This window comes from Oncorhynchus clarkii, chromosome 9 (genome assembly GCF_045791955.1).
Source record: "Oncorhynchus clarkii lewisi isolate Uvic-CL-2024 chromosome 9, UVic_Ocla_1.0, whole genome shotgun sequence".
Lineage (NCBI taxonomy): Eukaryota > Metazoa > Chordata > Actinopteri > Salmoniformes > Salmonidae > Oncorhynchus > Oncorhynchus clarkii.
In genome coordinates this window covers 72879216-72946238 of record NC_092155.1, presented here as the reverse complement: position 1 = coordinate 72946238, position 67023 = coordinate 72879216, and the positions used below count along the sequence as shown (strand labels likewise).

Below are 67023 nucleotides of genomic sequence, written 5' to 3'. Positions count from 1 at the left end.
CTTAGAAAGCATGAGCTCTTGAGTTGGGAAAATCTTGTGCAATACACCGACGCATGTCTTGTATTCAAGATCCTTAATGGCCTGGCTCCCCCTCCACTCAATATTTTTGTTAAACAGAAAACCCAGACATATGGCAGCAGATCCACAAGGTCTGCCATGAGAGGTGACTGTATAGTTCCCCTAAGGAAAAGCACCTTTAGTAAATCTGCATTCTCTGTGAGAGCTTCCCATGTCTGGAATACACTGCCATCAGACACACATAACTGCACCACATATCACACTTTCACAAAATGCATGAAGACGTGGCTAAAGGTCAATCAGATGTGTGAACATGGTCCCTAGCTGTGTGTTGCCGCTTTCCATGTTGTCTGTTGTCTGTAGCTTGTGAGGTGTGGAAACACTTTGTTGCTTTTATGAATTTTGTCTTGCTGCTTTTTGTTTTATGTTGCTCTGTCTGTATGCTACGTCTTGCTTGTCCTATGTTGCTCTGTATGCTATGTCTTGCTTGTCCTATGTTGCTCTGTCTGTATGCTATGTCTTGCTTGTTCTATGCTGCTATTGTCTATATTGTAATTGTTTTTAATAACCTGCCCAGGGACTGCGGTTGAAAATTAGCCGGCTGGCTAAAACCGGCACTTTTACTGAAACGTTGATTAATGTGCACTGTCCCTGTAAAAATAAAAATAAACTCAAATAAACTCAAAGGAGAACTCTCGTTTCTAGTAATCTCTCCTCTTTAAGTCTTCTTCTTCTGTGGATTGTATATGGCGGTTGACAACCCACTTTAAGTTCTATTTTAGAACCAAATTCAATTTTTTTAGAGACAATTGACACTTACATGCAACTTCTGCTATCAGCATAAGAAGATGGCATTGAAAAGACAGGTCTAGATGCACAAATGTTGCTTTGTGGTCTGATTGTGTTCAGACTTCTTCAGGTGTATGGATTTCTCCTCAGCCTGGACGCAAATCAGGCTACCGAAATCACATACAGTGGGCGAAGTCCTCAGCATTCCTCACACTAGTCTCCAGAAAACGTGTGTTTTGTGACCCAGGGGCACCTCATAAATGTTATCATAAATGTCTTATATTTAGAAATAAAAATGTTTCGTTTGGCTAGAGTTATGCTAACCCGTTTGCGATCCCTTTAGCGTTGCTTGCTAGCTTGCTGACTAGCTACAGAGGTTAGCTGGCTAATTCTCCTAAAGTAGTTAGCTACCGTCATCAGTTGTCGTGTTATTATAATATTTAGCCTATTCCACCGTTTGTAGAATACAAACTGGCATTTTATTATAGAGCAGGGAAAGGAAATCCAGACCCATTCATGTAGGTGTAGATGCATGACCGTTCGGAATTCCATGATCAGAACTCGATGATAAATTCTAAAGCTGCATGAACTGTCAAGTCTAGACACGGCCTCTATGTCGGCCTTCCCTCGTCTGCGGTGGAAGGTGGCCAAGCAACAGCGGTGTTTGTCAGACCATAAGACATCCAGAAAATCAATCTTCTCACAAAAAAACGTCTGTAGTGTCTGAATGGTTGGCCTAATATGACGACTTAAGGGAAAGATTTGATTCTTACAAATGCCATTGTGTTCTCCACAAGTGTCACGGGACCAGTCTGAAGGTAGCTGTCACCGGTTTTAAAAATGAATGGATGTATAGAGGTACAGTGGGATGAAAATGTATGTGAACCCTTTAGAATTATAATAATATTCATAATATTTTATCTGATCTTCATCTAAGTCACAACAACAGACAAACACAGTCTGCTTAAACTAATAACACACAGACAATTATACATGTTCATGTCTTTATTGAACACACCGTGTAAACATTCACAGTGCAGGGTGGGAAAAGTATGTGAACCCTTGGATTTAATAACAGGTTGACCCTCCTTTGGCAGCAATAACCTCAACCAAACGCTTTCTGTAGTTGCGGATCAGACCTGCACAACGGTCAGGAGGCATTTTGGACCATTCCTCTTTACAAAACTGTTTCAGTTCCACAATATTCTTGGGATGTCTGGTGTGAACCGCTCTCTTGAGATCGTGCCACAGCATCTCAATCGGGTTGAGGTCAGGACTCTGACTGGGCCACTACAGAAGGCATATTTTCTTCTGTTCAAGCCATTCTGTTGCTGATGTACTTCTGTATTTTGGGTTGTTGTCCTGTTGCATCAACTAACTTCTGTTGAGCTACAATTGGCGGACAGATAGCCTTACATTCTCCTGTAAAATGTCTTGATAAACTTGGGAATGTCTTTTTCGGTCGATGACAGCAAGCTGTCCAGGCCCTGAGGCAGCAAAGCAGCTCCAAACCATGATGCTCCCTCCACCATACTTTACAGTTGGGATGAGGTTTTGATGTTGGTGTGTTGTGCCTTTTTTTCTCCATACAGTGTTGTGTGTTCCTTCCAAACAACTCAACTGTAGTTTCATCGGTCCACAGAATATTTTGCCAGTAGCGCTGTGGAACATCCAGGTGCTCTCTTGCAAACTTCAGACATGCAGCAATGCTTTTTTTGGACAGCAGAGGCTTCTTCCATGATGTTCTCCCATGAACACCATTCTTGTTTAGTGTTTTACGTACTGTAGACTCATCAACAGAGATGTTAGCATCTTCCAGAGATTTCTGTAAGTCTTTAGCTGACACTCTAGGATTCTTCTTAACCTCATTGAGCATTCTGCTTTGTACTGTCATCTTTGCAGGATGGCCTCTCCTAGGGAGAGTAGCAACAGTGCTGAAATTTCTCCATTTAAAGACAATTTGTCTTTCCGTGGACTGATGAACATCAAGGCTTTTAGAGATACTTCTGTAACCCTTTCCAGCTTTATGCAAGACAACAATTCTTAATCGTAGGTCTTCTGAGATCTCTTTTGTTTGAGGTATGGTTCACATCAGGCAATACTTCTTGTGAACAGCAAACTCAAAATTTGTGAGTGTTTTTTTATGGGGCAGGGCAGCTCTAACCAACATCTCAAATCTCATCTCATTGATTAGACTCCAGGTTAGCTGACTCCTGACTACAATTAGCTTTTGGAGAAGTCATTAGCCTCTAGGGGTTCACATACTTTTCCCAACCTTCTATGTGAATGTGTGAATGATGTATTCAATATGGACAAGAAAAATACAATCATGTGTGTGTTATTAGTTTATTAAACACACTGTGTTTGCCTATTTTCGTGACTTAGATGAAGTTCAGATCAAAATTGTATGTCAAATCCAGGTCATTCCAAAGGGTTCACATACTTTTTCTTGCCACTGTAGTTTTGTGCTAACAAAATAAGGGCTTAAACATGTGTCCAAAAAACCCACATCAAAACTTTATTCCTTATGATTTATTTCTGGACTGTCTGTGCTGCCATTTATGAATGTGTTATTCAATGTGCTTCTATGGGCCCTAGTGGTAAAGGCCTCATTCTATACTTTATCAAATCATTATTTTAATATTTGTTTTACACCTACAGGGTCCTAAAATTCAAAATGTAATAACTAAATGATGGATGGAATGACTATCTTAAAACAATTCCATATGTTAGTTTAGTTGAACAATAGTAAATGTATCGTTAAATCTTGTCATTTTGGTTACATTAAATTTATGTAACTGCATTTATTAATCACAGTCGTTTACCGTTCTCATTCTCAGAGTGGAAACGTTGTTTGCAGAGTTCACAACTTGCTACACTTGGGAGAAACACGATTTTTGGTTTATGCCATAACCATCAAATCAAATGTATTTATATAGTCCTTCGTACATCAGCTGATATCTCAAAGTGCTGTACAGAAACCCAGCCTAAAACCCCAAACAGCAAGCAATGCAGGTGTAGAAGCATCATTTACGAGTTTTATATAAATACATGTTTGTGGTGCTCCATGTGAACAAGCACGTGTCTGTTTGTTCTGTCCTGTTAATGTTGAGGGAGCCTGAGCACACATAGAAGTACTTTCTTCTCCGCAGAATGTAGGAAAGTCAACTCGTCTGTTTGTTCTGTCCTGTTAATGTTGAGGGAGCCTGAGCACACATAGAAGTACTTTCTTCTCCGCAGAATGTAGGAAAGTCAACTCGTCTGTATGTTCTGTCCTGTTAATGTTGAGGGAGCCTGAGCACACATAGAAGTACTTTCTTCTCCGCAGAATGTAGGAAAGTCAACTGTTTTTTTTTGTATCCATTGCAAATGATAATATAGCCTATTAAAACTATAGTTCCTCACAGTAAGTTATTTAAAAAATATATTTCCTACAATCTCCCCATCAATAACCAACTAGCCTCGGTGTGGAAGAGCTAAATATAATGATCTGATGATCCCATATAACCAGTGGAAATTTCTTCAAATACCTGAACACTTTTTCCCTTGTGCAAAAAGAGCTGTCTGTCCCGAGCTCAGTGGCGCGTTGATAAGTTAGTTGATAAGGCTAGTTGATAAGGCTAGTTGATAAAGGCTAGTTGATAAGTTAGTTGATAAGGCTAGTTGATAAGATGTTGCAAGTTCGCTGGCGAAAGCTTCCGGACAGACACGATTGATTGATTTGATACAAATGTTGCATTTCACTATAATGATTAGCTCAAGACAGATAGAAGTGGAGGCAGAGAGGCGGAGTAGAGAGTTCAATGTGGTTGAAAGAAACAGAGTTGATCATCATATTTTCTACTGTTTTTATTTGTCAGCATTATGTAGGCCTTTTTTTACATAGTTAGCTATTAAAATTATAGGCCTACTGCTGGAATGGTCTATAGGATATGAGTTCCTATAGGATATGCGCTCATTTCTTTAAGCCGCCATGATCACAGTGAATCAGAGCGTTGGGCCAGTAACCGAATGGTTGCTGGATCGAATCCCAGAGCTGATAAGGTAAAAAAATCTGTCGTTCTGCCCCAGAGCAAGGCAGTTAACCCACTGTTGCCCTGGGCACCGAAGACGTGGATGCTGATTAAGGCAGCCCCCCCGCACCTTTCTGATTCAGAGGGGTTGGGTTAAATGCGGAAGACACATTTCAGTTGACGAGGTATTCTCATTTCCATATATCAGAGGCTGGTGCTCTCGAAGTAGTACTTTTTGATGTTTATCATTTTAATTGACTGACAGGGACCCTAAAAAAATTATTGGAACATTAAGTAAATTGTTTTCAATATTAAATGATGAAAGTATCATCAATAATATAATATTGTATTTACAATGTACTAATAAAACGAACGGTTTATTTTTATTTTCTTGTTTTTGGCAAAACGTAAACTTCAACAATCGACAGGGCTGTAGTGGAGCAGGTTGAGAGCTTAAAGTTCCTTGGTGTTCACATCACCAACAAACTAGAATGGTTCAAACACACCAAGACAGTCGTGAAGAGGGAACGACAATACCTATTCCCCCTCGGGAAACTAAAAAGATTTGGCATGGGTCTGGAGATCCTCAAAAGGTTCTACAGCTGCAACATCTGCAACATCGAGAGCATGGTTGCATCACTGCCTGGTATGGCAATTGCTCGGCCACCGACCGCAAGGAACTACAGAGGGTAATGCGTATGGCCCAATACATCACTGTGGCTAAACTGCCTGCCATCCAGGACCTCTACACTATGCGGTGTCAGAGGAAGGCCCTAAAAATTGTCAAAGACCCCAGCCACCACTCTCTACTACCGCATGGCAAAACAGTACCGGAGTGCCAAGTCTAGGACAAAAAAGCTTCTCAACAGTTTTTACCCCCAAGCCATAAGACTCCTGAACAGGTAATCAAATGGCTCCCTGGACTATTTGTATTTAGAATTGTTGCTTAATTATAATTATAAAAGCACATGTTTTACTCCAGCAGCAACCAGCTGAGGATCTGCAGGAGAAATCCCTTTCAAAATATGCTGTGCTTGTGTGATAGTTGTGTTGGATAAATAAGATACATTACAACTAACGAAAATACAAACAGGCCAATTTAATTCCACACGATTATGCAAATTAACCTATAAACCGATATGCGCGAGATTCAAATGTATTTACATCCACTGGTATTTTCATATTTTTTTAAATATATATTTCTCCCGGTCATTTTGACCGGAAACAGTTTTATTTATCAGCTTTTCATTTATAAAAAAAAAACAGCAATTGTCGGCTAATGGAAACCATGGGCCAGAGCTATATAATGTTTCTACAGTATTTAGCTATGCCTTGTGCTAGTATCGTGTGACTCCAATGTGACATGCCAGTAAACTCTGTACATTTACACCAGGGGAGAATGACTGCCCCCTCTCCCGAGAATGACTGCCCCCTCTCATTGAAGCAAGTTCAAGGCCGACCGCGGTACTGCAGAAAACATGATCGGGAATGGAGAAATGGCAATCTTCGTGGTGAATCTTCACTTGAAACGATTATTTTAAAAATTGCACACAGAAAAGTTCTAAGGATAATTTAGTTGCTGTCGGCGTTCAACTTAAGTTACTCATTTAGAGGGGGCAGCACTGAGAATTCACATCCTGGAGAACCTCAAACTGCGCGTATTATGTCTCCATGAGATGTCATCTTAACCGATTTAATTAGGCTTTAATGCGCTATTGAGTCTTCAAATAGAAAGGAATGGTGCTAAGTGATGGATGTATTTGTACTTAAATGTTACCCAGAAACGATTTGATATTGAGATAAAAACGGCTGCATTGGACATTTAATATTGTAACAAAGCTATGTTGTGTTATTAAAAACAACTACTTCTTGAGTTTGTGAACAATGTTGAGGTTAAAACATCACATTGGAGAATTGTCCCGTTAGTCAACAGCCTTATAAATAAATCAAATGATTAACACGTAGCTAGATGTATCTGGTTCCACTAAGCAACGTGGTCCATCACTCCTAACGTCTCTCATCTCCTTACCTTGAATAATTCAACATATCACACCATTACTGGCACGGTTTGATTCCAACACCTTAGGAGACACACCAACTCTTAACAAGTAGGATCTGTCTGCTGCTACAGAGCACTGATCTTCTCACGGACTTCAAGGCAAAGTAAAACAAAGACAATGATCTGAGCGCTCAGTGGGTCTTGTATTAGAAAATATTTGTTTTGTGGACTTACATCTTCCTTTTATACATTCAGTTATAATTCTATATGACAAGTTCATCTGGATCCTTGGAAGTGTCTGGCAGACGACCAAGCGGAGCGTTCACTGAAAACAAGTTGGCATTGAAGAGAAACTCAAACCGACAGTAACTGACAGTAAACCCTGAGAAGTATCTCACCTGAAAGCTTCATGCTCATACTCTCTGCTGACTCAAAACGGGTGACTTTCTGGTGACTCGAGAAGAGTTATCTGCGCATCTTCCACGTCTTCACCCTCACCACCCTCTATTTCCTCGTCAACAAGATGTCAACAACAGAGAAAGTTGAGACCAAATCAAAAAGTGAGAAAATGCTCCCTGCGCAGGAGGCGGCCAAAATCTATCACACCAACTACGTCAGGAACGCGCGAGCCGTCGGTGTCCTGTGGGCGATATTCACCATCTGCTTTTCCATCATAGAAATGGTGGTGTTCATCCAACCGTACTGGATCGGGGACAGCGTCAACACCCCGCAGGCCGGATACTTCGGCCTGTTTCACTACTGTATCGGCAACGCGCTGACCTCGGAGCTCATCTGTAAAGGCAAGGCACTTAAAGGGCCAAGCTGCAGTTGCTACATCCATTTTTGGACATAAAAATAAGTGATACGAACCCGTTGATTCTTGAAGAATATAACTTATGAGCTTAGTTAAGCTTAGATAAACTATTGTACCTCATCAGAACCCAAACTATTAGATTGTTTTACTCCAAATGTTTGTAATCAAAGTACATGTAATCAATCACTGTACAGCCTCAAGGTATGGTTACAAATATTATTTTGATATCATGGATGGTCAGTCCTTGCATCCATAGCTCTGTCTATACATTTGAGAGTGGTCAAATTTCTCCAGCCCCATCCCTCTGATTTTTACCGAAAGGAGTCGCTTTGCATTTGTTTCAACAGCAGATTGCCCCTTTAAAGAGTCACTTTACACAATAACTATCTTTTAGTAGTTTGTTCATTAGTCCACAGTTGACACAATGTCAGCAGTTCATTCTTCAGTACAGAGTAAAAACTGTGATGAGAATGAAAAAACGCATCCCCTTGAACCATTGTTCTAATCACTAAACTGCTTAATGGGCTGCCCTCTGCTCCAGCCTCTCCAACCCACAGAGATCCTATACTATAACATGATGTCATCTTCTGCTCCAGCCTCTCCAACCCACAGAGATCCTATACTAATAACATGATGTCATCTTCTGCTCCAGCCTCTCCAACCCACAGAGATCCTATACTAATAACATGATGTCATCTTCTGCTCCAGCCTCTCCAACCCACAGAGATCCTATACTAATAACATGATGTCATCTTCTGCTCCAGCCTCTCCAACCCACAGAGATCCTATACTAATAATATGATGTCATCTTCTGCTCCAGCCTCTCCAACCCACAGAGATCCTATACTAATAATATGATGTCATCTTCTGCTCCAGCCTCTCCAACCCACAGAGATCCTATACTAATAATATGTCATCTTCTGCTCCAGCCTCTCCAACCCACAGAGATCCTATACTAATAGCATGGTGTCATCTTCTGCTCCAGCCTCTCCAACCCACAGAGATCCTATACTAATAATATGATGCCATCTTCTGCTCCAGCCTCTCCAACCCACAGAGATCCTATACTAATAACATGATGTCATCTTCTGCTCCAGCCTCTCCAACCCACAGAGATCCTATACTAATAACATGATGTCATCTTCTGCTCCAGCCTCTCCAACCCACAGAGATCCTATACTAATAATATGATGTCATCTTCTGCTCCAGCCTCTCCAACCCACAGAGATCCTATACTAATAACATGATGTCATCTTCTGCTCCAGCCTCTCCAACCCACAGAGATCCTATACTAATAATATGATGTCATCTTCTGCTCCAGCCTCTCCAACCCACAGAGATCCTATACTAATAATATGATGTCATCTTCTGCTCCAGCCTCTCCAACCCACAGAGATCCTATACTAATAATATGTCATCTTCTGCTCCAGCCTCTCCAACCCACAGAGATCCTATACTAATAGCATGGTGTCATCTTCTGCTCCAGCCTCTCCAACCCACAGAGATCCTATACTAATAATATGATGTCATCTTCTGCTCCAGCCTCTCCAACCCACAGAGATCCTATACTAATAATATGATGTCATCTTCTGCTCCAGCCTCTCCAACCCACAGAGATCCTATACTAATAATATGATGTCATCTTCTGCTCCAGCCTCTCCAACCCACAGAGATCCTATACTAATAATATGATGTCATCTTCTGCTCCAGCCTCTCCAACCCACAGAGATCCTATACTAATAGCATGATGTCATCTTCTGCTCCAGCCTCTCCAACCCACAGAGATCCTATACTAATAATATGATGTCATCTTCTGCTCCAACCTCTCTGTATGTGTAGGCTATTCTGTATGTGTAGCCTATTCTGTGTGTCTTTCGGAGGGGTTTGAATAACGCAGAAGACAGAAGAAGAAGAAGAAGATGTTTCATTGGACATCAGAGATCATTGCAGTAATCTTCTTCTTCTCTTCCTCCTCCTTCATAAAGGAAGTGCCTTGGACTTTGCTTCCATCCCGTCCCCAGCCTTTAGGACAGCCCTCTTCTTCGTGGGTACATCCATGCTGCTGATAGTGGGCTGTATGGTCTGTTTCACTCTGTTCTGGTTTTGCAACACCGGGAGCGTCTACAAGATCTGTGGGTGGATGCAGTTTGCATCAGGTGAGATTACAAGGCATTCTCTAACCTAACTAACTTGTTCATTTTAATGTATAGTGTCCTGTGTTTGGTGAGACACCATGTACATCCAGGAGTGGATCTAGGGGAGATTGGGGGAGATTGGGGAGGGGTCCACCTCTTTATCCAGCCTCTAGGCAACCTTGGCTCACAAACAGCCATACGGTATGTACAGTCATACCGGCCTCTGGTTGTAGTTGTCATCCCCGTTGTCCAGGAGAGTTGACAAACCTATCGTGTACAGTCATGTGACTCCCCAGTGACATCTCCTCTTTCAGAGGTGGCTTGGGTCCAGTGCTATTGTCAGCAGGTGACAACAACACTGTGGACGCCAGCTCAAAGGGTTTCTGTTTGAGTCCAGATTCTGACACCTACGTTCAAGCCTACCTTCAGGGGGTAGATGGATTACATGGAACATGATACATGTGATGTTTTGTCTCTCAGTGCAAGTCTATATCTGTACGAAAGCCTCCGTACATACTCAGGTTTTACAACTGACGTACAAGGCTTTTGACACAACAGTTATGATACGTCAGATATTATTGGCGCAACCGTTGTGGATAGTCTGTCTGTCTGTCTGTCTGTCTGTCTGTCTGTCTGTCTGTCTGTCTGCCTGCCTGCCTGCCTGAATGCCTGCCTGCCTGCCTGCCTGCCTGCCTGCCTGCCTGCCTGCCTGCCTGCCTGCCTGCCTGCCTGCCTGTCTGTCTGTCTGTCTGTCTGCCTGCCTGCCTGCCTGCCTGCCTGCCTGCCTGCCTGCCTGCCTGCCTGAATGCCTGCCTGCCTGCATGCCTGCCTGCCTGCCTGTCTGTCTGTCTGTCTGTCTGTCTGTCTGTCTGTCTGTCTGTCTGTCTGTCTGTCTGCCTGCCTGTCTGTCTGTCTGTCTGTCTGTCTGTCTGTCTGTACATATTACCTCAATCATTCACTGTATTTCTATACATTCACCTCCCTATGTATTCAGACAGTAAATTGTAAATGTGTCTCTATACTCCAGCATTTTGGATTTGAGATCAAATGTTTCATATGAGGCGCTAGTACAGAATATCACCTTTTATTTTGAGGATTTTTTTCATACATATCTGTTAAAACGTTTAGAAATAAAAACACTTTATGTACTCTGTCCAGCTTGATAACAGTCATGTATAGTCTCTTCACTCTGTCCATCTTGATAATAGTCATGTATAGTCTCTTCACTCTGTCCATCTTGATAATAGTCATGTATAGTCTCTTCACTCTGTCCATCTTGATAATAGTCATGTATAGTCTCTTCACTCTGTCCATCTTGATAACAGTCATGTATAGTCTCTTCACTCTGTCCAGCTTGATAATAGTCATACAAAAGTGATGGATAGAAAATTACACCATTTATAACAAATTTTGACTGTGAATATTTTCAAGTGCGGCCCTCCGGCCCATGGTGAAAATGAGTTTGGCACACCCTAACCCTAATGGTAATGTCTGTCTGTCTGTCCGTCCCTCCCCAGCCATCCTGATGGTGATGGGCTGTATGATCTACCCTGACGGCTGGGACGCCCCAGAGGTGAAGAGGATGTGTGGCGAGAGGACAGACAAGTACACCCTGGGGAACTGTACGGTGAGGTGGGCCTACATCCTGGCCATGATCTGTGTCTTGGACTCTCTCATCCTTGCCTTCCTGGCCTTTACACTGGGTAACAGACAGGACAAACTGCTGCCGGATGACTTCGAAGTGGAGGGGCAAGGTGAGAGAATTAAAATTAGGTGATATTTGTTGTGCGAAGTAAATTTTTGGAGCATGGAGGGACACAGAAAAGTAAATGGCTTGGAGTGTGGGACACTGGGATTATGTCAAGACATCTCCCTACTTTTTAATTTATTTATGTAATTTTCATTCATCCTGTTTCCATTCCAGAAAAGCAATGAGGCGAGATGGAAAAACAATGCATCATTCTGGCACTCATGACTATCAGGCCAGGGATACGGCAAGGCCTCCACGGATAGTGTTTTTACAATGTACACAAAGGTTCCCTTTTCTCCAAAAACATGTTTTTTGACTCATTATGCGAAAGGGCAGTTCTTTAGACTGTCCTGTCCCCAATGGCACCCTGTTTTCATTTGGTGTTTTGCCCTCTTTTCAGCCTTGGTAATTAAAGTTTTATTTTAATATTGTGGATGAATTAAATGTTTTCTGTAAACAATAAGTGTACAATCCGTCAATACACATTTTACTTTCTGAATGAAATTCTAAAGTTTTCTGTTCCTTGGTAAGTTCATTGTACTTCTCGTGAAAAACTGTCCCATCAACAGTAGTTGAGCAAAGAATCAAGCTAGACAAGAGGCCAAACTCATCATATGAAGACATTTTGTTTTAGTGCACAGTGTGGGGTGGTATACAATTTTATAGTGTCTTAAATTGACATTTCAAATATGTGTGATTAACCCTGACGGGCGAAACGCAGCTTGATGTACAGTTGAAGTGGGAAGTTTACATACATCTTAGCCAAATACATTTAAACTCAGTTTTTCACAATTCCTGACATTTAATCCTGGTAAAAATTCCCTGTTTTAGGTCAGTTCGGATTACACCTTTATTTTAAGAATGTGAAATGTCAGAATAATAGTAGAGTGATTTATTTCAGCTTGTATTTCTTTCATCACATTCCCAGTGGGTCAGACGTTTACATACACTCAATTAGTATTAGGTAAATTGCCTTTAAATTGTTTAACTTGTGTAAAACGGTTTGTGTAGCCTTCCACAAGCTTCCCACAATAAATTGGGTGAATTTTGGCCCATTCCTCCTGACAGAGCTGGTATCAGGTTGGTAGGCCTCCTTGCTCTCACACGCTTTTTCACTTCCATTGGGAAGACCCATTTGCAACCAAGCTTTAACTTTCTGACTGATGTCTTGAGATGTTGCTTCAATATATCCACATAATTTTCCACCCTCCTGATGCCATCTATTTTGTGAAGTGCACCAGTCCCTCCTGCAGCAAGGCACCCCCACAGCATGATGCTGCCACCCCCGTGCTTCACGGTTGGGATGGTGTTCTTCGGCTTGCAAGCCTCCCCCCTTTTTCCTCCAAACATAATGATGGTCATTATGGTCAAACAGTTCTATTTTGGTTTCATCAGACCAGAGGACATTTCTCCAAAAAGTACAATCTTTGTCCCCATGTGCAGTTGCAAACCGTAGTCTGGCTTTTTTATGGCAGTTTTGGAGCAGTGGCTTCTTCCTTGCTGAGCGGCCATTCAGGTTATGTTGATATAGGACTTGTTTTTGCAGTGGATATAGACACTTTTGTACCTGTGTCCTCCAACATCTTCACAAGGTCCTTTGCTGTTGTTCTGGGATTTATTGGCACTTTTCACACCAAAGTACATTAATCTCTAGGACACAAAATGCGTCTCCTTCCTGGGCGGTATGACGGCTGTGTGGTCCCATGGTGTTTATACTTGGGTACTATTGTTTGTACAGATGAATGTGGTACCTTCAGGCATTTGGAAATCGCTCCCAAGGATGAACCAGATTTGTGGAGGTCTACAATAATTTTTCTGAGGTCTTGGCTTTCTTTTGATTTTCCCATGATGTCAAGCAAAGGCACTGCGTTTGAAGGTAGGTCTTGAAATATATCCACAGGTACACCTCCAATTGACTCAAATGATGTCAATTTGCCTATCAGAAGCTTCTAAAGCCATGACATCATTTTCTGGAATTTTCCAAGCTGTTTAAAGGCACAGTCAACTTAGTGTAGGTAAACTTCTGACCCACTGGACTTGTGATACAGTGAATTGTAGGTGAAATAATCTGTCTAAACAGTAATGTCCTAACCAACTTGCGAAAGCGATAGTTTAACAAGAAATTTGTGCAGTGTTTGAAAATCAAGTTTTAATGATGACAACCTAAATGTATGTAAACTTCCGACAACTATAAAATGCCCTTCTCTTCCAGTAGAATCCCAATAACTCGAAAAGGTGAAAACATTTACTTAGGACATCACTACAGTATGGAAATTAAGAGGAACCCGAGGATATCATTTAGAGTAAAAATTAGCTTTGCATATTGCAGTGCCCCCCCTCCATATCTCCAAACCCTGACCATTAGATCACATCTTACGGACAAATAAAAGACATTAACAGCTGACGGACGTTCACACAACAGAGCTTTCCCACTTCTTCCATATGCTTTATTGACACAGTACTACCCAGACATAGTAGTGTCCACCCTAAATGGCACCATACATAGGGAAAAGGGTGCCATTTCAGCCACACACTACAATTGGTTAAAAACTGTACACAGCTGTAATATACAGAAAGGCAAATTCCTTGGTACAGTTATTTATATATATACACACACATACAAACACACAGCCACACGTCATTTGATATATCTTTCCACAATTTCTCTTCTTTCGGGTGGTGTTCTTATGAACATATATTATTTAGTTAAACCCACAAAACCAGTCTCCCATTGGCTCAAAGTGAATATATGCAAAGTTAGTATTATAACAGATTTTGAAAATGGTTTTTAACTGGCTGATCTAAAAAAATAGCAAGACAGTCCTCCATTGTATTTATGGGTGGTGGGGACCTACAAATAGTTCAGTCAGAAAGGAGAGTAGAGTGCAACCTACGAGTCCGTTCATCTGCCCTATGTGCAACTTCCTAATACTACGCTTAATACAGACAAAATGCCTTACGGGTGAAGGAGTAACACAGAAGAACTCTTAAAGTGAACACAGACAGACATCAATTACGTTTTATCAGAGGAGAGAAAACGAGTGGTATCAAGTTATTTAACAGAAACAGGATTACAAAAGTGAAGGGAAGTTCATTGATCTTGATTTTTTTCCCCCAGGTCTTTGTGCCGGTATAAAACGAAACAAGATGGTGGTGAGAGAGTCACAATAACAACAATTACAAAGACAAGTCCTCATACAAGTGAGTAGCGTACGGAGCACAGAATTCTGGACCGCCAAAATGACCATACACCAACGTTGCCTACAGGCTTATTTAAACACAATCAGTACAAAAGGAAAGAAACAAATACAAACGTAGACGCTCCTTGACGATAATAAGAACACAATGTAAGAAAACAAAACCAAAACAGAAATAAATAAGTCATCTCAGATATGGTTGAATTGGAAAGTGCTCTGTTGTTGCAACAAGTCTCTTGTGAGGGGTTTAATTTGCATCGCAGTGACCAGAGACGACCACTAGAGGGAATACATCCAGGGGTGTATTTAGGAAAATGAAAAGCTCATGTTACTTTTCACTCATTTAGCAGACACTTAGTCGCTCTGGATAAGCGTATCTGCTAAATGACAAAAAAAAATGTCCAAACGTGACATTGAAGATAGAAACTGAATGAATAAAGTGGACCCAATTCCCTATTCTATTTGACAGATGATCGTATCTCTGTTCAACGCCATACATCTGAAGGTTCAGTAACTTTACATCCTCCTGAACATGGCCACATGGTTTTACATTGCAGTGGTTGGAAGGCTCCATTGGGGAGGGCAATCCAGGCCAAGGGGGTGCATTCAGCAGAACAAAACGTTCTGGAATGTTCTGATAGAAGTCTCTTAATGTAGAACATTAATGCCTCTATGACACGTAGAAAAGGGAATCATGTCACCTCTAGTCATGACAGTTATCTGCAACATTCCACAATGTTTGCCTACTGAACAGGCATCGGGGTATTTTGATTTGCAGTACTGGAGGCTGTCACTGGGGGGCGATCCAGGGGTGGCGCAGGCAGTCCGCGGCCGTGGCCCTCTTCTCTGGTACCAGCTCCAGCATGGGGAGGAGGAAGTCGGCGAAACAATCAGTCTCCTCTTTGGGCCACTCATACTTATCCTGCAGCACCTCTAGTAACCCCCATGGCTTCAGCTTGGTGATGTGCTTCAGGTCACCTAGGAAAGAGAGCAGGGTTAGACACAGAGACAGCACAGTCAGTCAGAAAGAGAACAGGGTTAGACACAGACAGCACAGTCAGTCAGAAAGAGAACAGGGTTAGGTAGGTCAGTCAGACGGGGTTTCTCATCACACCACCATGACAGGGGGACATAATCACAATGACAAAACTCCCCACCATGACACACACACACACACACACACACACCCAAGACTGTCATTAAAACGTTCTTTATTCTCTTGCTACACAACATTTAAGACCGTCATTCAGCAGTAAACCTGTGATTGTGATTTAACAGAATACCATTGAGCATAGAGGAACACCCAGAAAAACATTAAACATCACTATGAACAACACACACCAATGTTGACATTTACAACAATGGGGTGGACAGGTCTTCATTTAAAAAAACATTACCTTTCTTGGTGAAAAAATCCTTGGAATATTTCCCAGCCGTTATGAGTTTGCGTGGGACTTGCCCCAGCAGCTCAATGATCAATGCAATATGGTCTGACAGAATAAGAGAGGGTGGGGGGGGGGGTGGGGGGGTGGACGACACCAACAACATATTCATCAGACAGTGTTCCAGTCACAGGCCCACCCTGTGTGGAGGGGCAAGGGGGGGGTTGAGAGAGGGTCAGTCTGACAGCACTTAGAAGAACACACCATTACTTTTGTGGTGTCCAATCCCTTTTAAACCCACTGAAAACTAAGTACAGGGGTCAATCAGTTTAAATTCAATTACTTTTTGACAGCATACGTTTAGATTTAAACATGTTTGCCTATGAAAGAAGTGGTTAGAAAGTCACTTTTTGGACCCTAATGCCAAAACATTCAGGAGATAAAAAAAATATATATATATATATATATTTTTTAAAAAGGTATCATTTAACGACAATTAGCTATAAAAAAATGGTAAACTCCATAATTATTTAGCCTATTCGCATATGTTGTAGTTTAGACCACATCCCACATAATCGGAGGTTGTGCCCACCATCGGTTGAGACACAACATTTTGAATTCAATTAGGTAGTTGCCATGACGCCCTGGCAGCAGTGTCCTCTAGACAGAGAGTGCCTGTAAGTTGTTACATATTTAGTTATTTTAAACGTTTTTTGGAACTAACATTTTTGTTTTTGATAACAATTAGTTTTTATTGCAAATATCTGGTGCTTTTGAGTCATGGATTTGCAGATTGACTGACAGGTCAACTCCTTTTTGCCTTGGCTAGGTTGGAATCCTAAAAGGTTGCTTCCTAAAGGTTGCTTCCTAAAGGTTGCTTCCTAAAGGTTGCTTCCTAAAGATTCAAACCTCAAACAGCCCAATTCATTCTCTTAGAGGAGGTGCTCCCACAACAATGTAATTTGTACCACATAGAGGTTAAAGTATTGGATCCGTCACACACCACACTAATCAAGCATTTAGCGACACCCGCAATAGCATCTGCTAATCACATGTATGTGACCAATAAAATACAATTTGATCCCAGTCCACTACATTTTCAAGCTTGTTTACTATTATATGAAAGCAAGCTTTGCTTTAGACTTACAAGACCATCATGTTTGATTGAGTGAGCTGTTTTGTATTGTACTAACGTGGTGCCTGACTAGTTCGTTAAACCTTTATTTAGCAATGTCATCGAGAAACATATATATTTCCATAAAACAACGTTTGGTCAGTAGGTGCCCAACATCACATCAAGGGGTGGCCTGTTAAGATACAGTCCCTCATACAGAGGTCTATAGAGCCTGAGAACGTCTGGATTGTCTTAGCAATTGTTATAAACAAGCTTTAAATGAAAACTGTGATGACTGCATTAAAATACAGTAGCTTGCATTGGCCAATATATTTAAATGATATTGGCATCCATTTTATGTTCAATCAATAGAGTTCTGTTTTGCTAATTGTAGGATACTGTCAATTGTTTTTGCACCAATTTCTTGATATGTAGGCCCTAACACATGCACAATGTGTCAAATATTTGCTTTGGTGCATAGCCTAAGCATTAAAATAAGCCGCCTCAATATTTGCTTTAGTGCATAGCCTAAGCATTAAAATAAGCCGCCTCAATATTTGCCAATTGGTGATGTTTTCTCACGAGGATCTGATCCATGATCAGTATCTAAAATGTTAAGGAAAGATTTGAATGGAGAACGTTGAAGAGAGCAACACTGCCTTTCTTTCAAACCAGTACAGACACATGCTCTAACGACGTGCTCATGGAAAGTTCTCCCTATGTGGTGTTTTGGGGAAACGCGTGAGAGTTCGTCGGACGTTATTGAAATGCTGAATCGTAAAAAAAAAAAAAAAAAAACGCTCGAGTTCCATCGCTATCGGGAAACCGGGCACTGGGTATTAATTCGTAGGCTATTTGCATTTATGCAAAACATATGGATTCTCCCTTTTAACAAAAAGGAGTGGGGAGTGAATCTCAACAGCTGCTTTGCATTATGAACATACCAGTTCCTGTGACTCAAAGTACTGAATACGTGAGAACCCCAGATCCTCCCTCAAGTTATTTGCTTGTTGATGGTTATTTCGTATTACGGGGACCTACACTGACATCTTTTGGACTTATTTGTTTTGGTCCGGACTGGCCTTGATGTAGAAGTGCACGGACGGGATATTCCCCAAAAACACGCCACTTTGATACAAGTGACTTTTCGTAGCAGGTTAGGAGAGCATTTTCGCTAAGCCGAATCCTTTTTCCTAACCTTAACCTAATTCTCCTAACCTGCTAATAAGTTAAATTCTCCTAACTAGCTGGATCGAAGTGGTGTGTTTTAAAGAGAATCTCTTCCATGGACGTTGATTTTTGGTCCAAACCCAGTGGGAGGAGGCCATCAACAAGCCCATAGACATGGCCCAGTGGGAGGAGGCCATCAACAAGCCCATAGACATGGCCCAGTGGGAGGAGGCCAAACAAGCCCATAGAAATGGCCCAGTGGGAGGAGGACATCAACAAACCCATAGAGATGGCCCAGTGGGAGGAGGACATCAACAAACCCATAGAGATGGCCCAGTGGGAGGAGGCCATCAGCAAACCCATAGAGATGGCCCGGCTCTCTGTCAACCAGCTGGGTGTTTGCATTTCTATGTGACAGGCGTATGCCCACACTACTACACCCCCCCCCCCCCGGCAGTACAATAGGCCCCCCTGCCACCCAGCAGTGTGTTCCTGGGCAGTACAATAGGCCCCCTGCCACCCAGCAGTGTGTTTCTGGGCAGTACAATAGGCCCCCTGCCACCCAGCAGTGTGTTTCTGGGCAGTACAATAGGCCCCCTGCCATCCAGCAGTGTGTTCCTGGGCAGTACAATAGGCCCCCTGCCATCCAGCAGTGTGTTCCTGGGCAGTACAATAGGCCCCCTGCCATCCAGCAGTGTGTTCCTGGGCAGTACAATAGGCCCCCCTGCATTCCAGCAGTGTGTTCCTGGGCAGTACAATAGGCCCCCTGCCACCCAGCAGTGTGTTCCTGGGCAGTACAATAGGCCCCCTGCCATCCAGCAGTGTGTTCCTGGGCAGTACAATAGGCCCCCTGCCATCCAGCAGTGTGTTCCTGGGCAGTACAATAGGCCCCCCTGCCATCCAGCAGTGTGTTCCTGGGCAGTACAATAGGCCCCCTGTCACCCAGCAGTGTGTTCCTGGGCAGTACAATAGGCCCCCCTGCCATCCAGCAGTGTGTTCCTGGGCAGTACAATAGGCCCCCCTGCCATCCAGCAGTGTGTTCCTGGGCAGTACAATAGGCCCCCCTGCCATCCAGCAGTGTGTTCCTGGGCAGTACAATAGGCCCCCCTGCCATCCAGCAGTGTGTTCCTGGGCAGTACAATAGGCCCCCCTGCCATCCAGCAGTGTGTTCCTGGGCAATACAATAGGCCCCCCTGCCATCCAGCAGTGTGTTCCTGGGCAGTACAATAGGCCCCCTGTCACCCAGCAGTGTGTTCCTGGGCAGTACAATGGGCCCCCTGCCATCCAGCAATGTGTTCCTGGGCAGTACAATAGGCCCCCCTGCCATCCAGCAGTGTGTTCCTGGGCAGTACAATAGGCCCCCCTGCCATCCAGAAGTGTGTTCCTGGGCAGTACAATAGGCCCCCCTGCCATCCAGCAGTGTGTTCCTGGGCAGTACAATAGGCCCCCCTGTCATCCAGCAGTGTGTTCCTGGGCAGTACAATAGGCCCCCCTGCCATCCAGCAGTGTGTTCCTGGGCAGTACAATAGGCCCCCCTGCCATCCAGCAGTGTGTTCCTGGGCAGTACAATAGGCCCCCCTGCCATCCAGCAGTGTGTTCCTGGGCAGTACAATAGGCCCCCCTGTCATCCAGCAGTGTGTTCCTGGGCAGTACAATAGGAATGGCGTGCATCTTACAGATAAGGGCAATAACCTCGTCCCTTGAGAGTCAGAGCTGGTCTCTCCTCCATTTTAGCAAGACGCACAATTTGCCTACTGCCATAATCAATTTAATAATCAAATTAACACTGTATGCAAATGTGCTCAAGCAGGCAATGATTCTGATGTTTTACCTGTGCAGCACCAGCACACCCAGACTACTTTTTACATTCAGATTTTCTGGGCACACACTGAAAAGTAACTTGACACTTTATCAGAATGCCAGAATTTATTCTACATGTTTGAAAAAGCGCTGTTGTCAGTCTGGTAAGTTGCTAGCATGCATTTGCACACTTGCAGTGCACAACTGAACCGAAGCTTTGTTTACATGTGCGTATCGGGGTTCAACCATTTTCTATATGCAGTTCAACATAGCTAGCTTACCGTTTCTTAAATAAAACATTTTCGGCTATGGTGTGTGTGTTGTAGTCTTGGTTATTCTTAGGTCGATGAAATGTAGCATAGCTAACTGCAGTGTTTGTCCTGTTGGAAACCTGTCTACCTTGTCTTACTGTAGCTTGCTCTATTGAGTAGCTGTTGGCCTTACAAACATATTTCAGTGCAAAAAGGTGACAAGTCCAATGATCAATTTATGGATGCTGTAGTCTCCTCCTTATCCAACACCGACATATTGAGCTTGAGCTATATGTTAGGTTGGGGCAAGAAGTTGACATTTCTTCACCTAATGCTAAATTACCCTGTTAAAAATCCAGTACGTGGTTCTCGGTAACGGCTGGGGAGCTCATGACGAGGAGTGTGTTGTTTTCCTCCAATCAAGTTGATTAGCAAATGTTCATCAACATTGGTGCCATAGTGGCTTAGATCGGATGGTCGGGAGATTTGAATTGAACTTCAACCAATCCCTACTATAGTTTGTACCAACCGGACATTGGAATGTTAGCAATTGGGATGGTGGGACTTCTGTTGCGGTCAGAGGACCTTGCCTGCGTTACCCTCCCTACTCTTCCCACACCCCTCCTATGTCCCCCAGGGCAGGCCACAGACACACAGTAGCATACCTCTTCTGTTGAAGTATTCCTGTGAGAATTTCCCACTCAGTGCATAGTGGCGGGGAACTTTCCCCAACAGCTCAATAATCAGAGCTAGGTGGTCTGGAGGCCCGGGGCAGATCACAGAGAGAGAGAGAGAGAGAGAGAGAGAGAGAGAGGGATAGAACGAGGAGAGAGCAGAAAGAGAGGAGGGAGACAAAGTGGAGGAGAGAAAGCAGGGGATACAGGGAAATAGAGGGGATGATGAAGAAGCAGAACAGAGCCAAGTGGCAGCATATTAAGACAAATGGATAAAGATGACGACGTAATGGCATGAAATGACGCACACGTACGACAAAACCCTGGAATGATTCTAATTCTACAGAGAAAAGCCCAGTCTCTTTGCCAACCAAACAACTGCAGTGGTTTGAAAATAGTTTTTTTAGTGCAGAAAGCCTCTGTATCAGTGGACTGAAGCCTTGTGACAATGACCAAAGGAGTTGGGCAAGACGGCACAAACACATCAGGAGCAAGATACTTGGTTTCCGTTTCACATAAGACACGCCAGTAAGATGGAGAATGGCAATGAAGTCATTCATTGGGGTTAGCTGTTAGAAACTCATCAAGGCAGTATATACACACACACACACACACACAGCCAATCTATAAGGACGTGTTTAGATGCAAGGTGTGAGCAGTAGGAGATAGATAGCTGTAGCTGACAGCAGAGCCTGAAGACATCATAGAGTAAACTGAAATGACATTCCTCCTTATAAGGCTGCACAAGCCAAGGCGTGCCAGTTAGATGTAGCGTTGCCCGGGGCTTTCTCAGCCAAAAACACGCCACTGAAACAATCAAGCCGCTACAAACTGAAAAAGGTAACTGCACATACAGATGTGCGCAAAGCATGGTACCGAGGCAGCAAAGGAGGTGGAGAACAGCTGAAGAGTAACGTAGGGATGAGGTGAATGAGGGATGAGTAGGAGAAGGGGTGGGGATATGTGGGCACCATCTTCAGAAATATGGCTCCAATTTGTTATAGTGGAAATAGACACAGGAATGCATGTAGGTACCCAACATCACATGATCATAGATTTACTCATAACAATAATGTCCAATAAAGACCAAACAGGTTTTCTTGGACTAAAAAGCGCTTTCACTGGAAGATCTACACTGAACGTGGTTTTTAGTCCAAGACTAGGCTTAAAATATCTGGGAAACTGGCCCTTTAAAGACGGACTATAACTGCTGCTGCCAACTCTTCTGGAAATATATGGCATGACAATGATGGAATAGTTGGCTAAAAGCACAATGCATAGGACCAGGCTAGCTGACTTATGCTAAACCAGGACTCCAGGACTTCAGGAATCCAACCCTGTTCCTGGAGAGCTACCCTCCTGTAGGTTCACTCCAACCCTGTTCCTGGAGTTACACTCTCCTGTAGGTTCACTCCAACCCTGTTCCTGGAGTTACACTCTCCTGTAGGTTCTCACTCCAACCCTGTTCCTGGAGTTACACTCTCCTGTAGGTTCACTCCAACCCTGTTCCTGGAGTTACACTCTCCTGTAGGTTCTCACTCCAACCCTGTTCCTGGATTAACACTCTCCTGAGAACCTACAGGATGTTAGCTCTCCAGGAACAGGGTTGGAGTGAGAACCTACAGGACGGTAGCTCTCCAGGAACAGGGTTTGAGAGCCCAAATGGCTATTCAACTAATATCACTTAAAGGACTTACACAAACCGTGGTGTTTATATTGTCATCTGGACTACTATTCAAATCATACAATAGTGTACCACCAAACGCATTGCACAGTATCGTACCATCGAATACACACCACCTACTGCAAAAAGCATCATTGTTGATTTTTAAATAATTAATTAATATTTAGGACCAACTAAAACCCCAAAAGTGATGGAGATTAAATGACAAAGCATTCCTATTTTGGTAAAGCTTTTCACAGTAGGCCAATAGTTAATATCACAAATCCAAAATGGCTCTCCCTTGCATATTAGGCAGCTGAAGCAATTTCCAACATATGTACATATCTGCCATTTTCAACATAAAATATAGCTCTACATTCAACATACATTAAAAACAGACTGCTACAGCGTAGAGACAACCATCGAAACACTAAAAACAGGAAAAGACCAGCCTAAGTAGATCCAAATCAAGCAGCAGAGTACGTATCACTACCTTCGTCCCTGGAGTAATCTTCCCCGGAATGGGGCTCAAACAAGTAGTCCCCAGTAGCCAGCTCAAAAGCCTGCAGAGACAAGTAAACAAACTATAAACATAAATAGCAACAAAACACAGACAGGAAACAGACACTATACTGTAGGGAGAAAGACAGTCAGCCATTCTAAATATTATCTACTTCCTGTACAGACGTTCCTCTTCCCGTAAAGTCAAATATCCTTTAATATCCCTAAGTTAGGAAATTTACTTGGCTAGTAAAAAAGGGAATTCTAGTCCTTAACTTTGTGATCCATCTAAGACGACCTAACTAAGTTAGTAAATAAATAATGAAGCCAATTTGTATATTGCTGATTCATGATCTATGTTAGGGTTCGTGCAGATATCCAAGGGTTTAGGACGTTCAGTAATGAGACTGATGAGCTAATAATACATTAACAGAAGACTAATCGACAAGATAACAAAATATCTGAAGTTAGTCAGGGAAATTGAAACTATAAACATTTTTCCGTGGTGCCCCAACTTCCTAGTCAATTACTATTCTGTGATTCTTTGAAATACAGAATACACAGAGAATTGATTTGATAATATACATTCTTCACATTTAATGACAGAAAACGCCACGACAGAGGGCATAGGCCCACCCACTGGGGAGCCTGGCCCAGCCAATCAGAGTTTTTCCACACAAAAGGGGTTTATTACAGACAGAAATACTCCTTCAGACGATCCCACAGGTGAAGAAGCCGGGGGTCCTGGGCTGGCGTGGTTACACGTGGTCTGTGGTTGTGAGGCCGGTTAGACGTACTGCCAAATTCTCTACAACGACGTCGAAGGCAGTTTATGGTAGAGAAATTAACATTACATTTTCTGGCAACATCTCTGGTGGACATTCCTGCAGTCAGTATGCCAATTGCACGCTCCCTCAAAACTTGAGACTTCTGTGGCATTGTGTCATGTGACAAAACTGCAAATTTTAGAGTGAACTTTTATTGTCCCCAGCACAAGTTGCATCTGTGTATTGATCATGCCACACCTGTTAGGTGGATGGATTATCTATTGCAAAGGAGAAATGCTCACTAACAGGGATGTAAACAAATTTATGCACAACATTTGAGAGAAATACATTTTTTGTGGGTATGGAACATTTCTGTGATCTTTTATTTCAGCTGAAACATTGAAACATGGGACCAACATTTTATATTTTTGTTCAGTATGTATGCATGTAAAGTGTGTAAGTGGTTGTTGTCCAGTCTTACCATGCAGGCGGTACTCCATATGTCAGCTGGTGTGTTGTAGCCAGAGCCAATGAGCACCTCTAGAGAACGGTACTGTCTCGTCTGAATGTCTTCTGTAAAGTGCTTGTGCTGCGGAGGAGACACAAAGGTCAACGGGACTACTAACTACGGTTTCTACTCAGATCAGTTCAAATAGAGAGAGACAGGTAGACCCTGATCTGAGTAGAAACAGTAGTTAGTAGTCCCGTTGACTAAGAGTGAGCATTTCAGTGAGTCTATCTGGAGGGTGCCCATTTTCCATTGCACCAGGCAAGCTCAACTAAGCAGGCAGGCAACATCGATGCCTGGTAGACTTAAGCAGGAAATCCCTTGGGTCATCTGCACAGATACTCACCACCCAGCAGGCGTTCCCCAGGTCTGCTATCTTGACCTTCAGTCTGCCTGCATTAAGTGGCTCCAGGGGGTTGACCAGGAGGTTTCCTGCTGCTAGTTTGGCTGCATCCCCAGAGAGCGCGAGGGAGAGAGAGAGAGCAAGGGCAAGTTGGAGGGAGAGAGAGAGAGAGAGCAAGGGGAAGGTGGAGGGAGAGAGAGTGGAAGGGAAAGGTGGAGGGAGAGAGAGAGAGGAAGGGAAAGGCGGAGAGGAAGACAACCAGCCATTTCAACACTGACCTGACAGTAAAATAAAGGACGAACACAAACTACTGTACTTAAAACTCAGGATGAGGCGATCACTTTGTTCAACCATAACTAACCTTCTGGTTGTATCGCTAGAGATAAACATATAGCCATGGAGACAGCTCCACCACAAGGCAGGGCTCTGAAAGTGAGACCATTTTACTTAAATATTTTGCTGTGCGACCTGACATTTTTATTCAGGAGCACCAGTGCGCCTAGAAAAATGATCACCCAGATGATAACTGTTGCAACGTAGAGCAGCCCTGCAACGTAGAGCAGCCCTGCCACGTAGAGCAGCCCAGCCACGTAGAGCAGCCCAGCCACGTAGAGCAGCCCAGCCACGTAGAGCAGCCCTGCCACGTAGAGCAGCCCTGCCACGTAGAGCAGCCCTGCCACGTAGAGCAGCCCTGCCACGTAGAGCAGCCCTGCCACGTAGAGCAGCCCTGCCACGTAGAGCAGCCCTGCAACGTAGAGCAGCCCTGCAACGTAGAGCAGCCCTGCAACGTAGAGCAGCCCTGCAACGTAGAGCAGCCCTGCAACGTAGAGCAGCCCTGCAACGTAGAGCAGCCCTGCAACGTAGAGCAGCCCTGCAACGTAGAGCAGGCCTGCAACGTAGAGCAGGCCTGCAACGTAGAGCAGCCCTGCAACGTAGAGCAGCCCTGCAACGTAGAGAAGCCCTGCAACGTAGAGAAGCCCTGCAACGTAGAGCAGCCCTGCAACGTAGAGCAGCCCTGCAACGTAGAGCAGCCCTGCAACGTAGAGCAGCACTGCAACGTAGAACAGCACTGCAACGTAGAGCAGCACTGCAACGTAGAGCAGCCCTTGGGTGCCATGGAGATTCATGAACATGGTTCTTACAGTAACGACAAAGAAAACGTCGTTACATCAAATATTTTTTCATTGTGCTCCTACATTTTTTTCAGCTTAGGAACAAACGTGCTCCACCCTGCATAGCAGCGTAATGTTCACAACAAGATGGTCTACTCACCATCCTTTAGACTCTCCTGTTCTCCTCCATACTGGATGTTATCCAGCATCTCTGTGGCCTCCTCCTCCTCCCCATGACTCCTGTTCTGCTCCTCATCCTCCCAACTCCTATCCTGCGCCTCCTCCGTGACTTCCTCCTGATTCTTCTTCTCCTGTTCCTCCTCTTCCGGTGACAGCTCCTCCTCCTCCCGGACCCTGAAGCTTGTTGACTCCATCTCAGATGCTTCTCTCCTTATCTCAGTCACCTTCCTGGGTAGAGCTCCACTCCCCTCCTCACTCTCTGGGGTCTTAGGTTCCTCTGTTTCTGGGGACACCAGGCCATTACACACGGGTTGAGGAGGTGGAGACTCCTGACCATTTGACACCTTTTTTGACCCCTGTGGGTTTGATAATATTGACTCCTGTGGGTTTGATAATATTGACTCCTGTGGGTTTGATAATATTGACTCCTGTGGGTTTGATAATATTGACTCCTGTGGGTTTGATAATATTGACTCCTGTGGGTTCGACTCCTGAAGAAGACCGTGATCTTCTGCTGGGTCTGTGTTACCATTGTGTTGGTCTTCCTCCTTCCACTGTGCCTTCCTCTCCTTTGTTTCATCTTCCTCTTCCTCAGGACGAAGGCCGTTAAAGTTCACCTCTACCTCAGTTATTATGCTTTCTGGTACGAACCGCGTAACTTCCGCACCCGCAATGTACGCTGGGTAAACAAGAAAAGAACACATCATTAGATTTAGTGGAGGCTGGACTAGTAGTTCCCTTCTAATTAGTCTGATTCTGTGTTGTTCTTCATCCTGGTCTTGGAGACCCACTGGGTGTGCAGGTTTTTGTCCCAGCCCAGCTGGGCTTGATAATTAGTAGATTAGTTGAGCCAGGTACATCAGTGCTGAGCAAAAAGCCTGTAGAACCCAGTGTGGATCTCCAGGCCCATGATTGAAAAAGACTAATCTAACCAACTTCCCCTTGAGAGACAATACATTTGTAATGAGTTGAATTCCAGATACTCACCGGTTGTGTCTTGGCTGGCTATCTCCTGTAAGGAAACCTGTCTGAGAGGAGCACAATATGTCCGCTGCTGTTTGGAAGAGACTGGAGACTCTGGGTCCTCTTCATCCTCCTCATCTCCCCTCCCCGGAGCCTTCTCCATCTCCTCCAGATCCAGAATGCACTTCTCCAACAGCTCCGCCTGACGCTTCTGCTTCTTCTTTAATTTCTTCTTCTTGTTCTTGGACATTTTGGCCACCTGGAAAAGAGGAAGACAAACAGTGAGCCAGACAGAACACAACAGGGGTTTAGTAACAACAACGACAGGGGTTTAGTAACAACAACGACAGGGGTTCAGTAACAACAACGACAGGGGTTCAGTAACGACAGGGGTTTAGTAACAACAACGACAGGGGTTTAGTAACAACAACGACAGGGGTTTAGTAACAACGACAGGGGTTCAGTAACAACAACGACAGGGGTTCAGTAACAACAACGACAGGGGTTCAGTAACAACGACAGGGGTTCAGTAACAACAACGACAGGGGTTCAGTAACAACAACGACAGGGGTTCAGTAACAACAACGACAGGGGTTCAGTAACAACAACGACAGGGGTTCAGTAACAACAACGACAGGGGTTCAGTAACAACAACGACAGGGGTTCAGTAACAACAACGACAGGGGTTCAGTAACAACAACACCAGGGGTTTAGTAACAACAACAACAGGGGTTTAGTAACAACAACAACAGGGGTTTAGTAACAACAACAACAGGGGTTTAGTAACAACAACAACAGGGGTTTAGTAACAACAACAACAGGGGTTCAGTAACAACAACAACAGGGGTTCAGTAACAACAACAACAGGGGTTCAGTAACAACAACAACAGGGGTTCAGTAACAACAGGGGTTCAGTAACAACAACAACAGGGGTTCAGTAACAACAACAACAGGGGTTCAGTAACAACAACGACAGGGGTTTAGTAACAACAACAACAGGGGTTTAGTAACAACAACAACAGGGGTTTAGTAACAACAGGGGTTTAGTAACAACAGGGGTTTAGTAACAACAGGGGTTTAGTAACAACAGGGGTTTAGTAACAACAGGGGTTTAGTAACAACAGGGGTTTAGTAACAACAGGGGTTTAGTAACAACAGGGGTTTAGTAACAACAGGGGTTTAGTAACAACAAACAAATCTCAAGCAGAGACAACTTACTGCTTTTGGAGCTGGTGCTGTGCTGACTGAAAAGAGACAGAGCCAAGTAAGAATACAAACCAATAATAACCTTGTGCCCAAACCCAGAAAAAGCAGGGCCTCCCAATAAACTGGAAGTAGGGCACTGCATCACAGTACTCAGTGTGTACTGTGTGTATAGCCCCTACCTGCGGACCCTGAGGGGGGGGGAGCCCCTGCTTTCTGCCACTCTGTAGCCTCTGCGGCCAGCCTCCTCACATAAGGCTCATTCACCGTCAGCAGGATGTTCTCTGGCTTGATGTCAGTGTGGATGATCTCACACTTGGTGTGAAGGTAGTCCAGGCCTTGGAGAACCTGAATAACATGACATTTTAGTCATTTAGCAGACGCTCTTATCCAGCGTGATTTACTTTCACTGCATTCAATTAAAGGAAGATAAAACAACCACATATCAGATATGGCAAGTAAAAACCTTCAAACATCCACAAACACTTATAGGGGGAAACAATGTCTCTCATCACACATTGTTTAGATAAATGTGGATTCGAGTAGCTAGCTAGGTAGCACACGCAATATTTGGTTCTGGATTCTGAGATTAGGGTAGCCAAGGTACTAGTTACCCGTCCACGTGTTGCTACTAGTTACCCGTCCACGTGTTGCTACTAGTTACCCGTCCACGTGTTGCTACTAGTTACCCGTCCACGTGTTGCTACTAGTTACCCGTCCACGTGTTGCTACTAGTTACCCGTCCGCGTGTTGCTACTAGTTACCCGTCCGCGTGTTGCTACTAGTTACCCGTCCACGAGTTGCTACTAGTTACCCGTCCACGAGTTGCTACTAGTTACCCGTCCACGAGTTGCTACTAGTTACCCGTCCACGAGTTGCTACTAGTTACCCGTCCACGTGTTGCTACTAGTTACCCGTCCACGTGTTGCTACTAGTTACCCGTCCACGTGTTGCTACTAGTTACCCGTCCACGTGTTGCTACTAGTTACCCGTCCACGAGTTGCTACTAGTTACCCGTCCACGTGTTGCTACTAGTTACCCGTCCACGTGTTGCTACTAGTTACCCGTCCACGTGTTGCTACTAGTTACCCGTCCACGTGTTGCTACTAGTTACCCGTCCACGTGTTGCTACTAGTTACCCGTCACGTGTTGCTACTAGTTACCCGTCCACGTGTTGCTACTAGCATTTCGCTACACTCGCATTAACATCTGCTAACCATGTGTATGTGACAAATAAAATTTGATTTGATTTGATACTAGTTACCCGTCACGTGTCGCTCTTGGTGCTACTAGTTACCCGTCAGGTGTCGCTCTTGGTGCTACTAGTTACCCGTCATGTGTCGCTCTTGGTGCTACTAGTTACCCGTCAGGTGTCGCTCTTGGTGCTACTAGTTACCCGTCAGGTGTTGCTCTTGGTGCTACTAGTTACCCGTCAGGTGTCGCTCTTGGTGCTACTAGTTACCCGTCAGGTGTCGCTCTTGGTGCTACTAGTTACCCGTCAGGTGTCGCTCTTGGTGCTACTAGTTACCCGTCAGGTGTTGCTCTTGGTGCTACTAGTTACCCGTCAGATGTTGCTCTTGGTGCTACTAGTTACCCGTCAGGTGTTGCTCTTGGTGCTACTAGTTACCCGTCAGGTGTTGCTCTTGGTGCTACTAGTTACCCGTCAGGTGTTGCTCTTGGTGCTACTAGTTACCCGTCAGGTGTTGCTCTTGGTGCTACTAGTTACCCGTCAGGTGTTGCTCTTGGTGCTACTAGTTACCCGTCAGGTGTTGCTCTTGGTGCTACTAGTTACCCGTCAGGTGTTGCTCTTGGTGCTACTAGTTACCCGTCAGGTGTTGCTCTTGGTGCTACTAGTTACCCGTCAGGTGTTGCTCTTGGTGCTACTAGTTACCCGTCAGGTGTTGCTCTTGGTGCTACTAGTTACCCGTCAGGTGTTGCTCTTGGTGCTACTAGTTACCCGTCAGGTGTTGCTCTTGGTGCTACTAGTTACCCGTCAGGTGTTGCTCTTGGTGCTACTAGTTACCCGTCAGGTGTTGCTCTTGGTGCTACTAGTTACCCGTCAGGTGTTGCTCTTGGTGCTACTAGTTACCTGTCAGGTGTTGCTCTTGGTGCTACTAGTTACCCGTCACGTGTTGCTCTTGGTGCTACTAGTTACCCGTCACGTGTTGCTCTTGGTGCTACTAGTTACCCGTCAGGTGTTGCTCTTGGTGCTACTACAGTGCCTTGCGAAAGTATTCGGCCCCCTTGAACTTTGCAACCTTTTGCCACATTTCAGGCTTCAAACATAAAGATATAAAACTGTATTTTTTTGTGAAGAATCAACAACAAGTGGGACACAATCATGAAGTGGAACGACATTTATTGGATATTTCAAACTTTTTTAACAAATCAAAAACTGAAAAATTGGGCGTGCAAAATTATTCAGCCCCTTTACTTTCAGTCCAGCAAACTCTCTCCAGAAGTTCAGTGAGGATCTCTGAATGATCCAATGTTGACCTAAATGACTAATGATGATAAATACAATCAAGTCTCCGTATAAATGCACCTGCACTGTGATAGTCTCAGAGGTCCGTTAAAAGCGCAGAGAGCATCATGAAGAACAAGGAACACACCAGGCAGGTCCGAGATACTGTTGTGAAGAAGTTTAAAGCCGGATTTGGATACAAAAAGATTTCCCAAGCTTTAAACATCCCAAGGAGCACTGTGCAAGCGATAATATTGAAATGGAAGGAGTATCAGACCACTGCAAATCTACCAAGACCTGGCCGTCCCTCTAAACTTTCAGCTCATACAAGGAGAAGACTGATCAGAGATGCAGCCAAGAGGCCCATGATCACTCTGGATGAACTGCAGAGATCTACAGCTGAGGTGGGAGACTCTGTCCATAGGACAACAATCAGTCAGTCGTATATTGCACAAATCTGGCCTTTATGGAAGAGTGGCAAGAAGAAAGCCATTTCTTAAAGATATCCATAAAAAGTGTCGTTTAAAGTTTGCCACAAGCCACCTGGGAGATACACCAAACATGTGGAAGAAGGTGCTCTGGTCAGATGAAACCAAAATTGAACTTTTTGGCAACAATGCAAAACGTTATGTTTGGCGTAAAAGCAACACAGCTCATCACCCTGAACACACCATCCCCACTGTCAAACATGGTGGTGGCAGCATCATGGTTTGGGCCTGCTTTTCTTCAGCAGGGACAGGGAAGATGGTTAAAATTGATGGGAAGATGGATGGAGCCAAATACAGGACCATTCTGGAAGAAAACCTGATGGAGTCTGCAAAAGACCTGAGACTAGGACGGAGATTTGTCTTCCAACAAGACAATGATCCAAAACATAAAGCAAAATCTACAATGGAATGGTTCAATAATAAACATATCCAGGTGTTAGAATGGCCAAGTCAAAGTCCAGACCTGAATCCAATTGAGAATCTGTGGAAAGAACTGAAAACTGCTGTTCACAAATGCTCTCCATCCAACCTCACTGAGCTCGATCTGTTTTACCCGCCACGTGTTGCTCTTGGTACTAGTTACCTGGCGTATGATGCTCTTGCTACTAGTTACCTGGCGTATGTTGCTCTTGCTACTAGTTACCTGGCGTATGTTGCTCTTGCTACTAGTTACCTGGCGTATGTTGCCCTTGCTACTAGTTACCTGGCGTATGATGCTCTTGACGCAGGGCAGAGGAAGGCCCTGGTAGTTGGACTTGATGATCCACTTCAGTAGGTGGTGCCCCAGCACCTCAAACACCATGCACACATGAGTTCCGTTAACGCCGGAGATCTTGAAGTCATCCAGTAGCTGAACCACCATCTCCCTCTTGGGATCGTCAGGGTCCGTGTTTCTCACCTACGAAGCAAAGCCAGGAAAAAAACAAAAAACTCATCAGAACAAATGTGTCTGACAGGAAAATAGAGGAGGGAGGCATTTTACAGATGAAAACATCAGCCTGATGTTATGTTGGGTATAAATTACTGTTAGGGTAGTACTCACAGATCTGAGCAGTTTGATCTCATCCACGGCTGTCTCTGTGTAATGCTCTGCACTCTTCACAACCTTCATAGCCACAAACCGCTTCACCCTACAACACAGACTGTCAAGTCAGTCAAGCTGACACAGAAGACAGTCTCTCTGTCCCAAATGCACCCTATTCCTTATATAGCCCAATACTTACAGTGGGGGAAAAAGGTTTTTAGTCAGCCACCAATTGTGCAAGTTCTCCCACTTAAAAATATGAGGCCTGTAATTTTCATCATAGGTACACTTCAACTATGACAGACAAAACGAGAAAAAAAAACTCCAGAAAATCACATTGTAGGATTTTTATGAATTTATTTGCAAATGATGGTGGAAAATAAGTATTTTTTTAAGTGTGAGAACTTGCACAATTGGTGGCTGACTAAATACTTTTTTTTGCCCCACTGTATGGCTGTGAGCCAATACAGTGCCATTTCAAAATGTGCTCAAAGAACACATCCACCTTTGCATGTGTGTTATCAGAGAGAAACAGAGGAGAAGAAGCTCTTACTGTATGTCCCAGGCCAGCCACACAGTGGAGAAGTGTCCCCAGCCCAGCTTCCTGATCACATGGTACCTCCCATTGAACAGGTCTCCTATCTTCACATGGTGGTAGCCACCTAGACAAACAGGAGAGGGAGAATGGAGACAGAAGAAAAGCAAGTTCAACATTCATTATTTTGTTATTAGGACTATATATATATATATATATATATATATATATATATACACACACACACACACACACAGAAATAAAATACTAACATGCAATAATTTCAACAATTTTACTGAGTTACAGTACATGTAAGGAAATCAGTTAATTGAAATAAATAAATTAGGCCCTAATCTATGGATTTCACATGACTGGGCAGGGGTACAGCCATGGGTGGCAATAGGCTCACCCACTAAGGAGCCAGGCCCACCCACTGGGATGCCAAGCGCAGCCAATCAGAATATGTTTTTCCCCACAAAAAGAGCTTTATTACAGACAGAAATACTCCTCAGTTTCATCAGCTGTACGTTGTGAGGCGGGTTGGACATACTGCCAAATTCTGTATAGCAATTTTTAAGGCGACTTATGGTAGAGAAATCAACATCTCTAGTGGACATTCCTGCAGTCAGCATGCCAACCGCACGCTCCCTCAAAACCCTACACATTTTAGGGTGGCCTTTTATTGTCCCCATCAAGGTTCATCGGTGTATTGATCAGGCTGGTTAATCAGCTTCTTGATATGCCACACCTGTGAGGTGGATGTATTATCTTGGCAAAGGAGAAATGTTCACTAACAGGGACGTAAACAAATTTCTACACAAAATAAGAAAATTAAGCTTTTTGTGCATATAGAACATTTCTGGGATCTTTTATATCAGCTTCTATTTTATTAAAATGTAAATGTGTGAAATTTGAATTTAAGTTTTGGAACTAATAAATATACATTTTGGATACTGTCGGTATTTCACTTATTTTCACCCAGATCCGAGTTCCGTGGCAACCGAGTGGATCCGAGTTCCGTGGCAACCGAGTGGATCCAAGTTCCGTGGCAACCGAGTGTAGTCTGGGGGTACTTCCTGGAAGACCTCTAGGACATTGAGTGTATATAAGGGCAACTCACCTTTGCAGTAGTCGTTGGGGTCTTCCTGCTCCTCGTCATCAGAGCCTAGGATCTCCTCAGGCTCATCTGGCTCCTGGGGAGAGGCCTCTGGCTGGGGCTGCTGTTGGGCTGCTGTCCCTCTGGGGTGGGCAGGATGCCTGGAAGACACACATGAATGTTATGACGGTATAATAACAGAACATAGTGCCTTCAGAAAGTATTCATACCCCTTGACTTATTCCACATTCTTGTGTTACAGCCTGAATTCAAAATGGATTAAATATACTTTTCACCCACCTACACACAACACTCCAGAATGACAAATTGAAAACATGTTTTAGACAATCTCGCAAATATATTATAAAAAAAAAATACAGAAATCGAATTTACACAAGTATTCACACCCCTTTGCTAGGCCACTCCAAATTTGAGCTCCGGTGCAGCTAACTTCGTTTGATCATTCTTGAGACGTCGTTACAACTTTGGAGTCCACCTGTAGCCAATTCAATTGTTTGGACGTAATATAAGAAGCAACACAACCTGTCTTTATAAAAAGGTCCTGTTGTTAACAGTGCATGTCAGTGCAGAAACTATAGCGTGAAATCCAAGGAATTGCCCGTAGATCTCTGAGATAGACAGGGGTAGCAAGTAGCCTAGTGGTTAAAGCGTTGGGCCAGTAACGGAAAAGTTGCTAGATCAAAACCCCGAGCTGACAAGGTTAAAAATCTGTCGTTCTGCCCCTTAACAAGGCAGTTAACCCACTGTTCCTAGGCCGCCATTGTAAATAAGAATTTGTTTTTAACTGACTTGCCTAGTTTAATAAAATAAATTAATAGAATTGTAATGAGGCATACCTGGGGAAAGGGTTTTAAAAGAGTCTATAGAGCTGTAAGTTTCCAAGAGCACAGTGGTCTCCATCATTGGGGAATATAAAACATATGTAACTACCCAGACTCTGATTAGAGCCGGCCGTCTGACCAAACTACGCAACAGGGCAAGAAGGACCTTGGTCAGGGAGGTGACCAAGAACCCAATGACCACTCTGACAGAACTACAGAGTTCCTAGGCTGAGGTGGGAGAACCTTCCAGAAGGACAACAGTCTCTACAGCACTTCATCCATCTGGGATATAAGGGAGAGTGGCCAGACGGACGCCACTCCTGAGAAAAATGGTACATAACAGCATGCTTGGAGTTTGCAATTAGGCACGTGAGAGACTTCGAGCATAAAGATTATGGTCTACTGAGAAATAAAATGGGACTTTGGCCTGAATGCAAATCGCCACGTCTAGAGAAAACCAGGGACAGCTCGTCACCCATTTAACACCATCCCTACCGTGAAGCATGGTGGTGGCAGCACCATCCCTACCGTGAAGCATGGTGGTGGCAGCACCATCCCTTTTCATAAAAATAGACATTTTCCCTTGGATGACAAACATTTCCCCCTAGAGATGAGTGACTTGCCTTGGCATTTACACTGACATTTGATACAGGACTGTTGCCCTTTCCATTCAAGACATCCCAAAGCAGTGACAGCCAGCTAACTGCCTTACTGCTCTCAAAATAAACTCAAGTTATTCACATACATAGGATGACTGCAGTGAGGATATCCATTGTTAGAAAAATACAAAAAGTATTTGCCAGAACTCTAGGCTGTGTTGTTCTGGGTGCAGACGAGACTAGGCTTTGTTGTTCTGGGTGCAGACGAGACTAGGCTGTGTTGTTCTGGGTGCAGAGGAGACTAGGCAGTGTTGTTCTGGGTGCAGAGGAGGCTAGGCTGTGTTGTTCTGGGTGCAGACGAGACTAGGCTGTGTTGTTCTGGGTGCAGAGGAGACTAGGCTGTGTTGTTCTGGGTGCAGAGGAGGCTAGGCTGTGTTGTTCTGGGTGCAGAGGAGACTAGGCTGTGTTGTTCTGGGTGCAGAGGAGACTAGGCTGTGTTGTTCTGGGTGCAGAAGAGACTAGGCTGCGTTGTTCTGGGTGCAGAGGAGGCTAGGCTGCGTTGTTCTGGGTGCAGAGGAGGCTAGGCTGCGTTGTTCTGGGTGCAGAGGAGGCTAGGCTGCGTTGTTCTGGGTGCAGAGGAGGCTAGGCTGCGTTGTTCTGGGTGCAGAGGAGACTAGGCTGCGTTGTTCTGGGTGCAGAGGAGACTAGGCTGTGTTGTTCTGGGTGCAGAGGAGACTAGGCTGCGTTGTTCTGGGTGCAGAGGAGACTAGGCTGCGTTGTTCTGGGTGCAGAGGAGACTAGGCTGCGTTGTTCTGGGTGCAGAGGTGACTAGGCTGCGTTGTTCTGGGTGCAGACGAGACTAGGCTGTGTTGTTCTGGGTGCAGAAACTGCCATAAGTTCTGATAATGCCTTAATGGGCCGGGCATTTCCACCATCCATAATGTCACGCTTCAGTTAACCCGTGCTGCGAACTTCATCGTTCTCCTGCTGCTATAAATATAGCAGCACAGCAGATAGGCGTTACATAACATAGGACGTCTGCAATGTGTGATGGCATAGTGTGGGTCGGCTTGGCTGTTGGGGATAAACCACAACCATCTTCATCCTTTCTATAATAGGACAAGGGCTGCACATTTTGGGGAACATTCAGGAGGAGGAAACTTTCCGTGGTAATTAAACAGGAATATATGGGAATTAACGGAAATATATGCAAATTAATATTAATACCGTTTAAAATGTAGATATTTACCGTATCATAAGTAGACACTTGCAAATGATTAAATCCTTCCAAATAGAAAAATATATATAATTTAGTAACTAATTAAATGAGTTGACTCTTCATGGGATGATTTCACTGAACAACAAAAGGAAATATTGAATGATCCATCACATCTCCCAAAAACGTTTTTCAACATACATCTGTAAAATGATAGTCTAGAAACTAAAGCTTTGGTTGTCTTCCTCTCAGGCTTCCATGTCTTCTCCCTGGACCTCCTCAATGTCCACCTCTTGAACGTCAGACTCTGAGGCCTCATCTTCACTGTCACTTTCCAACCTTGTTGACGATGGCTCGTTGTCAGGTTCAAAAAGCCTCAAATTTGCCCAGATGGCCACCATTTTGTAAACTCTTGTATTGGTCTGCCTGTTGCATAATTTGGTGTGTGTTCCCAGGCAAGGACCAGTTGCGCTCTGAGGCAGCTGATGTTGGTGGGATTTGGAGGATGATGGAGGCAACAGGGGAAAGAGCTTCAGATCCACAAAGTCCCTTCCACCAGGTGGCTGATGAGATATGTTGGCACGACTGCCATATTGCATCTCCATTCCAAAACCCTTGCTTAGAAGTGTACTTTTCCAGACTGCCAAGAACCTTTCCCTCGTCCAGATCGTGGCGAGACGCGGTAGTGATGACACCATAGGCCTTGTTGATCTCTGCACCAGACAGGATGCTCATTGTCACCTCCAATAGAAGTAGAGGGACTTTTGTCAGAGGTTGCTTGTTTAGCGCAGAGGGAACTTTATGCACTTGGCCAGATGATTCTGTATCTTTGTTGCATTCTCCACATATGATTTGGCACAGTATTTGCAAATGTACACAGCTTTTCCTTCTACATTAGCTGCAGTGAAACGTCTCCACACACCAGATAGTGCCCGTGGCATTGTCCTGTAAAGATTAGAAAAAAATTAAACATGCATGGAAACAGGTGAATTAACACTCCTTAGTTAGCAGGCTCAAGCTAGCAAAACCCCACATGGTAGCAAAAACTAACTAGCAGAAATTGTCAACAAGTTAAAAATGATTTCAACTCACTTTGCTGTAGGCTACTATTTACTAGTTAACAAAAAAATCATGCATGTCATAAAATATATTCACCCCACCCAGTATTGTAATCAAAACTTACCAGAATGCATGTAGTCCTTGGCTCAGACAGTATGGTAGTGTGGGCTCAATAACATCTCATTAGTGGGCAAGATCTTGAGAATCAGCTGTACATGCAGAGGGTTGCAATTCCATTGAATTGCGGATGGTTTAACCAAAATATGCCACAAGACCTAGAATTGCCTTTTGTGTATCTCACAAAAAAAAGTTCACTGTTATAAGCTAACTTTTTTTGATGAATTTACGCAAAATTCCACAAATTCCCGGGCTTAACTTCCCATGGAAAACTCCCACGAAAAATACCACAAATTTACCAGAACGTTTCCAACCCTTTGCAACCCTAAACAGGATTTACTAAAATACTGTACATCATTCACAGTATTCATTATGGGTGTTATAGGATTACTTGAGGTCTAATGTCATCCTGGACAGGGCCAAGAGTCACCAACATGTGTACCACACTGTGTACCTGTCGTGGGATGCTTTAATCTGACCCAGTTACTTCTGTCCGCTTTAAATCTTGTGATATATAATTAGGGACTGGTTTACTGTAGACCTGGGACACCAATTAACAAATTAACTGAGTACAAGTAACTGTCAGATGGAAACAAAACAAAAACAGAAGTGCATTCAGACCCCCAGGAGTGGCCCTGCTGTATGGATTCAGACCCCCAGGAGTGGCCCTGCTGTATGGATTCAGACCCCCAGGAGTGGCCCTGCTGTATGGATTCAGACCCCCAGGAGTGGCCCTGCTGTATGGATTCAGACCCCCAGGAGTGGCCCTGCTGTATGGATTCAGACCCCCAGGAGTGGCCCTGCTGTATGGATTCAGACCCCCAGGAGTGGCCCTGCTGTATGGATTCAGACTCCCAGGAGTGGCCCTGCTGTATGGATTCAGACCCCCAGGAGTGGCCCTGCTGTATGGATTCAGACCCCCAGGAGTGGCCCTGCTGTATGGATTCAGACCCCCAGGAGTGGCCCTGCTGTATGGATTCAGACCCCCAGGAGTGGCCCTGCTGTATGGATTCAGACCCCCAGGAGTGGCCCTGCTGTATGGATTCAGACCCCCAGGAGTGGCCCTGCTGTATGGATTCAGACCCCCAGGAGTGGCCCTGCTGTATGGATTCAGACCCCCAGGAGTGGCCCTGCTGTATGGATTCAGACCCCCAGGAGTGGCCCTGCTGTATGGATTCAGACCCCCAGGAGTGGCCCTGCTGTATGGATTCAGACCCCCAGGAGTGGCCCTGCTGTATGGATTCAGACCCCCAGGAGTGGCCCTGCTGTATGGATTCAGACCCCCAGGAGTGGCCCTGCTGTATGGATTCAGACCCCCAGGAGTGGCCCTGCTGTATGGATTCAGACCCCCAGGAGTGGCCCGGCTGTATGGATTCAGACCCCCAGGAGTGGCCCTGCTGTATGGATTCAGACCCCCAGGAGTGGCCCTGCTGTATGGATTCAGACCCCCAGGAGTGGCCCGGCTGTATGGATTCAGACGCTCATATCTGACTTGGGCGTGCCGTGGTCAGAGTCACAACCACACACAGGTGTGATGTCATGAGCTAATAATATCAATATTTACATAGTGACATTTCCAGAAACGCTGCATTCCTCCTGCCTACAGAGAATAGACACGCTGTATTCCTCCTGCCTACAGAGAATAGACACGCCGTATTCCTCCTGCCTACAGAGAATAGACACGCCGTATTCCTCCTGCCTCCAGAGAATAGACACGCCGTATTCCTCCTGCCTACAGAGAATAGACACGCCGTATACCTCCTGCCTCCAGAGAATAGACACGCTGTATTCCTCCTGCCTCCAGAGAATAGACACGCTGTATTCCTCCTGCCTCCAGAGAATAGACACGCTGTATTCCTCCTGCCTCCAGAGAATAGACACGCTGTATTCCTCCTGCCTCCAGAGAATAGACACGCTGTATTCCTCCTGCCTCCAGAGAATAGACACGCTGTATTCCTCCTGCCTCCAGAGAATAGACACGCTGTATTCCTCCTGCCTCCAGAGAATAGACACGCTGTATTCCTCCTGCCTACAGAGAATAGACACGCTGTATTCCTCCTGCCTCCAGAGAATAGACACGCTGTATTCCTCCTGCCTCCAGAGAATAGACACGCTGTATTCCTCCTGCCTACAGAGAATAGACACGCTGTATTCCTCCTGCCTCCAGAGAATAGACACGCCGTATTCCTCCTGCCTCCAGAGAATAGACACGCCGTATTCCTCCTGCCTCCAGAGAATAGACACGCTGTATTCCTCCTGCCTCCAGAGAATAGACACGCTGTATTCCTCCTGCCTCCAGAGAATAGACACGACCAGAGGCCATATAGTTCAAACACTCAAAGCCTGTAATGAATCAACTGCTGCTATGGAAACCAAAAGGACAGGTGCCATTCAAAGTCTTCTCAGAAACTTCACACAAAGCATGCACTGCATTGTCTATATCACCACCATGCAGAGTCAGAACAATGCACTAGGCCTACTGTGTACACAAAACATTAAGAACACCTTAATATTGGGTTGACACAAACCGGTGCGCCTGGCACCTACAACGCCCCTCTGAATGGCACACACAAACAATTAATCTCAAAGCTTAAAAATCCTTCTTTAACCGTCTCCTCCCCTTCATGTACACTGATTGAAGTGGATTTAACAAGTGACATCAGTAAGGGATCATAGCTTTCACCTGGATCCACCTGGTCAGTCTGTCATGAAAACAGGAACCCTCAACCCCTCTTGGAAAGAGGAGAGGTGTAGGCTGTGTCTTTGGCATGTAAGAAGAGAGAGCAATAGTAATGGCGTCTTTTTCTAGGCAACAACTCAGCCATAGTTCGTTGGTCAAAGCCAATGGGGAAATTAATGTTTATTTACATTTTTTATAAACACTGAAAATAAGGCCTGTGGTAAACAAGCATAGGAGATCTTATTTCATTTTGTTCTGTCAGCTAACATCACTGTGAATTTTGAAGCATTTAGGTAATAAAGAAGAATAAAAAACATGCTTCATAATTCATAAAGGTCATGTTAACTGACTCATATAATCAGAACAAAACATATAAGATCTCATCAGCCTAGGATAACCTCAGACCTTCCGTTCAGCATTTATCCCAACACACGACAGCAGAGAAGTCGACCCACTGTTCTGTTAGTTGTGTATCTTTACACAACTTTCCCCAGGCCTATATAGACTATTGTCTCGTTAGGTTATAACACAGAAAATAATCTGTTTTGTGATACCGGCACAGTGATATAAATTGTGAGGGGTAAAATTATTCATTTGGTTTCTAACGGTCAGACCCCTAATGCTGCCAAAACAACACTTGAAAATACAGTGTTTCATTCGGTTGTGTGTTGCTTCGGATTTTAAACAAAGCTGTAGTTTGTAATTTAGGTCAAAAAGTTGATGTCTTTGCCGTGTTATCTTGCGGTATTACTTAACGGCCTTTTAGAAAACAGAATGGATGATTTGGAGTGGAATTGTTTTAACACAGGCTTCCTTCTTTTCACTTTCTCACACTGGCCAGTAATGTGGAGTGAACGCAATGTAGATCCTTATGCAATTTCAAGTGTTGTTGTGGTGGCAGCATCATGTTATGGGTATGCGTATCACCCACAGGGACTGGGGAGTTGGTAACAATCAAAAAATAATATGAAAGGAGCAAAGCCCAGGTAACATGCATACCCATAACATGACACCTCAGTCTTCTGAAAACATTTTATTTTTCTGTGCCAAAGACAAACTAGCTTTCCAAGAGGTGTTGTGTTCCTGAATGTTCCAGTCTCCTTCCTGACTTAAATCTGCTTTAAAAAAAAAATTAATCGGAGACCAGGTTTGACAATTGCTGTCCATCAATGATTCCCAACCAGATTGACTGAGTGAGGAATTTTTTACAAAAACAATGGATATACAGTATGTTACCCTAACAGTTGTGCACGGTCGGTAGATTAGTATTCAAAACAATTCACAGCTGTCAAAAGGTGCTTCACCAAGTATTAACTATGGGATGTGAAGACAATCAATAAAACCTCATTTTGTATTTCTAAGTGGAATAGGTTGAATAGATCGATTGGGTGAATGTAATCACTTTTAATTTTAAGGCAGCAAAATGTGAAGACTGTTCAAGGGGTGTGGAGAGTTTCACACAGAACTGTACTTCAACCTAAATAAATAATGAACTAGGTGTTATGGTGTGCGTGTGGTAGAAAAAACGGATGGCTATTGCAAAATCAGAACAGTCTGCTGTGCAAGTCTGGAGTGGACAGCACGTGTAGTCTAGTAGTAATGTGACTGTCACAGATCACAACGACCAGTCAAGTTAGTACTTTTTAGCACACCACGGAAACTGGACCTTTGGGCCTCGAGCTGATTCAACGCCTTGGTAAAAAAAACAACAACAACAAATGACTAGGTCATTAGACATGTTTGTTGGCCAGTATGTTTGTGCATTGCAGAATGACTCACTTCTTGCTGGACTTCTTCGCTTTTGCCCTCTTCTTCCTCGCTTGAAGAGCTAAAACTAATGCAATGAAAGAGATGTATTCAATATCTAGGTAGCCATCACTTCAGCAGTATATTTATCTAGCTCTGTCCATGTAGTGACTCACTGGACGAAACGTTATGTATGACATCTGAAAGCTGGCCTGTGAGCCAACTAGCAAATTAATTATTAGCCAGCTAACATTAGCCACAGTTGTTAGCTAACTATAGACAAAATTAAATTGTGGTCGCATTAGCTTACATAAGTGAGCTACTGGTTGAAGATATTCAATAACGTCCTCTTTTAAAAAGGAAGAGACAACTGCGATGTTTGGCCAGCTAACTAGCGTGCAACCACCACTCACTGAATATCTGCTCATGCCAATCGCACAAACAAATACAGGACTCCGTCCACGTTTACTCAATTACTTTATCATAGTTTGCAATGACATTAAAATCAATGGATTGTAGTTAAGGGGTCAGGTTGATGGTACTAGCTTAGTTAGCATTAGCTAGCTGCGCCAGTGCGTTCAGGGGACATGCAATTCCACAAAACATTTCGTACTTAAAGAGTACGTCGATACAATGAACAGTAACTTTAAATACGACACTAAAATCACGTTTGTTCATATATATTATGTGAACACCAAACAGATTAATTGTGTATTTTATGCCTTTATAACAATTACCTTTTCTCTCCATGTTGGTCGGGAAGCTCGCGTTCTGCCAACAGCAGCACAAACGATGACGTCACGTGCATATGTAATGACAAAACCTTCAAATTAAAAGCCCACGTTTCAACACCAACAAAACCGACGCGTACGCAACTATGTGGCAAACAGACGGGGTTGGCTTGGATTGTTGACAACATATAAACTATATTTGGTCTACAATGTTTGTTGAAAACATAAACACATCTCCATAGACAAACATTGGCAGTAGAATGGCTTGTACAGAAGAGCTCATTGACTTTCAACATCGCACTGTCTTAGGATGCCAATTTTCCAACAAGTCATATTTCTGCACTGCTAGAGGTGCCTGGTCAACTGTAAGTGCTGTTATTGTGAAGTGGAAACATCTAGGAGCAAAAACGGCTCAGCCACGAAGTGGTAGGCCACACAAGCTCACAGAACGGGACCGCCGAGTGCTGAAGTACGTAGTGCATAAAAATCATCTGTCCTTGGTTGCAACACTCACTACCGAGTTCCAAACTGCCTCTGGAAGCAACTTCAGCACACAATAACTGTTTGTTGGGAGCTTCATGAAATTGGTTTCCATGGCCGAGCAGCCGCACACAAATCTAAGATCGCCATGTGCAATGCCAAGTGTCAGCTGGAGTCGTGTAAAGCTCACCGCCATTGGACTCTGGAGCAGTGGAAACGCGTTCTCTAGTGTGATGAATCACACTTCACCATCTGGCAGTCCGACAGAAGAATCTGGGTTTGGCAGATGCCAGGAGAACGCTACCTACCCGAATCCATAGTGACAACTGTCAAGTTTGGTGGAGGAGGAATAATGGTATGGGGCTGTTTTTCATTGTTCGGGCCCCTTAGTTCCAGTGCAGGGAATCTTAACGCTACAGCATACAATGACATTCTAGACAATTCTGTGCTTTCAACTTTTCTGCAACAGTTTGGGGAAGGCCCTTTCCTGTTTCAGCATGACAATGCCCCCGTGCACAAAGCGATTTCCACACAGAAATGGTTTGTCGAGATCAATGTGGAAGAACTTGACTGGCCTGCACAAAGCCCTGACCTCAACTACATCGAACACCTTTGGGATTAAATGGAATGCTGACTGCAAGCCAGACCTAATCGCCCAACATCAGTGCCCGACCTCACTAATGCTCTTGTGGCTGAATGGAATTAAGTCCCTGCAGCAATGTTCCAACGTCTAGTGGAAAGCCTTCCCAGAAGAGTGGAGGCTGTTATAGCAGCAAAGAGGGGGGACCAACTCCATATTAATTCCCATGAATTTGGAATGAGATGTTCGACGAGCAGCTGTCCACGTACATTTGGTCATATAGTGTATCTGGCCAACCAGCACCACAACAACTCACATGCTTCTGCCCCATTTAAGTATGCACATCCTTTTAGTAATGTTTTCAGCTAACCCATCTATAACTGCTTCAATATATATATATATATATATATATATATATATATATATTCAATCAATGGCCACTTTTATTGTGGTAATAAAATGCAATAAGTAATTTATCAAAACAAATAAATGTTATTTTTTAAGACCAATAATGAAAAAAAATACAAACGTTGAGACTGGTATGTTAAGGATATTGTGCTGTAGAGAAAAAAAAACTCACAATCGGTCTCAGCTAGTAGGGTGGAAATGATTCAGTAATGTCTCTACTAACCAAATATCATTTGTTGTTTAGGGGGACTGTGTCACACAGACTGCTGCTGGCTTTTTACTCTGCCCTCTCCATTGCTTTTAACTTCGCCCTCTCCATTGCCCCCAATGGAGCTCGTCAGTTTGTAGTCCTAAAACCTGGAAAGGAGTTACCTCTGGTTTTTTCAGTCATTCATATGGGGAAAATGAATTGGGAAAGAATAGGGCATTGGGATTAACGCGAAAGAAAGATCTGACGTTAACACAGGCTTGGGAGATCTTATACGTTTTGTTCTATGAAATATCAAATCAAATTGTATTAGTCACATACGCCAAATACAACAGGTGTAGGTAGACCTTACAGTGAAATGCTTACTTTACGAGCCCCCAACCAACAGCGCAGTTTCAAAAAATACAGAAAAGAATAAAAGATAAAAGTAAAAAGCCATTAAAGACGAGCAGTAAAAAATAACAGTATTTTCAGAGGGGTGCCGGTACCGACTCAGTCAGTTAATATGACCTTTATGAATTATGAAGCAATTATGTGCTTTTTATGATTCCATAAATGCTTCAAAATGAACAAAAAAGTTACGTTAGCTCATGAAGATGATCTCATGGAACAAAACGTTTAAGATTTTCCAAGTCTGTGTTTACCACAGACCTTATGTGCAGCGTTTATCCAAACATCCTACAACAACAACAACAACAACAACAACAACAACAACAACAACAACAACAACAACAACAACAACAACAACAACAACAACAAACAAAAAAAACATGAATTTCCCCACAGGTTTTGTCCAACGAACCATGTTCGGAGTTAGTGCCTCTCTATACACTGTATTACATATTGGGCTAGAGAAGGGCAAAACCTTACCGTCTCAGCTAAAGTGGGGTGAAAAAAGTAGTAGTAGTAGGGTCTCTACTAATCAAATATGTTTAGGTTTTGAGAGGGACTCTCATACATATTCAGCAGCATGGCATACTCCCCATCCTTTTAAATAGGTTTGAACCAGTGATTTATATACAGTATACACTGGATAAGAGGTACTCAAGATTTATATACAATATGCACTGGATCAGAGGTACTCAAGATGTATATACAATATACACTGGATCAGTTGTGATGTTTATATGTTGTTGTGTGTTTATATGATATCCTACAATTTATTTGTCTGGACCCACGATCCGTATTGATCCCGTTCTTGGTCCAGATACCAGTCGAGTATGGGGGCACTAGATGACTGATAGGGGGCACTAGATGACTGGTAGGGGGCACTAGATGACTGATAAGGGGCACCAGATGACTGATAGGGGGCACCAGATGACTGATAGGGGGCACTAGATGACTGGTAGGGGGCACTAGATGACTGATAGGGGTCAGTAGATGACTGATAGGGGCACTAGATGACTGATAGGGGCACTAGATGACTGATAGGGGGCACTAGATGACTGATAGGGGACACTAGATGACTGATAGGGGCACTAGATGACTGATAGGGGGCACTAGATGACTGATAGGGGGCACTAGATGACTGATAGGGGCACTAGATGACTGATAGGGGGCACTAGATGACTGATAGGGGACACTAGATGACTGATAGGGGCACTAGATGACTGATAGGGGCACTAGATGACTGATAGGGGGCACTAGATGACTGATAGGGGGCACTAGATGACTGATAGGGGGCACTAGATGACTGATAGGGGCACTAGATGACTGTTAGGGGGTGCTAGATGACTGATAGGGGACACTAGATGACTGATAGGGGTCAGTAGATGACTGATGGGGTCAGTAGATGACTGATAGGGGTCAGTAGATGACTGATAGGGGGCACTAGATGACTGATAGGGGTCAGTAGATGACTGATAGGGGTCAGTAGATGACTGATAGGGGGCACTAGATGACTGGTAGGGGGCACTAGATGACTGATAAGGGGCACCAGATGACTGATAGGGGGCACCAGATGACTGATAGGGGGCACTAGATGACTGGTAGGGGGCACTAGATGACTGATAGGGGTCAGTAGATGACTGATAGGGGCACTAGATGACTGATAGGGGCACTAGATGACTGATAGGGGGCACTAGATGACTGATAGGGGACACTAGATGACTGATAGGGGCACTAGATGACTGATAGGGGGCACTAGATGACTGATAGGGGGCACTAGATGACTGATAGGGGGCACTAGATGACTGATAGGGGGCACTAGATGACTGATAGGGGGCACTAGATGACTGATAGGGGGCACTAGATGACTGTTAGGGGGTGCTAGATGACTGATAGGGGACACTAGATGACTGATAGGGGTCAGTAGATGACTGATGGGGTCAGTAGATGACTGATAGGGGCACTAGATGACTGATAGGGGGCACTAGATGACTGATAGGGGACACTAGATGACTGATAGGGGCACTAGATGACTGATAGGGGCACTAGATGACTGATAGGGGGCACTAGATGACTGATAGGGGGCACTAGATGACTGATAGGGGGCACTAGATGACTGATAGGGGCACTAGATGACTGTTAGGGGGTGCTAGATGACTGATAGGGGACACTAGATGACTGATAGGGGTCAGTAGATGACTGATGGGGTCAGTAGATGACTGATAGGGGTCAGTAGATGACTGATAGGGGGCACTAGATGACTGATAGGGGTCAGTAGATGACTGATAGGGGTCAGTAGATGACTGATAGGGGTCAGTAGATGACTGATAGGGGGCACTAGATGACTGATAGGGGGCACTAGATGACTGAAAGGGGGCACTAGATGACTGATAGGGGGCACTAGATGACTGATAGGGGCACTAGATGACTGTTAGGGGGTGCTAGATGACTGATAGGGGACACTAGATGACTGATAGGGGTCAGTAGATGACTGATGGGGTCAGTAGATGACTGATAGGGGTCAGTAGATGACTGATAGGGGGCACTAGATGACTGATAGGGGTCAGTAGATGACTGATAGGGGCACTAGATGACTGATAGGGGCACTAGATGACTGATAGGGGGCACTAGATGACTGATGGGGGACACTAGATGACTGATAGGGGCACTAGATGACTGATAGGGGCACTAGATGACTGATAGGGGGCACTAGATGACTGATAGGGGGCACTAGATGACTGATAGGGGGCACTAGATGACTGATAGGGGCACTAGATGACTGTTAGGGGGTGCTAGATGACTGATAGGGGACACTAGATGACTGATAGGGGTCAGTAGATGACTGATGGGGTCAGTAGATGACTGATAGGGGTCAGTAGATGACTGATAGGGGGCACTAGATGACTGATAGGGGTCAGTAGATGACTGATAGGGGTCAGTAGATGACTGATAGGGGGCACTAGATGACTGGTAGGGGGCACTAGATGACTGATAAGGGGCACCAGATGACTGATAGGGGGCACCAGATGACTGATAGGGGGCACTAGATGACTGGTAGGGGGCACTAGATGACTGATAGGGGTCAGTAGATGACTGATAGGGGCACTAGATGACTGATAGGGGCACTAGATGACTGATAGGGGGCACTAGATGACTGATAGGGGACACTAGATGACTGATAGGGGCACTAGATGACTGATAGGGGGCACTAGATGACTGATAGGGGGCACTAGATGACTGATAGGGGCACTAGATGACTGATAGGGGGCACTAGATGACTGATAGGGGTCAGTAGATGACTGATAGGGGTCAGTAGATGACTGATAGGGGGCACTAGATGACTGATAGGGGGCACTAGATGACTGATAGGGGGCACTAGATGACTGATAGGGGGCACTAGATGACTGATAGGGGCACTAGATGACTGTTAGGGGGTGCTAGATGACTGATAGGGGACACTAGATGACTGATAGGGGTCAGTAGATGACTGATGGGGTCAGTAGATGACTGATAGGGGCACTAGATGACTGATAGGGGGCACTAGATGACTGATAGGGGACACTAGATGACTGATAGGGGCACTAGATGACTGATAGGGGCACTAGATGACTGATAGGGGGCACTAGATGACTGATAGGGGGCACTAGATGACTGATAGGGGGCACTAGATGACTGATAGGGGCACTAGATGACTGTTAGGGGGTGCTAGATGACTGATAGGGGACACTAGATGACTGATAGGGGTCAGTAGATGACTGATGGGGTCAGTAGATGACTGATAGGGGTCAGTAGATGACTGATAGGGGGCACTAGATGACTGATAGGGGTCAGTAGATGACTGATAGGGGTCAGTAGATGACTGATAGGGGGCACTAGATGACTGATAGGGGGCACTAGATGACTGATAGGGGGCACTAGATGACTGATAGGGGGCACTAGATGACTGATAGGGGCACTAGATGACTGTTAGGGGGTGCTAGATGACTGATAGGGGACACTAGATGACTGATAGGGGTCAGTAGATGACTGATGGGGTCAGTAGATGACTGATAGGGGTCAGTAGATGACTGATAGGGGGCACTAGATGACTGATAGGGGTCAGTAGATGACTGATAGGGGCACTAGATGACTGATAGGGGCACTAGATGACTGATAGGGGGCACTAGATGACTGATGGGGGACACTAGATGACTGATAGGGGCACTAGATGACTGATAGGGGCACTAGATGACTGATAGGGGGCACTAGATGACTGATAGGGGGCACTAGATGACTGATAGGGGGCACTAGATGACTGATAGGGGCACTAGATGACTGATAGGGGGCACTAGATGACTGATAGGGGACACTAGATGACTGATAGGGGCACTAGATGACTGATAGGGGGCACTAGATGACTGATAGGGGGCACTAGATGACTGATAGGGGCACTAGATGACTGATAGGGGGCACTAGATGACTGATAGGGGACACTAGATGACTGATAGGGGCACTAGATGACTGATAGGGGCACTAGATGACTGATAGGGGGCACTAGATGACTGATAGGGGGCACTAGATGACTGATAGGGGGCACTAGATGACTGATAGGGGCACTAGATGACTGTTAGGGGGTGCTAGATGACTGATAGGGGACACTAGATGACTGATAGGGGTCAGTAGATGACTGATGGGGTCAGTAGATGACTGATAGGGGTCAGTAGATGACTGATAGGGGGCACTAGATGACTGATAGGGGTCAGTAGATGACTGATAGGGGTCAGTAGATGACTGATAGGGGGCACTAGATGACTGATAGGGGGCACTAGATGACTGATAGGGGGCACTAGATGACTGATAGGGGCACTAGATGACTGTTAGGGGGTGCTAGATGACTGATAGGGGACACTAGATGACTGATAGGGGTCAGTAGATGACTGATGGGGTCAGTAGATGACTGATAGGGGTCAGTAGATGACTGATAGGGGGCACTAGATGACTGATAGGGGTTAGGAGATGACTGATAGGGGTCAGTAGATGACTGATAGGGGGCACTAGATGACTGATAGGGGGCACTAGATGACTGATAGGGGGCACTAGATGACTGATAGGGGCACTAGATGACTGATAGGGGGCACTAGATGACTGATAGGGGTCAGTAGATGACTGATAGGGGTCAGTAGATGACTGATAGGGGGCACTAGATGACTGATAGGGGGCACTAGATGACTGATAGGGGGCACTAGATGACTGATAGGGGGCACTAGATGACTGATAGGGGCACTAGATGACTGTTAGGGGGTGCTAGATGACTGATAGGGGACACTAGATGACTGATAGGGGTCAGTAGATGACTGATGGGGTCTGTAGATGACTGATAGGGGTCAGTAGATGACTGATAGGGGGCACTAGATGACTGATAGGGGTCAGTAGATGACTGATAGGGGGCACTAGATGACTGGTAGGGGGCACTAGATGACTGATAAGGGGCACCAGATGACTGATAGGGGGCACCAGATGACTGATAGGGGGCACTAGATGACTGGTAGGGGGCACTAGATGACTGATAGGGGTCAGTAGATGACTGATAGGGGCACTAGATGACTGATAGGGGCACTAGATGACTGATAGGGGGCACTAGATGACTGATAGGGGACACTAGATGACTGATAGGGGCACTAGATGACTGATAGGGGGCACTAGATGACTGATAGGGGGCACTAGATGACTGATAGGGGCACTAGATGACTGATAGGGGGCACTAGATGACTGATAGGGGACACTAGATGACTGATAGGGGCACTAGATGACTGATAGGGGCACTAGATGACTGATAGGGGGCACTAGATGACTGATAGGGGGCACTAGATGACTGATAGGGGGCACTAGATGACTGATAGGGGCACTAGATGACTGTTAGGGGGTGCTAGATGACTGATAGGGGACACTAGATGACTGATAGGGGTCAGTAGATGACTGATGGGGTCAGTAGATGACTGATAGGGGTCAGTAGATGACTGATAGGGGGCACTAGATGACTGATAGGGGTCAGTAGATGACTGATAGGGGTCAGTAGATGACTGATAGGGGGCACTAGATGACTGATAGGGGGCACTAGATGACTGTTAGGGGGTGCTAGATGACTGATAGGGGACACTAGATGACTGATAGGGGTCAGTAGATGACTGATGGGGTCTGTAGATGACTGATAGGGGTCAGTAGATGACTGATAGGGGGCACTAGATGACTGATAGGGGTCAGTAGATGACTGATAGGGGTCAGTAGATGACTGATAGGGGGCACTAGATGACTGATAGGGGGCACTAGATGACTGATAGGGGGCACTAGATGACTGATAGGGGCACTAGATGACTGTTAGGGGGTGCTAGATGACTGATAGGGGACACTAGATGACTGATAGGGGTCAGTAGATGACTGATGGGGTCAGTAGATGACTGATAGGGGTCAGTAGATGACTGATAGGGGGCACTAGATGACTGATAGGGGTTAGTAGATGACTGATAGGGGTCAGTAGATGACTGATAGGGGGCACTAGATGACTGATAGGGGGCACTAGATGACTGATAGGGGGCACTAGATGACTGATAGGGGTCAGTAGATGACTGATAGGGGTCAGTAGATGACTGATAGGGGGCACTAGATGACTGATAGGGGGCACTAGATGACTGATAGGGGGCACTAGATGACTGATAGGGGGCACTAGATGACTGATAGGGGACACTAGATGACTGATAGGGGGCACTAGATGACTGATAGGGGGCACTAGATGACTGATAGGGGGCACTAGATGACTGATAGGGGTCAGTAAATGACTGATAGGGGTCAGTAGATGACTGATAGGGGGCACTAGATGACTGATAGGGGGCACTAGATGACTGATAGGGGGCATTAGATGACTGATAGGGGACACTAGATGACTGATAGGGGGCACTAGATGACTGATAGGGGGCACTAGATGACTGATAGGGGACACTAGATGACTGATAGGGGGCACTAGATGACTGATAGGGGGCACTAGATGACTGATAGGGGACACTAGATGACTGATAGGGGGCACTAGATGACTGATAGGGGGCACTAGATGACTGATAGGGGGCACTAGATGACTGATAGGGGGCACTAGATGACTGATAGGGGGCACTAGATGACTGATAGGGGCACTAGATGACTGATAGGGGGCACTAGATGACTGATAGGGGGCGCTAGATGACTGATAGGGGGCGCTAGATGACTGATAGGGGCACTAGATGACTGATAGGGGGCGCTAGATGACTGATAGGGGCACTAGATGACTGATAGGGGGCGCTAGATGACTGATAGGGGCACTAGATGACTGATAGGGGGCGCTAGATGACTGATAGGGGTCAGTAGATGACTGATAGGGGCACTAGATGACTGATAGGGGTCAGTAGATGACTGATAGGGGCATTAGATGACTGATAGGGGGCACTAGATGACTGATAGGGGACACTAGATGACTGATAGGGTTCAGTAGATGACTGATTGGGGTCAGTAGCTGACTAATAGGGGGCACTAGATGACTGATAGGGGGCACTAGATGACTGATAGGGGACACTAGATGACTGATAGGGGTCAGTAGATGACTGATTGGGGTCAGTAGCTGACTGATAGGGGGCACTAGATGACTGATAGGGGACACTAGATGACTGATAGGGGTCAGTAGATGACTGATTGTGGTCAGTAGCTGACTGATAGGGGGCACTATGCTGACACTTCCACTTCCATCTTGGCACTCTGTCAACATTGGTAAAAAAAATATTTAGGAAACTATGCAAATGCAATTATTAATTTCTTCATTAATGTTTTCTATTACAGACACCTTAATGCATGCTTTTAAATTATATAATGTGAGCTAAACATTTTAAAAAATATATATAAAAACATTTTCATTAAAGTATATATATATATATTTTTACAGATGACTAATGTTACTGTCTCCACTAAAACTAAATACTTAAATACATGTCATTTTGTACTTGAAACATTGAACTGAACTACTGTAGAATTCCATTCATTCCTATGGAGGACTGCTTGTTCTGGGGAGTGCCAATATGGCCGACCAGTGGCTTCAAAGCCTCTCATTGGCCAATACATAGAATCAGTCATCTGGGTTTTATATGTACTCTGAACAAAAATATAAACAAGTCAATTGAAATAAGGCCCTTATCTAGAGATTTCACATGACTGGGAATACAGATATGCATATGTTGCTCAGAGATATCAAAACAAAACAAAAAAAGTAAGAGCATGGATCAGAAAATCAGTCAGTATTTGGTGTGAGCACCATTTGCTTCATGCAGAGACATACATCTCCTTCACATAGAGCTGATCAAACTGTTGATTGTGGCCTGTGGAATGTTGTCCCACTTCTTTTCAATGGCTGAGTGAAGGTGCTGGATATTGGTGCGAATTGGAACGCGATGTCGTACGCATCGATCCAGATCATGCTCAATAAGGTGACATGTCTGGTGAGTATGCAGGCCATAGGAGAAGTGGGACATTTTCAGCTTCCAGGAATTGTGTAGAGATCCTTGCGACATGGGGCTGTGCATTATCATGCTGAAACATGATGTGATGTCAGTGGATGAATGGTACGGTATGTGCATTCAAATTTACACAGATAAAATGCAATTGTGTTCGTTGTCCTTAGCTTATGCCTGTCCATACCATAACCCCACTGCCACCATAGGGCACTCTCTTCAGCAAACCCCTCACCCACACAACGCCATACACGTGGTCTGCGGTTGTGAGGCCGGTTAGAGTACTGCCAAATTCTGTAAAACAACGTTGGAGGTACCTTATGTTAGAGAAATTAACATTAAATTCTCTGGCAACAGCTCTGGTGGACATTGCTGCAATCATCATGTCAATTGCATGCTCCCTCAACTTGAGACATCTGTGGTATTGTGTTGTGTGACAAAATTGCACATTTTAGAGTGGCCTTTTATTGTCCCCAGCACAAGGTGCACATATGTAATGATCATGCTGTTTAATCAGCTTTGTGATATGCCACACCTGGTGGATGGATTATCTTGGAAAAGGAGAAATGTTCACTAACAGGGATGTAAATACATTTGTACACAGAAATAAGCTTTTTGTGCATATGGAAAATGTCTGAGATCTTTTATTTTAGCTCATGAAACATGGGACCAACACTTTACATATTGCGTTTATATTTGTGCTCAGTATACATCATTGGTTTGAACATACAAGTATTTGTGTAAACTTTCTAAATTTATTCTGGTATATGTATTTTCCCTAGGTAGTTGCATTAATGTGCAAAATGTTTCCAAAGTTTAGCTTGTTTTTGCAGGTGGGACTCTTATTTTGAGAAATAAAATACACGTTTGTGCTGCCAGCATAAAATCCTGCTGCTAGCAGAATGGAAAAAACCTATTCAGCTGGCAAACTCAATTGACTGGGCAAGCCAATCAAAATCCAGTTTCTGAATCCGCAGCTTTCTATATGAAATAAAATCAAGGAATAAAATCAAATGTAGCTTATTGAAAAGAGAAGCTATATTAATTTGATTGCTACTTTTTTTCTGGATTGAAGGAAGTGACTGTCAAATTAGTTTATATTCTATCTTTAGTTTATAATCTTAACCGGAAGACAGTCAGACCGTTAATAAACAGGTTAACAGCGGCCACTAGCGGCTGTTCGGGCTAGCTAAATAAATAAATATGACCATTATCATGACATAGCACGTACAACACACAGTACAATAAAATACATCTGGATTTTGTATTTATTAAATTAAATGTAAGATCACATATCATACAGCAATTTTTACAACAATCAGAATTTCCTCATCTCAATTTCCTCATTATAGTCTGTTTCAACATCTCAAAAGAGTTAAATCTGTTGGCCGGGGTGTAGAGCTCAATCTGTTGGCCGGCGTGTGGAGATCAATCTGTTGGCCGGGGTGGGAGATCAATCTGTGGGCAGCATGCATAGAGATCAATCTGTTGGCCGGGGTGTGGAGATCAATCTGTTGGCCGGGTTGTGGAGATCAATCTGTTGGCCGGAGTGTGGAGATCAATCTGTTGGCCGGAGTGTGGAGATCAATCTGTTGGCCGGGGTGTGGAGATCAATCTGTTGGCCGGAGTGTGGAGATCAATCTGTTGGCCGGAGTGTGGAGATCAATCTGTTGGCCGGGGTGTGGAGATCAATCTGTTGGCAGTGTAGAGATCAATCTGTTGGCCGGAGTGTGGAGGTCAATCTGTTGGCCGGAGTGTGGAGATCAATCTGTTGGCAGTGTAGTGATCAATCTGTTGGCCGGCGTGTGGAGATCAATCTGTTGGCCGGGGTGTGGAGATCAATCTGTGGGCAGTGTAGAGATCAATCTGTTGGCTGGGGTGTGGAGATCAACCTGTTGGCCGTTGTGTGGAGATCAATCTGTTGGCCGGCGTGTGGAGATCAATCTGTTGGCCGGGGTGTGGAGATCAATCTGTTGGCCGGCGTGTGGAGATCAATCTGTTGGCAGTGTAGAGATCAATCTGTTGGCTGGGGTGTGGAGATCAATCTGTTGGCCGGAGTGTGGAGATCAATCTGTTGGCCGGAGTGTGGAGATCAATCTGTTGGCCGGGGTGTGGAGATCAATCTGTTGGCAGTGTAGAGATCAATCTGTTGGCCGGAGTGTGGAGATCAATCTGTTGGCTGCGGTGTGGAGATCAACCTGTTGGCCGTTGTGTGGAGATCAATCTGTTGGCCGGCGTGTGGAGATCAACCTGTTGGCCGGGGTGTGGAGATCAATCTGTTGGCCGGAGTGTGGAGATCAATCTGTTGGCAGTGTAGAGATCAATCTGTTGGCCGGGGTGTGGAGATCAATCTGTTGGCAGTGTAGAGATCAATCTGTTGGCCGGGGTGTGGAGATCAATCTGGTGGCAGTGTAGAGATCAATCTGTCGGCAGTGTAAAGATCAATCTGTGGGCAGTGTAGAGATCAATCTGTGCGCAGTGTGGAGATCAATCTGTGGACAGAGTAGAGATCAATCTGTGGACAGTGTAGAGATCAATCTGTTGGCCGGGGTGCAGAGATCAATCTGTGGACAGTGTAGATAGAGATCAATCTGTGGACAGTGTAGACATCAATCTGTGGACAGTGTAGCGATCAATCTGTGGACAGTGTAGAGATCTGAACAAACTGTACAGTCGGATGTATTTTCTTGAGAGATATGTTAACGTGGTAATTTATTTACAACAAAATGTACATGCCAAAATCATCTCATGAAAATGTATAGATTTCAATATTTCTTTACTCCAGTTTGCTGGTATCCTCTGAGACTAGTGAATCTAAAATGATCCACCATAGCCCATGGCCAACCCTTATCGCAGCACATATAACACACCAAGAATATAGTCCTTTTAACATATAAAAACAAGGCCATTTTTAAAACCTTATTTTGGTTCACCAGTCACAGAATAGTTCCCCATTGAGGACCACTTTGGAAACAGCTGTTTTAATTCATACTTTGTACATTGTTGTATATGTTTTTTTTTACACAAATAAATTCAATCCAACAGTCCCAGTCGTTCTAAACCAATGGCCACTGAGTTTGCAGAGCCCAACTGGGATGATGCCACTCATTACACCTATGGCACAGTTTGTCCCGTGTGGCTCTCAGCTGGTAGAGCAAGGCGCTTGCAACGCCGGTGTTGTGGGTTCAGTTCCCACGGTGGACCAGTTCAAAAATATATGGACTCACTACTGTAAATCACTCTGGATGAGAGTGTCAGCTAAATGACATAACTAAATGACATGACTAAATGACTCAGCTAAATATTTGTCTTGCTCTTTACTTCCCTTTTCATCAGATCAATACCCGTGCGGTACATTTGGTAGGTGTGGCATGATCAATATGGGTTTGACCGTTTAAAATGACAGTGCAGCGTGACATACCTAATCGCCCTTTGGGGACACTATAATCACAATGTTCTTCAACTGGTCGTTCAGTACCGTTTCCATTGAATTTACTGGATAATGGTTCATTGTAAATAAACGGTAAAATCAAATGAAACGTTGTCATAGTGGAAGCAAACAGTGTTAGTGAACAGTGTTCCTGTGTTCCATTTATGTCCAACAGCATGCAGCATGCTGTATAGTATGAGGAAGATTTACTGTGTGTGGAGAACATTTTTTTGCTGCGTGAGAATTGATCCCACAAGTCAGGAACTGGCAAGGCCATCAAAGCGACAGCATACTGGGCCTCCAGGGCTAGAAGGGAGGAAGGTGTCTGACTGGTACCCCTACAGTACAACACCAGTAAACACTGTTAGACGACGTGGGAATCTTGAAAAGACAACACTTGTTTTTATTGGCCCAAAAACTTCAATCATTCTTACTCTAAATCGTATTCGGTGAGTATTCAGTAAATCGTACCTTTCAGTGAGCATAGTGTATACCACTTTATGTAAGAACCTGGAGAGGTTTACCTTTATAAAAATAGGGTCATGTAAGCATGGTGTCCAATCCTTTTGGCCATGTGAGGCAGAGATAGAGAGATATTGCTGTGATAGAGAAAGAGCTGACAGGCGATATGAGATCCTCCCACGACCTGGAAGCCAGGGAGCTCACTTATACTCTCAGCAAGGACTGAGAGTATAAGTGAGACAGTATCAGAATGGGTAATTAACAACAAAAAACTACGGGTCTTAAATACATCTTAAATACAGCCATTTGATTAGATGTTCAGGAGTCTTATGGCTTGGGGGTAGAAGCTGTTTAGAAGCCTCTTGGTCCTAGACTTGGCGCTCCGGTACCACTTGCCGTGTGGTAGCAGAGAGAACAGTCTATGACTAGACAATTTGTAGGGCCTTCCTCTGACACCGCCTGGTATAGAGGTCCTGGAAGGCAGGAAGCTTGGCAACAGTGATGCACTGGGCCGTACCCACTACCCTCTGTAGTGCCTTGCGGTCGGAGGCCGAGCAGTTGCCATACCCTATTTTCCTTGGTGCCCCGACTTCCTAGTTAATTACAGTTACATGATTAATCAGTTTAATCGCATAATAATAATTACAGAGAGTCATTTGATAAAGATTAATCTTCAGTTTAATGATGCCAACGACAATTTAATATTCTATTTTCAGTGAAATCACATTATCTAAAAGTTTTAGTGGGTTTTGTGGACTTTAAACAACCAATTGTAATGACCACTACATTGGTTCTACAGTATATGATTGATAATTCGAAGAAAAGGTTTGTATCTTGTTTGCCCTTACCAAACTGGCTGGGTTGCCAGGAGACAATGAGTGTGTCATATTTAGGATTCTGATCAGCTACGAACTCAGTCACATCTTGTGGAGCGCGGACATAATGCTGTGGCACACATCTGTCCACCCAGAAAGAAAAAAACATGGCCACTGAACACAACCTGGGGAAGATTATGCTAAGAATAGGATCATTGTAATAATGATTAAAATGAACAAACAGCTTTAAAATACAACTCTAAAATGGCCATGGTAGACATGCAAGAATATCGTATAGTAAATTAAAACAATTGTAGAAGATACCTTCAAGGTATAAGGTCTGTAGGGTGAAACCATACCATCGTAGAAGATACCTTCAAGGTATAAGGTCTGTAGGGTGAAACCATACCATCGTAGAAGATACCTTCAAGGTATAAGGTCTGTAGGGTGAAACTGTGTTAATTCTGACACGCACTTCTTGTACCTCAAAATGCCTCGGCAGAGGAAATGGGTTCTTCCAACATAAGATGGTGCATGAGAGGACAGGATATACATACATTATTTGATTTGGGCAGAGAAAGGAACAGGGTAAAATGATGTACGCCCAGTAATGCAGTACATTTTCATTTGGCGTCACAATAAATCCAACTCCCAAGGAGAGATTAGATATTTAAAACAACTCCTATCACAAGAGAGTATGTATAGGTATATAGGCGTAATGGAACTAACGATGTATGTGACAGTGAATAGGTAAACACAGAGGTGGAGGAGCCCAACGGGCTGATCCTTTTCTTTACTCGCTGGTTATCGGTTATCTGGAAGGCATTGTTACCCATAGGGCATTGTTACCCATAGGGCATTGTTACCCATAGGGCATTGTTACCCAGGGCGGCACACAATTGGCCCAGCGTCGTCCGGGTTAGGGTTTGGCCGGGGTAGGCAGTCATAGAAAATAAGTTGTTCTTAACTAACTTGCCTATTTAAATAAAAAGGTTAAATAAATACTCTTAAGAGGGAACCAAACACAGCTGGAGTAAATGAGAAAACATTAACAGCCCGAGGCAAAGGCCTTCAACTGTCAGCTAGGTAGTATAGCAGGTAGACTAATGGCCTCCATCATGCTCACTAGCATTGCACGCTTTGGATAAAATGTCTGCTAAATGGCATATTGTTACGTCCTAAAGAGGGGAGAAATGACCATACGAGGGTAAAAACGACACACTTCCAATCACAGTTCTACTCTAAATCAACTCTACAATGAATCATTAAAAAAAGTCCTTCACTTATCCAGGTTCTGTAATCCTGCATGGCCATCCTTCACTTATCCAGGTTCTTTAATCCTGCATGGCCATCCTTCACTTATCCAGGTTCTGTAATCCTGCATGGCCATCCTTCACTTATCCAGGTTCTGTAATCCTGCATGGCCATCCTTCACTTATCCAGGTTCTGTAATCCTGCATGGCCATCCTTCACTTATCCAGGTTCTTTAATCCTGCATGGCCATCCTTCACTTATCCAGGTTCTTTAATCCTGCATGGCCATCCTTCACTTATCCAGGTTCTGTAATCCTGCATGGCCATCCTTCACTTATCCAGGTTCTGTAATCCTGCATGGCCATCCTTCATTTATCCAGGTTCTTTAATCCTGCATGGCCATCCTTCACAGTTCCAGGTTCTTTAATCCTGCATGGCCATCCTTCACAGATCCAGGTTCTTTAATCCTGCATGGCCATCCTTCACTTATCCAGGTTCTTAAATCCTGCATAGCCATCCTTCACTGGTCGCAGTTGCCCTGGTAACATTTCAGCTATGCTAATGATAAAACTTATGGTAAAATATGATAAATAAAATATGATAAAAACCTGGCAGATAAGTGTATAGCACCAGAAATAGAAGGATTTCTTCACCTGACACGTATACTTTGCCAGAGGACCTGGAAACAGTTGAAGCTGCCAAAATATTGCCCAAAGTTACAATCAAGTCAACAAGTCGTGGTCCAGAAGAATACGGCCTGATTCCTCTTGTATGTGCAGGGATGGGCGACTGGCGGGCCGGGACCCTCTTTTGTAGCTCAAACGGCAAGTTGACAGTATTGTTCCATTTCTTCAATTATCTTTAACAGCCGAGTCTTACAATAGTAACGGAGATGCCAAACAAACCACCATTCAGGACACAAATTACAATAAACAAGACCAAATAAAAATGTTGTTTTTAATAATATAAATTAGTAAAGTTGATCGAATTTAATTAACACAGTGAACAGCGTCCAAGTGTAGGTTTGTTTTGTTTTTTGTTCTTTTTAAATGATTTGGGATCACACATTTTCATAGAAATTAAAGCAGTAATATTTCATAAACAGAATGGGTATGTTATGGTAAAGAAATCACTATGGTTTGTTAGGCAACAAAAGTTGAGGAGTAACAATGAAGAGAAACTTAATGATTTAAAGTGAATATAGTTTTTCAATCTGAAAGTAAAATGCTTCTGACAATACATTAACAGTAAAACATGGGGAAAAAAATGTGTGTCCAGAAAGATCCTGAAGACAATATTTTCACCGGATCTGAAAAACAAGAAAAAAAAAAAAAAAAATATTTAATTTACGTTGCATCATCTTCATGTTTTACGATAAACCTCTCAACTTCATATCCATTCTTTACCTAATAATAAAAGTTTTGGGCTATAATGATTCAATTATTGATAATAGGCCTATATTTGCTATTTCCTACATGTTTTATGAACTAAATAACAGCTGAAAGTGAACAGGCCCATATGCATGCAGCTCTGTAAGCATCGACACTCATACAACGTCATGTGGAGAATACTAATGAAACTATCCTGTTCGTTTCGGCCCAAAAGTTGGAAAAGGGTATAAATCACAAGCCATTAAATGCACGATGATCTATCCAGCCAATGAAGCTACATTCTTTTGCTGTTTCATTTGTACACCGTGACGTTGTGATTGGCCACAGCAGGAAATAATGTAGAGGAACACATTACATCACACTCGACATAAACCTAGAATACCAATCAGATCGTTTGATAAAACTATAAGAAAGCAATTCTAATATTCCTACGTAGATATTGACAAGTGTGTTAAGGTTAGAGATCACCACTCACAGTGTATTTGTCCCATTTCTTCTCTGGGTCGTAGGGCTCCCAGCGGCTAGCAGGGAAGATGTGCTTGTTCTTCTCATACCAGCACCTCAGCACCACTTTACCTGCGTGAGACTACGACACACCAAGGACACTCGTTGTTGTTAACGCTGCTGCACTGGCAAATAACTTGGATTCAAAACACACTTGGATATTGAATATTACAACAATACGGATCTCCTCACCTCGTCTTTTTCAACAGTGGCGTCGTTCACCAGCCGAATGTCATCGTGGACATCAAAGCTGAAGAGTGGACCTGTAGTGGAATAAAATATAAATATATATATATATATTTTATATAATGCCATCAGTGAAGTTACATAAATGTTTAAATATAACGGCGATTTTTAGATGACCTTTGAAGTCACCACTGGCTCACCAGATTTGCCTCGAGCTTTTGTCACAATGAAGTCATAGAAACTGTGATGCTAGAACATAAAACAGAGATAATTGTTCAGTTTAATATGAAGAAGAGACGTACATTTATAATAGTTCAGATCGGTGTACAGCAGCACTCACATGTGGGATGATCAGATCCTCTTTGATGTACATCAGCTGCTCGACACCAGCAGCCCTACAAAGACCCCCCAACCTTTTACAACCTTCCTTCATAAAGAATAACATTAAAAGGAAATCCTATAAAATGTTAGTGCCAATGGGCACCTAGGGTGTATTCATTAGACGAAGAACGTAGCAAACAGTCACAAAACGTTTTTTACAATGGAAACCGTTTACTCCAAAACGGAAAATGCTTTGAGATGAAAACGCTTAAAAGTTTTTATTTGACGAATTCAGGTAGGGTCCCTCCCAGTTTCATTTGGTTTGCTTCTGTTTTCTAGTGAATACACCCGCCCAGATAAAACCAAAGCCACCACTTCAGTCACATCTACTCTTACCTGAGCTCACTGAAATCTTTCCTCAAGACCTCCAGTGCTTTCTGAAGGAACTGCTGCATGGTATTGCCCTTCTTCATCTGCAGTAAACACACAACAGTGCACACTGATACATGCTATAGTATACAGGTGTGTCTCATGCGACCAAAGTTAATGTATGGCTCCATTTGCTTTCCGGCAGCACATCCATTGCTAAGCAACCGGTTCTCTCTTACTGTACCTTGACAGTCTTACGATGCCCCGATCCATCCCAGTAGGAGAACGTGATCTCAATTTCTTCACCTGCACAGAAGATGTGTCATTATCATGGCATTATCAATAGGTGTCATTATCATGGCAAGGGTAGTGAACTATTCATTCAAGCTCGTCATTACCATTAGGGACCAATACAAAAAGAGAACTGGATGTAATCGTCATGTGTGATTGTCGCGTGTAATCAATCTCTCTTACTCTTGATCTTTTCCTGCTTTCCCTCCCACTCCTGGCGCAGTTCCTCTCGAAGCCGATTCTCCTCCTCCTGAACTCCCAATAATAAACACATTTTAAGCTTGGGTTCTGTGTGTGTACACACACACACACACACACACACAAACACAACAGTTATATAGTGTATACCCTGGGCTCTGTGTGTGTGAGTGTGTATTTTCAACCATTCAAAAATGTGGGGTCACTTAGAAATGTCCTTGTTTTTGAAAGAAAATATATTTTTTGTCCATTAAAATAACATCTTATTGATCAGAAATACAGTGTAGACATTGTTAATGTCGCAAATAGGCAGAGTTGCAAAGAAAAAGCCATATCTCAGACTGGCCAATAAAAATAAAAGATTAAGATGGGCAAAATAACTCATACACTGGACAGAGGAACTCTGCCACCTCTTCACTGTTGACGTTGAGACTGGTGTTTTGCGGGTACTATTTAACGAAGCTGCCAGTCGAGGACTTGTGAGGTGTCTGTTTCTCAAACTAGACACTCTAATGTACTTGTCCTCTTGCTCAGTTGTGCACCGGGGCCTCCCACTCCTCTTTCTATTCTGGTTAAAACCAGTTTGCGCTGTTCTGTGACGGCAGTAGTACGCAGCGTTGTACGAGATCTTCAGTTTCTTGGCAATTTCTCGCATGGAATAGCCTTCATTTCTCAGAACAAGAATAGACGGACGAGTTTCAGAAGAAAGTTGTGTGTTTCTGGCCATTTTGAGCCTGTAATTGAACCCACAAATGCCGATGCTCCAGATACTCAACTCGTCTAAAGAAGGCCCGTTTTATTGCTTCTTTAAAATCAGTACACCAGTTTTCAGCTGTCCATTAAAAATCAGCCGTTTCCAGCTACAATAGTCATTTACAACATTAACAGTGTCTACACTGTTTTCTGATCAATTTGACAGACACATTTTTTTTTTCTTTTCTTTCAAAGTCAAGGATATTTCTAAGTGACCCCAAACTTTTGAACGGTTGTGTGTGTATATATATATATATATATATATATATATATATATATGCGCATGTATGCCCACACACACACAACATTTATATAGTGTATGCCCTGGGCTCTGTGTGTGTGTATAAAGGCACATTTATATAGTGTACACCCTGTGCATACTGGACAGGAGTCAAAGGGTTAGGATATCCCCATCTCCGGCTGTTGTATTGGGCAGTTCAATGGTGAGAAATGACTCAGTCCCTGAAGCAAAAAGGAAATTGAGGCCCTCATAGTTCATGTAGGATTCCATGACATTATGAAGGGCCACTCAGAACAGCTGAAGATGGATTTTAAAGAACCGATTGGGTCTCTGCTTGACACCAAACAAACTCCCCATAATATCTGGCCCTCAGCCAAATCGTGGCACTGAACGTTTCAACCCTCCCATAACTGGCTACCAGACTATTGCAGCTCTGTGGGTGTAACATTTATTGACAATGATAATACATTCTGGAAACAAAGCTTGTTTTATAAAAGGAGGACGGGATCCACCCAAATCATTTGGGTTCCTGGATCTTTTTACACCATTATCAGGCTGCGTTGAGACAATGACTTATCAATGACCCAGATGCAGCTCAATTAATCCCCACCGTTGTGTCGCTGAGTTGTCATAATCCCAGAGGCGTTGGAAGACACAATGTAAGTAACCTCATTTATGTCCCTCTGACTGCCCTGAATGCCTCGGCTGATCCTACAGCTATTGTATGCATGTGCCTATGAACCAGAGTTATACTGTTAGCACTGAGGCGGTGTGCCCTAGTAGGAAGTCCACTGTGTGCAGCTCACCCTGCACTGACAGAAATAACATGAGCTAATCTACCTCAGCTAAGCTTCCCAGTTAAACAATGAAAACAAGCAAGCATCCCAGAAAAGTGCTCAAAATATGTATGTATTATAACATCTACAGAAAAGCCAGAAATGCCAAAGGTGGAGGTGCTGCTGTTTATATTCAGAACCACATTCCTATAAAGCTTAGAGAGGATCTCATGTTAAATACTGTTGAAGTAATATGGCTACAGGTTCGTCTGCCTAACCTAAAGCCCATTCTTGTGGGAAGATGCTATAGACCAAGTGCTAACAGTCAGTATCTGGACAACATGTGTGAAATGCATGTGATATCAACAGAGAGGTACATTTTCTGGGTGATTTAAATACCGACTGGCTTTTCTCAAGCTGCCCACTCAAGAAAAAGCTTCAAACTGTAACAACCTGAACCAGGTCACTGGCACTAATCAGTCAACCTGCCAGGCTAGTCAAACAGAACAGGAATGAAATCATCAACATGTATTGATCTCTTCTTTACTAACGCTGCAGAAAGGTGCTATAAAGCCGTATCCAGATCCACCGGATGTAGTGATCACAATACAGTAGCCATATCTAGGAAAACCAAAGTTCCAAAGGCTGGGGCTAATATAGTGTATAAGAGGTCATACAATAAGTTTTGTAGTGATCCAATGTTGTTGATGTAAAGAATATTTGTTGGTCCATGGTGTGTAATGAGGAGCAACCAGATGCTGCACTTGACATATTGCTTATTCCAGTTACAAATAAGCATGCAACTATTAAGAAAACAATTGTAAAAAAATAAATAAAAAAAAAACTGTTAAATCCCTGTGGATTGATGAGGAATTGAAAAATGGTATGGTTGAGGAGGATGCGGCAAAAGGATTGGCAAATAGATCTGGTTACAACCGATTGGCAAACGTACTGCAAATAGAGAAATCCTGCAACTAAACTGAATAAAAAAGAATAAACTACACTATGAAACAAAGAAATGACAAAGAATGATAGTAAAAAAAAAGAAGAAGCTTTGGAGCACCGTAAATGACATTTTGGCCAAAAAGGCAAACTCGGCTCCACCATTCATTGAATCAGGTGGCTCATTCATCAGAAAACACCGATATTGCCAATTACTTCAATTATTTTTTCTTTGGCAAGATTAGCAAACTTAGGCATGACATGCCAGCAACAAATGCTAGCACTACACATCCAAGTATAAATGATCAAATTATTAAAAGACAAGCATTGTCATTTTTAATTCTGTAAAGTGAGTGGGGAAGAGTGAAAAAAGTATTGTTGTCTGTCTATCAACAATGACACAAGCCACCGGGGTCTGACAACTTGGATGGAAAATTACTGAGGATAATAGTGGACCATATTGCCACTCCTATTTGCCATATCTTCAATCTAAGCCAACTAGAAAGTGTGTGCCCTCGGGCCTGGAGGAAAGCTAAAGTAATTCCACGACCCAAGAATTGTAAAGCCCCCTTTACTGGCTCAAATAGCTGACTAATCAGCCGGTTACCAGCCCTTAGTAAACTTTTGGGAAAAAATGTTTTTTGACCAGATACAATGCTATTTTACAGTAAAAAAAAAGAAAGACAGTTTTAACACGCTTATAGGGAAGGACATTCAACAAGCACTTACACAAATAACTGATGATTGGCTGAGTGAAAATGCGGCTTTTGACATAATCGATAGTCTGCTGATGGAAAAAATGTATGCGTTATGGCTTTACACACTTGCTATACTGTGGATGTGTTCTTTAATGGAAGCCTCTCCAACATTGTCCAGGTAGAATCAGGAATTCCCCAGGGCAGCTGTCTAGGCCCCTTATTTTTTCAATATTTACCAATGACATAAAGTAAAGCCAGTGTGTCTATGTACTGTGCATTCTGAAATTATTCAGACCGCTTGACTTTTCCCACATTTTGTTAGGTTACAGCCTTATTATAAAATGTATTAAATTGCCCCCCCCTAATCAATCTACACACAATACCCCATAATGATGAAGCAAAAACAGGTTAATATAATTTTTTCAAACTGTATTTAAAAATAAACGGACATATCACATTTACATAAGTATTCAGACCCTTTACTCTGTGCTTTGCTGAAGCACCTTTGGCAGCGATTACAGCCTCAAGTCTTCTAGGGCATGACACTACAAGCTTGACACACATGTATTTGAAGAGTTTCTCCCATTCTTCTCTGCAGATCCTCTCTTGCTCTGTCAGGTTGGATGTGGAGCATCGCTGCACAGCTATTTTCCAAGTCTCCCCAGAGATGTTCTATCGGGTTCAAGTCCGGGCTCTGGCTGGGCCACACAAGGACATTCAGACTTCTCCCAAAGCCACTCCCGTGTTGTCTTGGCTGTGTGCTTAGGGTCGTTGGCCTGTTGAAACTGAACCTTCGCCCCATTTTGAGGTCTTCAGCGCTCTGGAGCAGGTTTTCATCAATAATCCCTCTGTACTTTGCTCTGTTCATCTTTCCCCTTAATCCTGA

At 44.0% G+C, this 67023-nt stretch overlaps 3 protein-coding genes across 5 annotated transcripts in view; 1 reads left to right on the top strand and 2 right to left on the bottom strand.

Annotated features, from left to right (window-relative positions):
* Window positions 1-6922: 6922 nt before the first annotated feature.
* Window positions 6923-11919, top strand: LOC139417398 (LHFPL tetraspan subfamily member 5 protein-like). Its single transcript, XM_071166670.1, has 4 exons — window positions 6923-7619; window positions 9619-9789; window positions 11286-11522; window positions 11693-11919. Exons 1-4 carry the CDS (start codon window positions 7343-7345, stop codon window positions 11701-11703), a joined length of 696 nt encoding a protein of 231 aa, XP_071022771.1. The 5' UTR covers window positions 6923-7342; the 3' UTR covers window positions 11704-11919.
* Window positions 11920-13943: 2024 nt separating this feature from the next.
* LOC139416924 (SRSF protein kinase 1-like) lies at window positions 13944-43005 on the bottom strand. 3 transcript variants are annotated; one of them, XM_071166101.1, is made up of 15 exons: window positions 42950-43005; window positions 42246-42300; window positions 33978-34114; window positions 32876-32984; window positions 32341-32428; window positions 32002-32196; window positions 28529-28694; window positions 28362-28387; window positions 27168-27402; window positions 26161-26859; window positions 24892-24992; window positions 24519-24626; window positions 23263-23332; window positions 21098-21190; window positions 13944-15693 (listed from the first exon to the last, which is right to left on the bottom strand). In XM_071166101.1, the coding sequence occupies exons 1-15, from the start codon at window positions 42960-42962 to the stop codon at window positions 15506-15508; spliced, it is 2283 nt and encodes a 760-aa protein (XP_071022202.1). In that variant the 5' UTR covers window positions 42963-43005; the 3' UTR covers window positions 13944-15505. The 3 variants fall into 3 exon arrangements, with proteins under 3 accessions (XP_071022202.1, XP_071022201.1, XP_071022203.1); XM_071166100.1 differs by lacking the exon at window positions 21098-21190 and adding an exon at window positions 16113-16205; XM_071166102.1 differs by lacking the exon at window positions 21098-21190 and having other exon boundaries at window positions 15257-15693; window positions 42950-42989.
* Window positions 43006-60410: 17405 nt separating this feature from the next.
* The window catches only part of LOC139416925 (family with sequence similarity 50 member A), an 8700-nt gene continuing 2087 nt past the window's right edge, over window positions 60411-67023 (bottom strand). The window contains exons 6-13 of the mRNA XM_071166103.1: window positions 62713-62779; window positions 62483-62544; window positions 62266-62342; window positions 61889-61943; window positions 61749-61797; window positions 61555-61625; window positions 61334-61444; window positions 60411-60776 (exon numbers count right to left, since the gene is read on the bottom strand). Coding sequence (XP_071022204.1) covers window positions 60768-60776; window positions 61334-61444; window positions 61555-61625; window positions 61749-61797; window positions 61889-61943; window positions 62266-62342; window positions 62483-62544; window positions 62713-62779 — 501 coding nt within the window. The 3' untranslated portion in view covers window positions 60411-60767. The remainder of the gene's footprint in view (window positions 60777-61333; window positions 61445-61554; window positions 61626-61748; window positions 61798-61888; window positions 61944-62265; window positions 62343-62482; window positions 62545-62712; window positions 62780-67023) is intronic.

What these genes read in the sequence shown, in the direction of transcription:
- LOC139417398 (XM_071166670.1), top strand. Translation starts at nt 7,343, where the DNA reads ATGTCAACAACAGAGAAAGTTGAGACCAAATCAAAAAGTGAGAAAATG. An exon ending in CTCGGAGCTCATCTGTAAAG is followed by an intron (nt 7,620 to 9,618) that starts GCAAGGCACTTA and finishes TCCTTCATAAAG; the next exon opens with GAAGTGCCTTGGACTTTGCT. An exon ending in GTGGATGCAGTTTGCATCAG is followed by an intron (nt 9,790 to 11,285) that starts GTGAGATTACAA and finishes GTCCCTCCCCAG; the next exon opens with CCATCCTGATGGTGATGGGC.
- LOC139416924 (XM_071166101.1), bottom strand. An exon ending in AGATCAAACTGCTCAGATCT is followed by an intron (nt 32,197 to 32,340) that starts GTGAGTACTACC and finishes TTTGCTTCGTAG; the next exon opens with GTGAGAAACACGGACCCTGA. An exon ending in TGGGGAACGCCTGCTGGGTG is followed by an intron (nt 24,627 to 24,891) that starts GTGAGTATCTGT and finishes TCTCCTCCGCAG; the next exon opens with CACAAGCACTTTACAGAAGA.